This window comes from Procambarus clarkii, chromosome 57, assembly GCF_040958095.1.
Source record: "Procambarus clarkii isolate CNS0578487 chromosome 57, FALCON_Pclarkii_2.0, whole genome shotgun sequence".
Lineage (NCBI taxonomy): Eukaryota > Metazoa > Arthropoda > Malacostraca > Decapoda > Cambaridae > Procambarus > Procambarus clarkii.
This window is the reverse complement of record NC_091206.1, coordinates 27,458,715-27,530,803: the sequence shown is the minus strand read 5'-3', so window position 1 is coordinate 27,530,803 and position 72,089 is coordinate 27,458,715.

Below are 72,089 nucleotides of genomic sequence, written 5' to 3'. Positions count from 1 at the left end.
GTTGTTGACAAACATTGTGATTACTGTCAGGAGCGCCTCTGCAGCTGGGCCAAGAACAGGGTTCACCATATCCTTGACATGTTGAGGCCTTACCCCTGTGTACCCTCCTGAGGAGCCCGGAGAAAATGAAACGATAGCGTTATAAACCTCGGACTCGGACTCAGCACTCTGGAGCATAAGGCTCCTGAGTGCTGCTTCCCTCCTAGCTGGGTGGAACCTGGTAGTTCCGTATACCATGCGCCATGTCTAGGCAGATGCCTTGGGTGGGTGGGCACGTGAAGATGGTGGGTCGGGATGGGGATGCATGGGAGGCTGTGCGCTGGCATGGGCAGGGAGGGAAAGGCGTGATCGCCTGATCGTAGGTGGTAGGGGGAGGGGGAGTGGAAGACACCACACCCACTACAGGGGAGCGGAAAAACACTTCACATTAGGGGGTGGAGGGAGGGTTTGGGGGGGTGGCACTCGAGTCTTGGATAATTTCCTTTTATATCACTACACACTGGTGACTGTATTCTGGCTCACTGGGTGTGGTGCACTCAACACGATACTTGCAATGTTCACCACCGGGCTGGAATCAATTTATCTTTTTCAAACAATCATTGGCACACTGGTGACCCTCTCCCTCTCTTGACCACACCACATGTATCCGTCCACCCTTTCCTGGTGGTGGAGCCGCAGGGCATGTGACGTAGGTGGGCGTGGGGTGACGGTGGGCGTGGGGTGGCAGTAGGATGACGGTAGCCGTGGGGGTGACGGTGGACGTCGGATCAGCCGCCAGGAGTGGTTTGCTGGATAGACTGGCAAGACCTTCGAGAGGCTTGGAAAGGGAGGGGAAGGGGGATGCCCGCCACAGGCAGCGGTCACACACAATTAACACGAAGTTTCACTGATGCATTATGTTTAGCACTACAAACTCACCGTACATCTGAAAAGACACACATATTCACCTCCAAGCCTGCTGTAATACAAGCAGGTTTGTGAGCCTCCCCTTCTCTCCCTCCACTTGAGGCCTCCTTCCCGCCTGGAGGTTATTGTTTATGGTGGCACTGGGATAATCTTCGCCCTGGCCTGAGTACTTCTCCCTCCCTCGCACGCCTCCCGCCAATAGAACACACACCTTTTTCAGTTGATTCTATTGCACTGCTGGAAAGGTAGGCTTCTTCGACCCACTTAGAGTCTTCAGCATGTATTTACACAGACGTGAGTCGATTCTTGGCTTCCTCAGGCACTCTTATCCTTATTGAAGAGGTAAAATTTAAGCATCCAGCCCGTGTGACTAAGATCAATGAATTTGATGGCTTCCAGGCTTGTGGATCTAAACATTCCTATATGCGTAACAATGTTTGAATTCCTCGATAATCTTTGGCAGGTGGAGTCCTGTTGTCACGTGACATGCGGTATGACATGAGAAACTTTCCCCAGTTTTTATGAATCTTAATATCTATTTGATATTCACTAATTGTACGATCAAGTCCAATTTAATAAAAAAAAAAAAAAACTCCCCTGGTGCAGCAAGTTGTGTGAATTCGATTCCCTGCAATGATTGTGAGTCTGTGCACCTTGGAAAAACAGGAAATTCCTTACAATTGCGTTGGTCCCAACATGCTAAGAGTATTATAACTGCCCAAAAGTCTAGTGCATTTTATCTACACACAAGTTTGTGTGATCACACTATTAATTGGGAAGGAGCGAAAAGCATTACCAATTGCAGTGGTTTCGTGGAACGGAATTTGATTGAGTCTGCCCTAATCAGTGTCCAAATCTTCTCAGAGTTTTTACTGGTAAATATAAACCTGACCAGGATTTCTGGTTCAACCTTGATGGCGAGCAGACGTCTGGACACCTATTCTGCCAGGGAGCTGCCTGAGCACGTTCTGTTTTCACGTTTTGGCTTTGTTACTGCCGTTTTGCATCCCCTATTCTAAGGTCCGGTTGTACGACGCCTGGCGCACATATCGTCTTGACTCATGGGATTGTTGATAGATTTTTTTGACGTGTTCTGGCTGGTTCTTCTGGCAGGGTGATGGTGTTCGGTGGCCGGCTTGGCCGAGAGGTGCCGGGGGTTGGCGGCTCTTGGTGGGCTCCTGGTGTGCCCTCAGCCGTGCTGGGCGGCTGGCTTATGCTCTGCCGGGGGGCCACTGGGTGACGTTTTGCGTTTTAGTTGATGCTGAGGTTTTGGTTTTTGCTACCCAGTGTTCTCTGTGTGGGGCGGGGTCGGTGATTGTCACCCTGAGGGACTCCTGGGTGCTCCCCAATCATCTACCTGTCTGCGATTCTTTGCCGCTTGGCATAATAGTTTCAAGTGTTTGGCGTCACTCGTTTCGTGTTTAGTCTTGGCGTTTCACCTTTCCTGGCTTCGCGATTAACCCTTAACGGATACGCCGAGGCGCATCCTATCCCACGACCGTCGTCGCCCCTAAATCAACAACAACAAACCTGACCCATTTTTAAATTACAATATTGCACAACAGTTTAAGAAAAAACTCTGATTGGGGGTTCCAGTGACTCATTACAATATTGTAATCATATATTAGGTATTTGTTCAATTCAATTTCTTTCCTTATTATGCACCCCATAACCATCCCGTGGGCGGTGGTGTAAAGAATTAGAGTCAAATAATAGGTTCAGGAACTGAACTCTCTAGTTCGTTTAGCTAAGGAAATATTTTTTTTGACACAAGTTACACAATTATTATTGTTATATATATATGTACACATACTCATACATACATGTACATATATATATACATACATGTACATATATATATACATATATATATATATATATATATATATATATATATATATATATATATACATATACATATATATACATATACATTTATACATACACATATATATATAATTACCCACACAAATACACACATCAATAATACACCAGTCTCCATGGTATAGTGGTAAGACACTCGTTGGCGTTCAGCGAGCGCTTTGTCATGGGTGCGTATCCTGGCCGGGGAGGATTTACTGGGCGCAAATCCTTAACTGTAGCCTCTGTTTAACTAAACAGTAAAATTGGTACTTGGTTGTAAAACGATTCTTCGTGGCGGGGATCGTATTCCAGGGACCTGCCCGAAACGCTACGCGTACTAGTGGCTGTACAAGAATGTAACAACTCTTGTATATATCTCAAAAAAAAAAAAAAATCTTTTGTATCGCAAGTGATTCTACAAGAGGCTCACAACAGTCACTATACAAGGCACTTTACATGTATGGTGAGTCACATAGTTACTAGCGTTGCTGCACACCCAACCAACTGGGCGGCAGCTTTAGTCCTGTGCAAGCATTACCTATAGTAAGCAAATTTTGGATACTACGTTAAGATTTCGGGCAGCACATCATTATGAATGAAGTACTTACACATCTCTTGGACACCATTGATGGTGTTATCTTTAAATTCCGCGATTTTTTCACATTCCAGTATATAAAGATGCAAAATATGCGTGTTTGTTCAGTGAAGCATTTTGCTTAATCTTTCATACTTAAGCGGTCATCTATGACAACTTAATCCTTCTGACTATTCTAAACTAATCTATACCTGTTTCTGGGTAAATCTTTACCTCGGCAGAGATAGCCAGGTCTCAATTTTTGGCCTCCACCCCTCTGTTTGTATCCCTTAAGTTGCTTAAGGGATACAAAGTTGCCACCTCCCATATTAACAGGGACTTGATGAAAAACGTAAGTGACCCCTCACTTGCTCTAGATGCCCTTGGGAGGTGGTAATCTTTGGGGTGTTCAAATGCCCCGAAATTACCATCTCTTTTAAGGGTCTGAGCGTGGTGCAGTGGGTTAAAGGCGTACCTGCTATGCCAGTTGTTGCTGGAAGGCTTCTGTGCTGGCTAGGGTTCGAGTCTCCTGGTGGGAAAGTGTTCTAAAGATTATATATATATATATATATATATATATATATATATATATATATATATATATATATATATATGTATATATATATATATATATATATATATATATACATATATATATATATATATATATATATATATATATATATATATATATATATGTATATATATATATATATATATATATATATATATATATACATATATATATATATATATATATATATATATATATGAATATATATATATATATATATATATATGAATATATATATATATATATATATATATATATATATATATATATATATATATATATATATATATATACATATATATATATATATATTTATTCATAGCTGCTGCAGACATCTGGCATCAGGTACCTGTGTAAAAATGTCGTCAACATACCTGCAGTATATGATGGGTTTCAAGCCAATGTCAACTAAAACCTAAGGAGGCATTTGAGCAGAATTCTGTGTTAAGTTTCACGTACGAGATGGAGAACAATGGGAAGCTGCCCTTTCTGGATGTAACAGTCACGGAAAGGAGCGGAGGCTTCCATACTGCAGTCTACACCAAAGAACCAAACATAGGAATGTGCCTCAATGCCAATAGTGACTGCCCAGACAGGTACAAGAGGAATGTTGTCAATGCTTATGTCGACCGTGCTTTAAGCCACAGTTCAGGATGGAAAGAAGTCGATGAAGAACTCTGTAGGGTAAGGCAGGTCCTAGTCAACAACGGCTTCTCTAACGGTTTCGTTGAAGACATCATAAAAAGAAAGGTAAAAGGCAAGGCAACTTCTGAAGAGTCAACCAACACAACACTTGTACCCCCCAATTAAACTATTTTACAGGAACTTCTTTTCGACGGTTCATGAAACGGAGGAAAGGGTCCTGAAAGATATTGTTGATAGGAACGTCATCCCAACAGACAAAAATCAGAAAATACAACTGATAATTTATTATAAACCAAAAACGGCCAATCTACCCATGAAAAACTCTCCAGACATCAAGCAGAACGCTTTGAAGGAGACCAACGTCGTCTATGCCTTTAAATGCCCACTTGGGGACTGTAAGCCCCAAAGAACTCAGTATATGGGCAAGACAACAATGTCTCTTTCTAGGCGACTAACAATGCATAAACAACAGGGAGCCATCAAAGAACACATAATCTCTTCTCACAACCAGACCATCACCAGAGAAATCTTAACAAACAACAAAGAAATCATCGATAGGTACGGCGATAGCAGGCGGCTAGACATCAGCGAGGTACTACACATCAAAAAGTCAACACCAGCAATCAACAGCCAATTAATGCACAACTATATTCTACCTACTTCAAGAGCCCGAACCAATATGGAAGCATCAAGAGGAAGTATGGGCCAATAGACCTTCTGCAATTACTTCCATTCATATGTTCAATTACCCAATTTATACCCATTGTTTCGTGTTCTGTCTTATGTTTGTCACCTCACCCAAAACTTTTGTTCCATATCACTTCATCCAATAGAGTATAAGTATGAAGAATTTGTGTGTAAATTACCAGAGGACGGGAGACATCTCCCGCTAACACATCACAAGGCGCAGTGTGGTCATAATGCGACCCAAACGTCTTAAGGTCAGAGCTACCCCACTTGACGGTCATGCTATCGGAAGAAGCAATACTTTAAAGGTCCTGAAGGACGTAACTGGCCTCAAACCCGCTGACATTAGTCAGGAAGGTGAAGATATCGTGCTCTACTTTTCATGTGAAGAGGAGCTAGAAAAACTCCTCACTAACGATGCCTTTCTTCGCAAAGAGCACTACCTACATCCTCACTTCCCACGTCAGTTCCTGGCCGGAAGAACTGTTTTTACCAGCAGGACCAGTCGGTGGATCGCTGAGCGACCTCAACATCATATCATAAACAATATCGAGGACGAAAATCCAAACCTGTCGGTATTCAACCTAGAGTTCTGCAACACCGACAAAACATCAATGAAGATTACGTTCACCACCGTAGCTGCGGCCACCCAGGCTGACACACAAGGATTCTACTGCTTCGGCCTAAAAATACCACCCCACCAAATAAAAAAGGAACGCTACCATGAGATCCAGCAGTGCTTTAAGTGCTACGAGCTCACCCACCCGACCAACAAGTGTCAGCACCCTGTCCAGAGGTGCAGCCTGTGCGCACTGGACCATCACTCCATATGCAAGGCAACAGTCCATCACTGCTTGCTCTGTGATGGCAATCACCCCGCAATTTCCTACCGCTGCCCCCGCAGACAGGAAATCATCAAGGCCCAGGTTGAAGCCAAAAGAAACAACTCTTCTACCTCCTCGACCAAAGCCCCAAGCGTTCAACTCACCACCTTAGCTCTCACTAGTAAACCAGAAGACTTTCCGGTCCTACCAACATGTGGCTCCTCCCCGCAGGCGACACAGCCTTCTCATTGGGAACCCAAGGTCCCCACGGTCCCACAGGCTCCTTCACCGCCCCCTGCATCACGTGCAGGCATTATCCCTGGTCTTCTTAAACTAGCGGAAAGGCTTGCAGGACCAGACAACCAGCACTTTGTCAGTGAACATAGAAAATGGCCTGGCCCCCATCAAGGCTCCCACTAGCGTAAATCTCACTGCCTCCTCTACCACTCCGGAGACTACCACCAGGACGACCAAGTGGTCAACTTCAACACCGACTCCAGAACCACCCATGACTCGGGCGAAACAAACAGAGGTAATTCCTTCTCCAGCTCCCAACACTCCTACCATCACTATCTCAGCTGCCGCGCTAGCAGACGTGCTGTCTACAAACGATAACAGCACCACCAGCGCTCCTGAAATAGCTACATCCACCAGTCAACGACACCTAAGCCTACCTAAGGCTGCGAGGCGAAAGACAAAAACGCCCACTACGGAGGTTACGGACTCCTCAGACGAGGAAATCATAGTAGGAGCTCCACCGCCGCATCACAAATATGACACCTACACGGTTCAAGACTTCCTCATGGAGGCCACGTCACCAAACTCTAACGACAGCACTGCTCAGCCAAAGTCGCAGGCAAAGAAAAAACGGAAAACCTAGAGGTTTTAATGGAGGAAAACTAAATGGAGGAGGTTTCAAGAGGAGGACTTTAATCATGGAAGGATAGACTGAGAGAACAAGGAATCACATGGAGGTGAGGATACATGGAGAGCTAAACTATTGGAGGTGGGACAAGAAACTTCTTAAGCCAGCATGTCACAGGACCCACAAGGATGAGAGGAAACGATTAACCAGCGAGACTCGACCTAGTCTTCACTCGAACGACTCCGACATAAGGGATATCGGTTTCGAGGTCCCAGTAGGAATGAGCGACCACAGTGTAGGACGTTTGAGTATCTGATTGAAGAAGGGTTAAGGAACTCGAGGAGGGGTACTGAAAACAAAAGGCTGGCATTCCGAAAGGGAAACTATGAGGAGAGAAGGAAATTCCTAACAGATATAACATGGGAAACAGAGCTCAAAGAAAAGACGGCCCAAGACATGATGGACTACATCATGCAGAAGTGTAAAGAGGCAGCAGACAAGTTTGTCCCGGTCCAATAGGAAAACAACGAAATGCAAATGAGAAACCCATGGTTTAATCAGAGATGTAGGCTAGCTAAACAGTAAAGTAAAAGGGCGTGGAGAAACTATATAAATAATAGATCATTCGAGAGCAGAGAAACATACCAGAGTGCAAGGAATGAATATGCCAGGTAGAGAAGAGAGACAGAAAGGCATTACGAAAATGACGTTGCAAGCAAGGCAAAAACTCAACCTAAATTGCTGCACAGCCACATCAGGAGAAAAACAACAGTAAAGGAACAGGGGATGAAATTGTGGATAGGGGCAGACAGATTCACAACAAACGACAAGGAAGTGGGCGAGGAACTGAATAATAAATTCCAGGAGGTCTTCACATGCAAGGGAAAGTTCCAGAGATAAGAGAGGGAATAGTTAACCAGGAACCACTAGAAGAGTTTGAGACTTCCAGTGGGGATGTAAGGAATCTCTTGCTAGAGTTGGATGTGACATAGGCTATAGGCCTGAATGGAATCTCCCCATGCATACTATAATAAGGAGCAGAAGCACTATGCCTGGCACTCTCCATAGTGTATAACATATCACTGGTAACAGGGGAACTGCCAAAAATGTAGAAGACTGCTAATGTAGTCCCGATATACAAGAAAGGGGATAGACAGGAAGCACTGAACTACAGTCCAGTGTCCCTAACTTGCATACCATGCAAGCTGATAGAGAAGATTGTGCGAAAAAAACTTGTGGAACATCTGCACTTAAAGAACTTCGTAACACAGCATCAACATGGATTCAGGGATGGCATGTCCTGCCTCACAGGATTAACTGAATTCTATGACCAGGCAATAAAAATCAGGCAAGAAAGAGAGAGGTAGGCAGACTGCATCTTCTTGGATTGCCAGAAAGCCTTTGACACAGTACCACACAAGAGGCTAGTGAAAAAGCTGAAGATGCGGGCAGGGGTGAAAGGGAAGGTATTCCATTGGATAAGGGAGTACCTAAGCAATAGAAGACAGCGAGTCATTTTGAGGGGTGAGGCCTCAGATTGGCGAGACGTCACCAGTGGAGACCAGCAGGGTTCAATCCTTGGATCTATACTGTTCCTGATATATGTAAATGATCTCCCAGAGGGTATAGAATCGTTCCTCTCATTGTTTGCTGATGATGCAAAAATTATGAGGAGGATTAAAACAGAGGATGATAGTAGGAGGCTACAAGATGACCTAGGCAGACTGAATGAATGCTCCAACAAATGGCTACTAAAGATCAACTCTAGTAAATGCAAGGTCATAAAACTAGGCAGTGGAAACAGGAGGCCAGACATAGGATACCGAATGGGAAATGATGTACTTCATGAAACGGACAGAGAGAAAGATCTAGGAGTTGATATCACACAAAACCTGTCTCCTGAAGTTAACATCAAAAGAATTACATCTGTTGAATATGCGAGGCTGGCTAACATCAGAACAGCCTTCAGGAACCTGTGTAAGGAATCATTCAGAACCTTGTACACCGCATATGTAAGACCAATCCTGGAGTAAGCGGCCCCAGCATGGAACCCGTACCTTGTCAAGCATAAGACGAAGCTGGAAAAAGTCCAAAGGTATGCCACTAGGCTGGTCCAAGAACTAAGAAGCATGAGTTACGAGTAAAGGATGCGTGATTTGCACCTCACGACACTGGAAAACAGAAGAGAATGAGGAGACATGATCACTACCTACAAAATGCTCTGAGGAATTGAATGGGTAGATACGGATAAACTTTTTAACACAGGTGGTACGCAAACAAGGGGACACAGGTGGAGTCTGAGTACTCAGATTAGCCTTAGGGGGCTTATTGCGGGTAGAGTAAAAGTTGTTCAATTTTTTTTAAAATTTATTTATGAAATGGTTATGGAAAGGGCTGCAACTGGTCCGAGTTTCAGCATCACATCCTAAACAGAAAAGGAGAAAAAAATACAGAACGTATTATGCAACGAATTTTCAACATTTTCAAAAAGTTGCAGGGAACACATGTGTCAACTAAAATCATTTCTATAACACTCAGATATCACATTAGCATGTAATAAAGGATTTATAATTGGTGTTTTAGCCAAAAAGTGTTTAGTGCAATAATATAATTATTCAAAGTTACCCTTCCAAAAATATGCAATATATGATGTTTATAAATTTTTATAAAATCAACAAATGGACTTTGGACTAAAGTGTCTAAATAAGTTTGTAGAAGCACAAACTCTACATATAAGGTGTAATTTGCATGTAAATTGATTAATAAATGAAAGCTCAGAAACCCCTTGAATTTGTAAATTACTTACCTGAGTAAAATAAGATCAAAGTTTGGCCACCTGTAGCCGAGTTTGACATCGACCTATTTCGTTCATAATTGGCACCCTTGCAGATAGGCATCCATTGAGCAAGGTGTGAAAGTTCCATGCACATCCCCTGATAACAAACGAAAATAAAAAATTGAAAAAAATTGTAAAAAAAAAAAAAAAAAAAAAAAAATATATATATATATATCCTGCACATACATATTAGTTATTACCAACTATCAAATTATAACACTAAAACATACTAACCTATTGACATTGGTCCGAATTGTGGGTCCTCAAGGTGGCACTGCATTGGGCACTAGTAGGCACCTGCATGATTGCTCGATCACCTTCCTCAGGAGCCTGTCTCGGCTTGTTGGAGGGAGGGAGGTCTAGGAAGGTGTGTGAGGAGGGTCTAGGAGGGTTGAGGAAGGCGTGTGAGGAAGGTTAAGGTGGTGTGTGAGGAAGGTTGAGGAGGTGTGGTGCACCACCATCTCTCACTGGATATTACTCTTCGCGCTATAGCGGCTTTCTTTTACTGATAAAGACGGCGACCGAGTGCCAGATTTGCTGCTCTTATCTTCTGGCACTATCTCTTTATAAGAATTTGTGCAGTAGATGCAACAATGCGCTATTCCAGGAACGATAATGGAGCGCGCGTCAGAACAGTCCACACTCTATCAGACACAGGAGGTGACTGGGGGCTGGGACCTCCCCTATAGCACAGCAAGGGATGAGAAGGTTGCCAATGAGTGTATATTTACTCCTTATGCATACATCGATATTTACGACGTTATTACGAAAAATTTGACGTTTAGAACGTACGACGCAATACTCTTGGCGCGCCACAGCCGCGGGGCACCGGATTCTGCACAATTACGCATGGAAATGTACCATAAATGCTTTAATTTATATCATAACGTTATCGGGTTTGCGCCAAAGTGTTGCCAGAACATTGTAGTATTTTTATAAATTTTTCAAAAAGATTAGACTTTTTCCGAATTTTTGCGTTTGATAAGCCCCCTTAGGAACATTAGAGAGAACTTTTTCAGTGTCAGAGTAGTTAACAAGTGGAATGCATTAGACAGTGATGTGGTGGAGGCTGACTCCTTACACAGTTTCAAATGTAGATATGATAGAACCCAGTAGGTTCAGGAATATGTACATCAGTTGATTGACAGTTGAGAAACGGGACCAAAGAGCTGGAGCTCAATCCCCGCAAGCACAACTAGGTGAGTACACAAGTGACTACTTCAACCAAGTTAAGGTTTCACTTGTGACTACATAACAGGTACCATAGCAATTGGAGGACAAAAACTTATAGTTGTAGTCATATAACTCTCACCTAATGACAGACGACCCAGACAGGAATATGATAGAAACAACATGACAACCATTAATATAATATAGAGGGCAGCTTCTGTGGCTAGCAGGAATGGATCTGAACTACTAATCATGGGAGACTTTAACCACGGGAAGATAGATTGGGAGATCAGAGACCCTCAAGGGAGACTAGACACAGGGAGAGCTAAGCTGATGGAAGTGGCAACAAGAAACATTATAAGTCAACACATCAAGGGACCGACAAGAAGGAGAGGAGAGGATGAACCAGCTATGCTTGATCTGATATTTACCCCTAAATGAGTGGGATATATGGGAAGTTAAGTTGGAAGCACCCTTGGGAATGAGAGATCACAGTGTATTGATCTTTGACTACCTAGTAGAGCTAGGATTTATCTACCCCCCCCCCCCCTCAAAATAACTACGAAAGAAAGGACTGGCGTACCGAAAGTGGAATTATGAGGATATGAGAAGTTTCCTTATGGATATACCATGGGACACAGAACTCAGAGCTAAGTTCGTATAAGACATGGTGGACTATGTCACCCAAAAGTGTCAGGAGGCAGTAAACAGGTCTATCCCAGCCGAAAAGGAAAAATCCAAGAAGCAAAAGAAGAAATCGTGGTTTAATTGGGCATATATGGAAGCAATGGAGCTGAACAAAAAGACGTAGAATTAACGTCCGAAATAACAGAACACCAGAATCAGAGCGAGATACTAGAGAACCAGGAATGAGTTTGTTATTGCGAGAAGAGAAGCAGAGAAAAAGTATGATAATGATATAGCAAATAAAGTCAAGACCGAACCAAAGCTACTCCAGTCACATCAGGAGGAAAACAACAGTGAAAGAACAAGTGATGTAACTTAGAACAGGTGAGAACGGGTATACCAGACGGCCGTGGAAGGGTTCGAAATAACAAGAAATGAGGTCAAGACACACTTGTTGGATCTGGACGTGAGTAAGGCTATTGGTCCAGAAGGAATCTCACCATGGGTACTGAAAGAGTGTGCTGAAAGAGTATAGTGGGTCACTGGAGACGGAAGACCTACCTGAAATATGGAAGACGGCTAATGTAGTCCCAATATACAAAAAGGGCGACAGGCAAAAGGTACTGAACTACAGGCCAGTGTCCTTAACTTGTATACCATGCAAGGTGGTGGAGAATATCATGAGAAAAAACCTAGTAACTCATCTGGAGAGAAGGAACTTCATGACAAACCACCGACATGGGATCAGGAAGGGTAACTCTTGCCTCACTGGCTTAATAAAATTTTACAATCAGGTGACAAAGATTAAGCAAGAAAGAGAAGGATTGGTGGACTGCATTTTCTTGGACTGTCGGGAAGCCTTTGACACAGTACCCCATAAGAGGCCGATACATAAGCTGGAGAAACAGGCAGGAGAGTTACACTGAGGGGTGAGACCTCAGATTAGCATGGAGTCACCAGTGGAGTCCCACAGGGCTTTGTATTCGGACCTATCCTGTTTCTGATATATGTAAATGATCTCCTAGAGAGTATAGACTCATTCTCCTCAATGTTTGCTGACGATTCCAAAATTGTGAGAAAGATTAATACAAAGGAGGACAGCTTGAGGCTTCAAGAAGACCTGGACAAGCTGCAGGAATGGTCAAACAAATGGTTGTTAGAGTCTAACCCAAGCAAATGTAATGTAATGAAGATTGGTGTAGAGACCAGGAGGCCATATACAAGGTATCATTAGGGAGATGAAATTCTTCAAAAGTCAGAAGGAGAGAAAGATTTGGAGGTTGATATCACACTATACCTTTCCCCTGAAGTCTACATCAAGAGAATAACATCAGCGGCATATGCCAGGCTGGCCAACATAAGAAACTTTTGTAAGGAATTATACAGAACTTTGTATTCCACATATGTCAGACCAATCCTGGAGCATGCAGTTCCAGCATGGAGTCCATATTCAAGCATTAGACTAAACTGGAAAACGTTCAAAAGTTTCCCACCAGACTAGTATCCGAACCGAGGAGTATGAACTATGAGGAGAGACTACGGGAAATATATTTCACGTCGCTGGAAAACAGAAGAGTTAGGGGGAACATGATCAAGTCAACATGATTCTTATAGGAATTGATAGGATAGATAGACAGGCTATTTATCACAAAGGGCACACGCACTAAGGGACACAGGTGGAAATCGAGTGCCACAGATATATTAGAAAGAACTTTTTTAGTGTCAGAGTGATTGACAAATGGAATGCATTAGGAAGTGATGTGGTGGAGGCTAACTCCATACACAGGTTCAAGTGTAGATATGATAGACACCAACAGACTCACAAACCTGTACATCAGGTGATTGAGAGATGAGAGGCTGGATAATAATGGTTGTCGGTTGTGGTTGTAGCTTTCTTGGTAGTGGGGAGGAATGGAGTACCAAACAGCTGTGGGCATTTTCTTTTTTATTATCTACTAGCTGTACCCGGCCACACATTGCTGCAGCTCAGCAACGCATGTACGTTGCTGAGCAACAGCAACCCTTCCCCTGTCTTCCAGTCCTCCCCATTATTCCCCCCTCTCCCGTCCCCTCGTCCTCCCAACCATTCCTCACTCCCCCATCCTTATGTCCCCCTCTCCACCTTCCCCTCGTCCTCCTAACCATTCCTAACTCCACCGTCCCCTCGTCCTCTCCCCATCTCCCTCTCTCTCCCGTCCCCTCGTCCTCCCTACCATTCCCCCCCCTCCCCCGTCCCCTCATCCACCCCAACTTCCCCCACTTCCCTGTCCCTTTGTCCTCCCCCCCCCCACCAATCTCTATTCCCCTGTCCCATCATCCCCAATTCCCCCGTCCCCTCATCCTCCCCACCATTACCCAATCCTATGTCCCCTCGTCGTCCCTACCCTCCTCCACTCCCGTCCCCTCGTCCTCCCCACTCCCTAGTTCGAAGTATTCCCAAATGATCTGATGTTCCCATCAGAAAATTGGGAACATCAAATCATCTCATTTTCCCATCACTGAAATATAAGAAAACCATTAAAAACTAAATGAAAAACAATGAAATAATAAACAAATAAACTATACTCACGAAATGAACGGTATGGTAAATAACAGAGCTCAATTCCAATGCAATGTCATGCAAAAGAATTAAATCAAAATGAAAATAAATCGAAATCTATGATAATTCAATTTATCAATGAAATCGGAAACATTGAAATGGAATCGAAACATATTTAGTATAGCGTAATTTGTTCTTACGTGCAACAGATGGGGCTTATTTTTTTTTAAATCATGCTTTTACCTGTCACAGGTGTGGCATCTATACTTATACTCACGAAATGAATGGTATGATAAGCAACACAGCTCTGTTCCAATGCAAAGTCACAAAAAATAATTATATCACAATGAAAATAAATCGACATGGATGGAAATTAAATTTGTCAATGCAATCAAAAACACTGAAATGAAATCGTACCATACTTGTATAGAATGTGTGGCTCTTACGTGCAACAGATGGCACCATTTCTTAAAAAAAATGTTTTTACCTGTCACAGGTATGGCATCTATACCTATACTTACGAAATGAATGGTATAGTAAACAACACAGCTTAATTCCAAAACAATGTCACTCAAAATAATTCCATAAAAATTTAAATGAATCAAAATCTATGAACATTAATAACATATTTAGTATAGCGTGTGTGTTGCTATTGCGTGCAACAGATGGCGCTGTTTTTTGAAAAAAAAACATGTTTTTACCTGTCAGAGAGGTGGCATCTATATAGTAAGTATATAAAAACACGCGCATATTTGAATGGAACGTTGTGTCAGAATTTTAAAGCAATCGGTGAAGAACTCTAGGAGATTACAGCGTGTGTTGCTCTTACGTCCAACAGATGAGACTATTTTTTAAAAAAGCATGTTTTTTCCCTGTCACTGGTGAGACATGTGTATAGGTGATATATAAAGACACGCATCTATTCGAATGCAACGTCATGTCAAAATTTCAAAGCAATCGGAAAAGAGGTTTTGAAGATTTCTCTCACATGAAAAGCACAATTAAAAAAAAAAAAACATATTTTTTCTGTCAGAGACATGACATCAGTATAGTATGAATATAAAAACCCGCTCGGATGCGAATGGAACATTGTGTGAAATTTTCAAAGCAATCTGTGGAGAACTTTCAGAGATTAGCGATGTTGAACAAATGAACCTTTCCATTTTTATTTAAATAAATATAAATAAAAATTAAAATGTTCGTTTGTGCATAACCCTTAATCTCCAAAAGTTCTTCACCGATTGCTCTGAAATTTTCACACAACGTTTCATTCGCATCCGGCCAGGTTTTTATATACATACTATATAGATGTCACGTCTGTGACGACAAATTTTTTTTTTTTCTGTAAACTGAGTTTTCCATGTGAAGGAAATCGAAACCTCTTTATTGAGTGTTCGAAATTTTGACACAACATTGCATTCGAATAGGCCTGTCTTTTTATATATCTACTATATACATGCCTCACCTGCGACAGGAAAAAACAGACTTTTTTTTAAAAACAGCGCCATCTGTTGGACGTAAGAGCAACACATGCTGTAATCTCCAAAAGTTCTTCACCAATTGCTTTGAAATTTTGACACAACGTTGCATTCAAATAGGCATGTCTTTTTGTATACCTACTATATAGAAGTCACCCCTGTGACAGGGAAAAACATGCATTTTTGTCAAAACAGCGCCATCTGTTGCACATAATAGCAACATGCACGCTATACTAAATATGTCACGAATTCCATTTCATTTTCTGATTGCATTGATAAATTTTATTTTCATAGATTTTGATTTATTTTATTTTTTATTGAATTATTGTGTGACATTGTGTTGAATTGAACTGTGTTGTTTACCATACCGTTCATTTCGTAAGTATACATTACACACCTGTGACAGGTAAAACTATGCTTTTCTTGAAAAACAGCACCATCTGTTGCATGTATGAGCAACACACATGCTATACTAAATGTGTTACAATTTCATTTAAACGTTTCTGATTGCATTGATAAATTGCGTTTTCATAGATTTTTATTTATTTTCATTTTGATTTAATTATTTTGTGTGAATTCCATTGGAATTGAGCTGTCTTGTTTACCATACCATTCATTTCGTGAGTATAGTTTATTTTTTATTTTGTTTCATATTTTCATTTCATTTTTTAACTGTTTTTCTTATATATCAGTGATGGGAACATCAGCTCACTTTATATTCCCAATTTTCTGATGGGAACATCAGACCTTTAGGAAAGGCATCGGATGAGGGAATGGGGGGGATGACAAGGGGACGGAAGTGAGAGATAGTGTGGAGGACAAGGGTACAAGGAAGGGGGTAATGGTGAGGAAGGACGATGAGACGGGGGAGTTTGGGATAGTGGGGAGGAGAAAGGGACAGGGAAAGTTGCTGTGGCTCAGCGGCTGCTAGTAAAGTTATAAATTTTATGCTGGGCCACCTACTAGCTATCGTAAGTGTCTCTGCTGGGCGAGGGCTAACGCCAATCTGATTGCGGAGTGTGGCCCTCGGCTGTCCCTCGGGCGAGCACACAAGAAGCACCTAGTTCTGAGAGGTTCTGAGTAGACAAAACAAGATGGCGCCCACCATATCCTGGGCGTCCAACTCCGCTTAGCACGCTATCATCGTCGTCCTCAACAATCTGCTTGAAGAACTTTTTGGTTGTGAACCTAACTAACATTTATGTATAGGATTATTTACCTATGGTGGCTGTAAACAAGCTCTGAGACATCCACAACCCAGTCTCAGACATACATGAATATAGAGCACATTGCATAAATATAATTCTAAAATTAAGTTATCCATGGAGCATCATGACTAACTAGTTAAACGTCTGAGCATACTGGAGGCAGAAGGTCCATCTGCAGATAGAGGCAGTGGACCATAAGTTGTGTGCAAGGATCAAGATGCACACCCACAGTGTTACCTGTTAAGGAGATTATAATCGGTAGACGCTGACAAAGGCACGATATAGTACATAGTATAAATGACGTTCTACTAAAATATGGAGTGCAGGGACGCGGCAAAAACACCAGGACCTGAACAGTGAGTGTATGAGAAGTCATAAGATTGAAACTATGAACTACGGTGAGCTATGTAGATATCATATTATATACATTTGAGACAAAGGAAAAAGAACAGATGTATAAAATCCACTGAGAAAGGCGTTAATCAGTTTAACTCTCTCAGGAAATCTCAATGGATATGCTGCGGGAATGGTACATAAAAGTGTATAACATATACAATGGTTGGGTAGTCACTCAAGACGAGCTTTCTCGTAAAAAAATTAACTAGAACTAGTGGAAAAGTGGTAGAAGTTAATAGGCATGAACGGGTTACTTAGTATATAATATGGTAAGCATTACCCTTACAGCTAGACATAAAAACTATGAATGTTAGGGGCTAGTTCTTCACGAATATATTCATCTTCTGCTACATATTGGAAGTCAGGAAGTGAGGAGCTGATGTAACGCATCCATTGTCCTTTACAGACAGGAACACCACAGTCACACAAGCATGTATCATCCGACTGTTGTTGGTGCACTGTCAAAATAACTGGTCTGGACCGAAAGTTGTAAGTATGAGTACCAGGTGATGCGGTACCATTGTTTGTGTCTTCGACCAGAGTGGGTGTCACGGTGGTAGGGTCAGTCATTACATGGTCATTGACAGGTACTGGGCTGTCTTGGTCAACAGTCAGTCGTGCTAGTTTCATGTGACTGAGATGTTCATTTACATGTTCACCTGTAGCAAGGTTTTCCAGCTTGTACTTGGTACCTGTAATATGCTCAAGAACTCTGTAAGATCCAAGAAACTTCTCAGTCAGCGTATACATGGGACCATCTCTTCGCTGGTTGAGGATCATTACTAAAGATCCAGGTCCTATTTTTGTAGGTTTAGCATGAGCGTTTTGTAACCTAGTGAAATCGTCAGTAGCTTTAGATAGATATTCCTTGACTCTCAGGAATACCAATTGAGTGTCTCTTTGTTCGACTTCAACATAATCATCATAGTTGTAAAGTGACACAGGCGGTGAGGATATGAGAGCATTAGGGAATCTCATGTCTGTCCGATAAAGCCCAGAGTGAGGTGTATCTCCTATTGAGGAGTTGACAGAGGAATTTATCGAGCTTTGGACGATTGGCATAAGTTCATCCCATTTGTGACTGTCCCGATTGACTGTTACTCTGAGTGCGTTATTGACTGTTAATTTCTTGTTTGTTCTTTCAGCAAGACCATTGCTAGCCGGTTGATAAGGCATTATATTGCACTTTTTATTTTTGAACAGTTTAGCCAGTTGTTCCATAACAGAATTGTTGAATTCCGGGCCGTTGTCAGTACAGTATACTGACAACGGCCGAGAGTCCACCTAGAGTTATACCGAGAGTATAACCCTAGGTGGACCATACCTGCAAACTATGTTATTATGAAATGCATTATGCAGTTTTGTTTGGAATTGGAACCAGTTTACCGTATTTAGAGAAGTTATCCACCGCAACTAGAAGATGTTTATTACCTTTGAAAATTTCAGCAAAGTTCGTTAGCAAGTGCATAGAAACACGGTCCCAAGGTGCATTAGTCGTAGGGTAAGTCTGAATTGGGTTCAGCCCAGCAACATGGGTTCTGTTAGCTAGGCAGGTTAGACATTGATCCACGTGATGTTTAATCTGTTTTGCCATTTCGGGCCAGTAATACTCGAGGCAAGCCTGCTTTATGGTGCAGTCCTTGCCAGGATGTGCACTGTGCGTCATGGACAAGTTTCAACACGATAGGTACTATCGACGCAGGAATAACAGGTTGATGTATCATTCTGGCAGGAGAGCCAAACATAACCTTCATGTGGAGTACGTGGTTTACGAGTACTAGTTTCTTGAGTGGCATAGGAGACTTGACTGTAAGAGTCGTTTTCGGGTTCATTAGAAAGCTTATAATCGGTGCCCACATTGGGTCTTGTTGTTGTGCTATTTCTACATCTTGCAAGTCTGTCGAAGGGTATTCTACCTGAACAGGAGCGACGTAGTGGGAGAGGGCATCGGCAACTACAATATGTCTGCCAGGTAAGTTTCCAAACGTGGGTAAGAACTCTTGTATCGTGAGCGACCAACAGGCAAACTTACCTATTGGGTTCTATTTTTTCGTCAGTACATGGACAGGGTAGTTGTAGATGATGTCTCTGAAATGTTTGAGAGCCCACACTACAGCTATAGCTTCCCGTTCTGTTGTCGAGTAATTCTTTTCTGCTTTGGAGAGAACTCAGCTTGCATATGCAATGGCATGTTTTTTTCTGTCGCTAGTCTATGTTAGTACGGCTCCTAATCCAATATTACTGGCGTCGGTGACTATGACAAACGATTTGGAGAAGTCTGGGAACTTGAGAATGGGAGCAGATATCAAAGCCTCTTTAAGTGTTTTAAACGCTTTCTCCTGATCAGCTTTCCTGGCGAATAGGACGTCTTTCTTAAGGAGGTGAGTGAGAGAAGACTCAATCACTGAATAGCCAGCGATGAAATGGCGATAGAATCCTGTTAGGCCTATGAAGTTTTGTACAGCATCAACATAATGAGGGACAGGATACTTCTTCACAGTGTCTATCTTTGAGTTAAGAGTGGTAATGCCGTGTGAGATGACTTTATGGCCTAGAAACTTTATCTCTTTTTTTCATGAAGTCACATTTGATAAGTTTGATCTTCAAATTAGCTTCAGATAGTTTCTGAAGAGCAAGTTCTAAACTTTGAAGGTGGGTCAGTACATCCTTGGATATGATTATGAGGTCATCGAGGTAAACCTTGAGGGTATTACCTATCATTCGTCGGAACAAAGTTTGTCATAAGCCTAGAGAAAGTAATAGGGCTGCTGCATAAGCCAAAAGGTATGCAGGTGTACTAGTAATGGCCATTAGGGACTGAAAACTCTGTCAGTTCTCGGCTTTCTGGGTCAAGTGGTATTTGCCAAAAACCTTGCAATAGATCAAGAGAAGACGAAACCTCATTCTGGCCTATGTTCTGCAATAAGTCAGTGAGCACGGGAAGTGGAAACCTATCTGGTATCGTCACGTGGTAAAGTTTTCTGAAATCAACGAAGGGATGCCATCCATCCTTCTTGGGTACTATGATCAATGGAGCATTCCATGGAGAGGTGCTTTCTTCAATAACACCTTCGTGTAACATCTCGTCAATATGACGGTCTGCAACATCTCGTTGAGAATGAGGCAATCTATATGCGGGTATATAATTTGGTTGAGTACCTGGTTCAACAGGAATTTTGTGAGTGATGAAGTGTGTCATGCCAAGTTGTTCTCCTGTCAGTGCCACAACAGTGTTTGTTGAGGATGAGGGGCTCGGGCGTCTGGGAAGTCAGTGGGACTAAGGTGCTCAGGCGAGGTCACTAACTGATTTCGATTTGTCGTATGAGAGAGTGCAAGTACTATTAGTTCAGTAGTCTACGTCCACTACTCGCACCACTAACGAACAATGGGTGAAGTATACAATGCGTGTCTATGTGAGGTGAATGTTGGCATTGGTGACATTTGCAACATAAACAGCAGTAGAGATGTTCTGCATCTGATGAAAGGACGGTTCTATGTAGGTACCTTTTATTTTACATGTGTCACTGTCTGCTATTACGTGATCTAGGTCAGGTACACCAGGAATTTTGACAATAACCTTTGTTAGTGTATGAGAATGTAGTGCGGTGTCTTGGTGTAAGATGCCTCTGACTTGATTGATGTTAGACTCTAGGCAAGGTAATGAACAAATGCCGGGGCCCCTTGCAAAGATTCATTGACTTCATCGACCTGTGATATTGTGTGGCTGTGTGATGGATTGGTGTCAGTAAGTGATTGAGTGACGGCTTTGCCTGGACGTGTCTGGTAACTTGTATCTTGGTCACTCCTGGCTTTTATGTAACTGATATAGTCCCTATGGTTGGTGAACTCGTGTCCCCATGGGGAACACACCACAAAGAGGTACTACTGTGTCACCAATTGTTGTTTCCCAATGGTAAGCATCGATAGTAATTAAAAAGGATGTCTCCTGGGAACCGAATATTATCTACAAGTAAACAGGTCATGGCGACTGATCTGTCATCAACTATCAACTCTTTGTCAGCTTCACCCAACACTGCAGTCATTCCTCCAGAAACTTCACTAAGGTTGGAGACAGATGGCTGGCATACGAAAAGTCTGTTGTGTATGTCATTCAAGGCGGCTTCTTTGATGATGATGACTCTAGCTCCTGTGTCTAGGAAAATTTTAACTTGTCAACCTTTCAGAGTGGTTGTAATCAGAGGTCCTTCTGTGTCTTTGTTAGGCATGTTAGTACAAGACTGGTGTGGTCGATGTGGTGTCTGAAGCACATGATTGTGAGTACTGTCAGCATGTAGGAGGTGTACGGTATCCTCCTTTGCTCATATATTAAACCTGTTATGGGTAGGTACTGATTATGTAGTGTGGTTGTCTCGCTTCCCTATGTCATGCTGGTTTACAAAGGCTGCTATGTCTTCCCCCGATTGCGAGTCTGGTCTGGTCTGGTCTAAGTACCCATAGGTCTGGTCTGCGTTATTCGTGAAGGCTGTAACACCGTTTGTCAGCCGCGAGTCAGTGTCCATCTGTGTTGGGACTATCAGTCTTCGCGAACCTAACATGGGCAGTAGGTCGGGTTGCAGGAGCACGTGCAAGGCTCGGTCGGCGTTGGTTAGAGATTGCAGCATGTGGTTGGTTATTGGCAGGTTATTGGGGAAGCTTGAATAGAACCTCGGCAAGCTCGCAATAGAACCTCGGCGTTTGCGGGTGAGGAGAATAACGAGGAGAGTTAGTCCTGGAGTATGACCTGGGGCCATGTGAGGGTGGAGAAGACCTAGCATGAGTCTGAATGTTACTAGGGAAAGAACGTGTGACAACGTTTGCAGGATTATGGGGATTGATTGCACTGAAAACGGCAGTGTTTTGCAGAGTCCCGGTTCTTTAGCCTCTCAGTGGAATCTATCATCTCATCCATTAATTCCCAAATAGTGTTGTTTGGCCCAAAGTCCTTAGCTTGTATTTCTTTTAGTATGACCTCGGGGGGCATGATGCTGTATGGCACCAAATCTCAGTAGTCTACACACATTACCTATGGTGAGGCTTTCCTTTGCTTCCCATCTAGAACCTGTTGAAGCTGATTTCAGTGAGCTATGGAGCTTATCTAATCGTCTGCCAAATGCTTTGCGTGTCTCATCAGGACGCATTACCCAGCAAACACAAATCGTATAGAAAACGTTCGTCTATCTTGTCCCATAGGTGTAGGAATGATTTGCATTGAGAATGGTACAGGAGAGCCTTTGAGAAACTTTTAATCCAAAAATCCAAACACATAGGTTTTATAATAAATTGTTTATCTACAACTATTTTGTTCCTAATGTATTACAAATAGTTTTTATATGTTTAAATATAAAATTTATGGTGTTTTTTTTGTAAAATTCATTAATAAGTTGTGAATTATATTTAATGGCTGAATGAAACCTTCAAAATACATTTAGTTATTCAATGATCAGAAAAAAGTAGTTTTCCAAATTTTCTAAAAATCGCTCTTTTTAAAACAATTTGACTCCTTATGCATTCCACTAAACACTAATATCATATTTAAATATATAATTTATGTATTATTCCCTAAAATAATTTATATAAATTATAAATGTTGCTGGAAAGTGGTGTGAAAGAATCAGAAAACGTTTTGTTGTCTTATATATTGGCGTGTTCTTATTAACTATGTCTCCAGTGCACAGTTTATCAAACAAGAAGATTAACGTTCGTCAACCCTTAAAATCTTATGTTATCTTGCTGTTGCAAAATGGGTGAATCTTTAAGAACAGTATCTATATGACAAATGGTGTTTAACCTAACTCAAACATTGTAGGGTTTATTATTCTACACATATTTCTAATGACTCTTAGATGTTTACATTCTCTGAAGTATAATTGTGAAGGCTGTGTCCTTCACTCTCACCACAGATTCTTAAACTCCTCTGCATGTTCAACTATAATTGTTTCCATTCTGAATCTCCATGGAGATTTGTATCCAAAATTAAACCAATGTGGTTTCCTTCAGCAGCCAGTACATTTGCTCATTCATTTCCACAGATTCCAACATGGTAGGGGATTCACAGAAATTTGGCTACTCGTATTATTATCTATTATATGAATGCATTTCCATATTATAAGAAAAATACAAGAGTTTATGATAATTTCGTTTTCTGTGATATAACATTTGTATGCTGTTTTTTCTTTAAACCCCATACTGAACTAAATCACAAGAGTATATATTGTTTATTAAGAAGCGCCATCACTGACCGCCAATTAAGTGCTCACATCAATTATAACTATAAGAAATAACACACAAGCCATGCCCAACTGTCGATCAACATTGACGCTGCACACACACTCAGGCGCCTCGTCTCAAAATTGCCACTCATCAGCCAAATGGAGGAGAAAACTTTGACAATTTTCACCTATCATAAATAACAAGCACCACCATTGACTGCCAAGTGCTCATATCAAGTCTAACTCTAAGAAACAACACGCAATCGTTGTAAATAACCATGTCAACACGGACTCTGGACACTATACGTCTCCCAACATCATCACTGTTAGGACTAATAGTGCCTATAGTGTCGTGGTGTATAGTGTCATGGAGTATAGTGTCGTGGAGTATAGTGTCATGGAGTACAGTGTCGCTGAGTATAGTGTCGTGGAGTATAGTGTCTTGGAGTATAGTGTCGTGGAGTATAGTGTTGTGAAGTATAGTGTCGTGGAGTATAGTGTCGAGGAGTATAGTGTCGTGGAGTATAGTGTCGTGGAGTATAGTGTCGTAGAGTATAGTGTTGTCGAGTATAATGTCGAGGAGTATAGTGTCGTTGAGTAGAGTGTGGAGTATAGTGTCGCGGAGTATAGTGTCATGGAGTATAGTGTCGTGGAGTATAACGTCGTGGAGTATAGTGTCGTGGAGTATAGTTTCGTGGAGTATAGTGTTGTGGAGTATAGTGTCGTAGAGTATAGTATCGTTGTGTATAGTGTCGTGGTGTATAATGTCATGGAGTATAGTGTCTTGGAATATAGTGTCGTTGTGTAGTGTCGTGGACTATAATGTCGTGGAGTATAGTGTCGTGGTGTATAGTGTCGAGGAGTATAGTGTCGTGGTGTATAGTGTTGAGTATAGTGTTGTGGAGTATAGTGTCGTGGAGTATAGTGTCGTGGAGTATAATGTCGAGGAGTATAGTGTCGTTGAGTATAGTGTGGAGTATAGTGTCGCGGAGTATAGTGTCGTGGAGTATAGTGTCGTGGAGTATAATGTCGTGGAGTATAGTGTCGTGGAGTATAGTGTCGTGGAGTATAGTGTTGTGGAGTATAGTGTCGTGGAGTATAGTGTCTTGGAGTATAGTGTCGTGGAGTATAGTGTTGTGAAGTATAGTGTCGTGGAGTATAGTGTCGAGGAGTATAGTGTCGTTGAGTATAGTGTCGTTGAGTATAGTGTCGTAGAGTATAGTGTTGTGGAGTATAATGTCGAGGAGTATAGTGTCGTTGAGTAGAGTGTGGAGTATAGTGTCGCGGAGTATAGTGTCGTGGAGTATAGTGTCGTGGAGTATAATGTCGTGGAGTATAGTGTCGTGGAGTATAGTGTCGTGGAGTAGAGTGTTGTGGAGTATAGTGTCGTGGAGAATAGTATCGTTGTGTATAGTGTCGTGGTGTATAATGTCATGGAGTATAGTGTCTTGGAATATAGTGTCGTTGTGTATAGTGTCGTGGACTATAATGTCGTGGAGTATAGTGTCGTGGTGTATAGTGTCGAGGAGTATAGTGTCGTGGTGTATAGTGTTGTGGAGTATAGTGTTGTGGAGTATAGTGTTGTGGAGTATAGTGTCGTGGAGTATAGTGTCGTGGAGTATAGTGTCGTGGAGTATAATGTCGTGGAGTATAATGTCGTGGAGTATAGTGTCGTGGAGTATAGTGTCGTGGAGTATAGTGTTGTGGAGTATAGTGTCGTGGAGTATAGTGTCGTGGAGTATAGTGTCTTGGAGTATAGTATCGTGGAGTATAGTGTTGTGAAGTATAGTGTCGTGGAGTATAGTGTCGAGTATAGTGTCGTGGAGAATAGTGAAGTGGTGTATAGTGTCGTGGAGTATAGTGAAGTGGTGTATAGTGTCGTGGAATATAGTGTCGTGGTGTATAGAGTCGTGGAGTATAGTGTCGTGGAGTATAGTGTCATAGAGTATAGTGTCGTGGTGCATAGTGTCGTGGTGTATAGTGTCGTGGAGTATAGTGTCGTGGACTAGTGTCGTGGTGTATAGTGTCGTGGTGTATAGTGTCGTGGAGTATAGTGTCGTTGGACTATAGTGTCGTGGTGTATAGTGTCATGGAGTATAGTGTCGTGGTGCATAGTGTCGTGGTGTATAGTGTTGTGGAGTATAGTGTCGTGGACTATAGTGTCGTGGTGTATAGTGTCGTGGAGTATAGTGTCGTGGACTATAGTGTCGTGGAGTATAGTGTCGTGGTGTATAGTGTCGTGGTGTATAGTGTCGTGGAGTATAGTGTCGTGGAGTAGTGTCGTGGTGTATAGTGTCGTGGTGTATAGTGTCGTGGTGTATAGTGTCGTGGAGTATAGTATCGTTGTGTATAGTGTCGTGGTGTATAATGTCATGGAGTATAGTGTCTTGGAAAATAGTGTCGTTGTGTATAGTGTCGTGGACTATAATGTCGTGGAGTATAGTGTCGTGGTGTATAGTGTCGAGGAGTATAGTGTCGTGGTGTATAGTGTTGTGGAGTATAGTGTTGTGGAGTATAGTGTTGTGGAGTATAGTGTCGTGGAGTATAGTGTCGTGGAGTATAGTGTCGTGGAGTATAATGTCGTGGAGTATAGTGTCGTGGAGTATAGTGTCGTGGAGTATAGTGTTGTGGAGTATAGTGTCGTGGAGTATAGTGTCGTGGAGTATAGTGTCTTGGAGTATAGTGTCGTGGAGTATAGTGTTGTGAAGTATAGTGTCGTGGAGTATAGTGTCGAGGAGTATAGTGTCGTGGAGAATAGTGAAGTGGTGTATAGTGTCGTGGAATATAGTGTCGTGGTGTATAGAGTCGTGGAGTATAGTGTCGTGGAGTATAGTGTCATAGAGTATAGTGTCGTGGTGCATAGTGTCGTGGTGTATAGTGTCGTGGAGTATAGTGTCGTGGACTATAGTGTCGTGGTGTATAGTGTCGTGGTGTATAGTGTCGTGGAGTATAGTGTCGTGGACTATAGTGTCGTGGTGTATAGTGTCATGGAGTATAGTGTCGTGGTGCATAGTGTCGTGGTGTATAGTGTTGTGGAGTATAGTGTCGTGGACTATAGTGTCGTGGTGTATAGTGTCGTGGAGTATAGTGTCGTGGACTATAGTGTCGTGGAGTATAGTGTCGTGGTGTATAGTGTCGTGGTGTATAGTGTCGTGGAGTATAGTGTCGTGGTGTATAGTGTCGTGGAGTATAGTGTCGTGGAGTAGTGTCGTGGTGTATAGTGTCGTGGTGTATAGTGTCGTGGTGTATAGTGTCGTGGAGTATAGTGTCGTGGAGTATAGTGTCGTGGAGTATAGTGTCGTGGAGTATAGTGTCGTGGAGTATAGTGTCGTGGAGTAAAGTGTCGTGGTGTATAGTGTCGTGGTGTATAGTGTCGTGGAGTATAGTGTCGTGGATTATAGTGTCGTGGACTATAGTGTCGTGGTGTATAGTGTCGTGGAGTATAGTGTCGTGGTGTATAGTGTCGTGGAGTATAGTGTCGTGGAGTAGTGTCGTGGTGTATAGTGTCGTGGTGTATAGTGTCGTGGTGTATAGTGTCGTGGAGTATAGTGTTAAGTAGTGTCGGGGAGTATAGTGTCGTGGAGTATAGTGTCGTGGTGTATAGTGTCATGGTGTATAGTGTCGTGGTGTATAGTGTCGTGGAGTATAGTGTCGTGGAGTATAGTGTCGTGGTGTATAGTGTCGTGGTGTATAGTGTCGTGGAGTATAGTGTCGGGGAGTATAGTGTCGTTGAGTATAGTGTGGAGTATAGTGTCGTGGAGTATAGTTTCGTGGAGTATAGTGTCATGGATTAGTGTCGGGGAGTATAGTGTCGTGGTGTATAGTGTCGTGGAGTATAGTTTCGTGGAGTATAGTGTCACGGAGTAGTGTCGGGGAATATAGTGTCGTGGTGTATAGTGTCGTGAAGTAAAGTGGAGGGTGGCAGTAGTGTAGGGTGGCAGTAGTGGAGGGTGGCGGTAGTGGAGGGTGGCAGTAGTAGAGTGTGGCGGTAGTGAAGGGTGGCAGTAGTGGAGGGTGGCGGTAGTGAAGGGTGGCAGTAGTGGAGGGTGGCTGTAGTGGAGGGTGTCAGTAGTGGAGGGTGGCAGTAGTGGAGGGTGGCAGTAGTGGAGGGTGGCAGTAGTGGAGGGTGGCAGTAGTAGAGGGTGGCGGTAGAGTAGGGTGGCAGTAGTGGAGGGTGGCAGTAGTGGAGGGTGGCAGTAGTGGAGGGTGGCAGTAGTGGAGGGTGGCAGTAGTAGAGGGTGGCGGTAGAGTAGGGTGGCAGTAGTGGAGGGTGGCAGTAGTGGAGGGTGGCAGTAGTGGAGGGTGGCAGTAGTGGAGGGTGGCAGTAGTGGAGGGTGGCAGTAGTGTAGGGTGGCAGTAGTGGAGGGTGGCAGTAGTGGAGGGTGGCAGTAGTGGAGGGAGGCAGTAGTGGAGGGTGGCACTAGTGGAGGATGGCGGAAGTGTAGGGTGGTGGTAGTGAAGGGTCGCAGTAATGTAGGGTGGCAGTAGTGTAGGGTGGCAGTAGTGTAGGGTGGCAGTAGTGGAGGGTGGCACTAGTGGAGGATGGCAGTAGTGTAGGGTGGCAGTAGTGGAGGGTGGCAGTAGTGTAGATTGGCAGTAGTGGAGGGTGGCAGTAGTGGAGGGTGGCAGTAGTGGAGGGTGGCAGTAGTGGAGGGTGGCGGTAGTGTAGGGTGGCAGTAGGGTAGGGTGGCGGTAGTGTAGGGTGGCAGTAGTGGAGGGTGGCAGTAGTGTAGGGTAGCAGTAGTGAAGGGTGGCAGTAGTGCAGGGTGGCAGTAGTGGAGGGTGGCAGTAGTGGAGGGTGGCAGTAGTGGAGGATGGCAGTAGTGTAGGGTGGCAGGAGTGGAGAATGGCAGTAGTGGAGGGTGGCGGTAGTGGAGGGTGGCAGTAGTGGAGGGTGGCGGTAGTGGAGGGTGGCAGTAGTGGAGGGTGGCAGTAGGGTAGGGTGGCAGTAGTGTAGGGAGGCAGTAGTGGAGGGTGGCAGTAGGGTAGGGTGGCAGTAGTGTAGGGTGGCAGGAGTGGAGAATGGCAGTAGTGTAGGGTGGCGGTAGTGTAGGGTGGCAGTAGTGGAGGGTGGCGGTAGTGGAGGGTGGAAGGAGTGGAGGGTGGCAGTAGTGGAGGGTGGCGGTAGTGTAGGGTGGCAGTAGTGGAGGGTGGCAGTAGTGGAGGGTGGCAGTAGTAGAGGGTGGCGGTAGTGTAGGGTGGCAGTAGTGGAGGGTGGCAGTAGTGGAGGGTGGCAGTAGTGGAGGGTGGCAGTAGTGGAGGGTGGCAGTAGTGTAGGGAGGCAGTAGTGTAGGGTGGCAGTAGTGGAGGATGGCAGTAGTGGAGGGTTGCAGTAGTGGAGGATGGCAGTAGTGGAGGGTGGCAGTAGTGGAGGGTGGCACTAGTGGAGGATGGCAGTAGTGTAGGGTGGCGGTAGTGGACGGTGGCAGTAGTGGAGGGTGGCAGTAGTGGAGGGTGGCAGTAGTGGAGGGTGGCAGTAGTGTAGGGTGGCAGTAGTGGAGGGTGGCAGTAGTGGAGGGTGGCAGTAGTGGAGGGTGGCGGTAGTGGAGGGTGGCAGTAGTGGAGGGTGGCAGTAGTGGAGGGTGGCAGTAGTGGAGGGTGGCAGTAGTGTAGGGTGGCAGTAGTGGAGGGTGGCAGTAGTGGAGGGTGGCAGTAGTGGAGGGTGGCAGTAGGGTAGGGTGGCGGTAGTGTAGGGTGGCGGTAGTGTAGGGTGGCAGTAGTGGAGGGTGTCAGTAGTGTAGGGTGGCAGTAGTGGAGGGTGGCGGTAGTGGAGGGTGGCAGGAGTGGAGGGTGGCAGTAGTGGAGGGTGGCGGTAGTGTAGGGTGGCAGTAGTGGAGGGTGGCAGTAGTGGAGGGTGGCAGTAGTGGAGGGTGGCAGTAGTGGAGGGTGGCAGTAGTGTAGGGAGGCAGTAGTGTAGGGTGGCAGTAGTGGAGGATGGCAGTAGTGGAGGGTGGCAGTAGTGGAGGATGGCAGTAGTGGAGTGTGGCGGTAGTGGAGGGTGGCAGTAGTGGAGGGTGGCAGTAGTGTAGGGTGGCAGTAGTGTAGGGTGGCAGTAGTGGAGGGTGGCAGTAGTGGAGGGTGGCAGTAGTGGAGGGTGGCAGTAGTGGAGGGTGGCAGTAGTGGAGGGTGGCAGTAGTGGAGGGTGGCAGTAGTGGAGGGTGGCGGTAGTGGAGGGAGGCAGTAGTGGAGGGTGGCACTAGTGGAGGATGGCGGAAGTGTAGGGTGGTGGTAGTGAAGGGTCGCAGTAATGTAGGGTGGCAGTAGTGTAGGGTGGCAGTAGTGTAGGGTGGCAGTAGTGGAGGGTGGCACTAGTGGAGGATGGCAGTAGTGTAGGGTGGCAGTAGTGGAGGGTGGCAGTAGTGTAGATTGGCAGTAGTGGAGGGTGGCAGTAGTGGAGGGTGGCAGTAGTGGAGGGTGGCAGTAGTGGAGGGTGGCGGTAGTGTAGGGTGGCAGTAGGGTAGGGTGGCGGTAGTGTAGGGTGGCAGTAGTGGAGGGTGGCAGTAGTGTAGGGTAGCAGTAGTGAAGGGTGGCAGTAGTGCAGGGTGGCAGTAGTGGAGGGTGGCAGTAGTGGAGGGTGGCAGTAGTGGAGGATGGCAGTAGTGTAGGGTGGCAGGAGTGGAGAATGGCAGTAGTGGAGGGTGGCGGTAGTGGAGGGTGGCAGTAGTGGAGGGTGGCGGTAGTGGAGGGTGGCAGTAGTGGAGGGTGGCAGTAGGGTAGGGTGGCAGTAGTGTAGGGAGGCAGTAGTGGAGGGTGGCAGTAGGGTAGGGTGGCAGTAGTGTAGGGTGGCAGGAGTGGAGAATGGCAGTAGTGTAGGGTGGCGGTAGTGTAGGGTGGCAGTAGTGGAGGGTGGCGGTAGTGGAGGGTGGAAGGAGTGGAGGGTGGCAGTAGTGGAGGGTGGCGGTAGTGTAGGGTGGCAGTAGTGGAGGGTGGCAGTAGTGGAGGGTGGCAGTAGTAGAGGGTGGCGGTAGTGTAGGGTGGCAGTAGTGGAGGGTGGCAGTAGTGGAGGGTGGCAGTAGTGGAGGGTGGCAGTAGTGGAGGGTGGCAGTAGTGTAGGGAGGCAGTAGTGTAGGGTGGCAGTAGTGGAGGATGGCAGTAGTGGAGGGTTGCAGTAGTGGAGGATGGCAGTAGTGGAGGGTGGCAGTAGTGGAGGGTGGCACTAGTGGAGGATGGCAGTAGTGTAGGGTGGCGGTAGTGGACGGTGGCAGTAGTGGAGGGTGGCAGTAGTGGAGGGTGGCAGTAGTGGAGGGTGGCAGTAGTGTAGGGTGGCAGTAGTGGAGGGTGGCAGTAGTGGAGGGTGGCAGTAGTGGAGGGTGGCGGTAGTGGAGGGTGGCAGTAGTGGAGGGTGGCAGTAGTGGAGGGTGGCAGTAGTGGAGGGTGGCAGTAGTGTAGGGTGGCAGTAGTGGAGGGTGGCAGTAGTGGAGGGTGGCAGTAGTGGAGGGTGGCAGTAGGGTAGGGTGGCGGTAGTGTAGGGTGGCGGTAGTGTAGGGTGGCAGTAGTGGAGGGTGTCAGTAGTGTAGGGTGGCAGTAGTGGAGGGTGGCGGTAGTGGAGGGTGGCAGGAGTGGAGGGTGGCAGTAGTGGAGGGTGGCGGTAGTGTAGGGTGGCAGTAGTGGAGGGTGGCAGTAGTGGAGGGTGGCAGTAGTGGAGGGTGGCAGTAGTGGAGGGTGGCAGTAGTGGAGGGTGGCAGTAGTGTAGGGAGGCAGTAGTGTAGGGTGGCAGTAGTGGAGGATGGCAGTAGTGGAGGGTGGCAGTAGTGGAGGATGGCAGTAGTGGAGTGTGGCGGTAGTGGAGGGTGGCAGTAGTGGAGGGTGGCAGTAGTGTAGGGTGGCAGTAGTGTAGGGTGGCAGTAGTGGAGGGTGGCAGTAGTGGAGGGTGGCAGTAGTGGAGGGTGGCAGTAGTGGAGGGTGGCAGTAGTGGAGGGTGGCAGTAGTGGAGGGTGGCAGTAGTGGAGGGTGGCGGTAGTGGAGGATGGCAGTAGTGGAGGGTGGCAGTAGTGGAGGGTGGCAGTAGTGGAGGGTGGCGGTAGTGGAGGGTGGCAGTAGTGGAGGGTGGCAGTAGAGGAGGGTGGCAGTAGTGGAGGGTGGTGGTAGTAGAGGGTGGCAGTAGTGGAGGGTGGCGGTAGTGGAGAGGGGCAGTAGTGGAGGGTGGCGGTAGTGGAGGGTGGCAGTAGTGGAGGGTGGCAGTAGTGGAGGGTGGCAGTAGTGGAGGGTGGCAGTAGTGGAGGGTGGCAGTAGTGTAGGGTGGCGGTAGTGGAGGGTGGCGGTAGTGGAGGGTGGCAGTAGTGGAGGGTGGCAGTAGTGGAGGTTGCCGGTAGTGGAGGGTGGCAGTAGTGGAGGGTGGCAGTAGTGGAGGGTGGCAGTAGTGGAGGGTGGCGGTAGTGTAGGGTGGCAGTAGTGGAGGGTGGCAGTAGTGGAGGGTGGCAGTAGTGGAGGGTGGCAGTAGTGGAGGGTGGCAGTAGTGGAGGGTGGCAGTAGTGTAGGGTGGCGGTAGTGGAGGGTGGCGGTAGTGGAGGGTGGCAGTAGTGGAGGTTGGCAGTAGTGGAGGTTGCCGGTAGTGGAGGGTGGCAGTAGTGGAGGGTGGCAGTAGTGGAGGGTGGCAGTAGTGGAGGGTGGCAGTAGTGGAGGGTGGCGGTAGTGTAGGGTGGCAGTAGTGGAGGGTGGCAGTAGTGGAGGGTGGCAGTATTGAAGGGTGGCAGTAGTGGAGGGTGGCAGTAGTGGAGGATGGCAGTAGTGGAGGAGTGAGAAGTAGCAATGGTGGAAGTTGAGGGATTAAGGCCGCCACCAGGTGTGGTGGCTGGTAGAGGGGGTTGGGGTAGAGAAGGCTAGTAGGAGGGGGGAAGGGGGGAAGGTGTGGGGTGCATGGATGGAGTGGGGTGGGTAGCAGGAGGAGTTGGGTGAATGGGTTGTGAGGAGGGGATGGGGAAAGGCCGGCGAAGGGTTGGGAGATGTGGAGGGAGAGAGGTAGTGGAGGAGGGCTGTAAGCTGTAGGGGGGGGGGGGGGGGTTGAGAGGGAACTGTGGGAACCGACCTGTGAGATTTATATTTATTTAATTTATATGAATTTATATTTACGTTAATTTATATACTTCGATAGCAATTTGTATAATGATAAGTGGACTGTATTTCTGCAATAATCTCAATCTCACAAATCGATCCTCTACACATTAGGGGGGGTTTATATTTATATATATGCAGCCAATCAAACTACAGTATTAACTACATACATTGAAAAGGTTCCTTATCTTATAGTACAGCAGGTTAGTCCACCAGGTATAACTAGGGTGTAGACACCAAATTATCCTCTTTGAGGTAGCTTCCATCACCCAGTAACTGGTGCACAAAATCTTGCTTCCTCGTCTTGACCTGTCAAAAGGACGCTAACTGTGAAGCCAGATACCTATATATGACAAGCTATATCAGAGAAAATACTGTACATGGAACAATAAAGACCTGGCTTAATTACCTTTAGTTTGAGGCTATGTCGTGCTCTAACCGGCTCACCCTATATAATGACATTAATGGCCATAAATGAAAGATACATGGGTTTCGGAAAGAACACTTAACTTGAATTTGTTGACAGCGTGTGATAATGGTACACCTTTGGTTTCCATAACACTTCGTCCAAGTAAAATTAACAGGAGCCGTATTTGCTCCTGTGAGCCTCTGTTCTAGTATCAACAACAATGGCTGCCCTCCTTCCCCACTGATGCCTGGCCTACATTGTCCAAATGTCAGAAAGTGATTGAAGGGTCACATTTACTCTACTTTAATATTGATAATTAAGTTAATTTATATAAGATGTTTTTATGATGGTAAAGTCCAAAGACTAATGTATTTAAGAATAATTCCCACCATAATACGTGGAGAATATAATAGTATGTGGTGATGATATCCCGTTTTCTTTAGATGGTAATTCCACTACAAGTTACGTTTTCTATGGGTAACTTGTTTATACAACACAGCTCTTATCTGTCTGTATGATATTATTATTAAATGGTGTCGGATTTTCCGACATAATTCCCCAGGGGGCTGCTCACGGGTCGAAGTCCTATTTAGAACAGACGAACACCGATACTCCTCCTTCGGATTATTAGATTAATTTGATGTTAGTAGTTAGTAATCACACATTTGTGCGTCTGTTCGTACAGGACGGATGTCCCGTACTAGAGTTGCAGGGGTTAGAAGTCTAATGCGATTTCATTTCCCTGTCAACTCTTGAAAGGCTAATATTCAAGCCTTATACATATTATTTAACCCAGAAGACTGGATGTGATCAAGTACTACAGTCAAGTATGATTCAGGGACTGCAGTGAGATCAGTGACATTAGATATAACTTGAAGTTTCTTCAGGTAACTGGTCACTGATATATAAACACTGAGGCCCATGGAATACATCTTGATTAAATAATAAATGTATCAAATCAGTCATCAGATTTACTGGGGTTTAATTTAGTTAATTGATTCAGAAGATTGAATAGCTCATCATTAAAGTAAAGTATGGTTCTGAGACTGCAGTGGGTTCAGTGACATTGGTCGCAGTGACTTGTAGCTGTTTTAGGCTACTGTTCACTGATTTGCCACTGAAGCCTCATGAACTCATCTTCAGCTTCAAATGATGATACTAACATCAACCTCTGTTGGTATAGTCAGCTGTAATCTCCTTAGTATAATGCTACTGGAGAAATATAATCAGCTGACAAATTCAGATTTCTACTAGTATTGTTTATCTGCAGGCATAGGTCTCCTCAGGCTTGATACTGGGCCTGAGAGTAATTTACCTCCTGCAGAGTTTAACATGGTTATGCCCTGATATTTAGTAGGGCTACCGATGAATTGATGGTAGTAGTCTGTCCCCACAAGGAGAGCTATTTGGCATTTGATTTGCTCAAATTTACCTGCAGCTGCTTGATAATAGCTTTCCAGGTCAGCATAATCAACTGTTGATTGTTGTGGCAAATCTTCACATTTCTTGATCTGTCTTGTTAAGTGGCCTTTAAGACCTGCAAGGGTTCTTTTCATTCTCCCTGCATTATCCATACTGGCTAGTTGGTGAAGCCTTGTGGGGCTTGTACTTGGGCTGCTCATAATACTGAACAAACACTAATGGTAGCCTAGGGTTAAATTCTGAACTCACTAGGCAATAATCCTACCTCTACTAGAGGTTAGCACATAAAATTAATACACATTATATATATACAATCATACACACTAATGATTTGAGTGATAAACCAGTGTCACTGGAAGTACCTTTAGGTTAGCTCCTCTATATCACCCTAGGATGGAATAGACACTAATTAATCACTCAAAGGTGTAATGATCATAAGTAAATTATTATATATACAACTCAACTCGAGTTGATAAAAATTACACCCAAAATAGGGTCTGGACCATTCATTAATGGTGTTAGGTTGTTGAATATAGTACAACTGACTATGGTAATAATGGGACTAGGATGAACGATAATAGTTCAACTAGTCAATGGTTTTATCCTACCCTGTTGTGGGTTGGCAATTAGTAAATATTATACTGTGATCACTAGTGCAATATATATTAAATAATTCTCTATTTTGGAGAAATAATATACACAATTATTGATAATAGCCTCTTAATTAGCCTCTATGAAACTTCTAATATTATCAAGAAGTATTAAATATTATTAGTGACCTCACGAAATAAAGTCCACAAAATTCATAGATAATCTCTCGCGAAATTTAACACCACGAAATCCGTGAACAATATCGAGTCACAGTCACTAATTTGGCTGGCTTCTATATTAGCGCTGTCATTTCACAGAATAACATGCCACCAAATCTCTGTGGGTGTGCATGAAACTGCTGACGAAGCTGATCTGAACTGAGCGGGGCTCGTGAACTCGCACGAGTCAACGCCGCCGTCATTGACTGCTGGCTTTGTTTAAATCACACTGCACTAGATATTTAATGAATCCACTGGTTAACTGGTTCATCCGGTACTAAGATGACCAAATGTGGGTTCAAAGGATCGAATAATCCGTCATCCGGTTCGAAGATGACCAAATAATGTGGGAACCGACCTGTGAGATTTATATTTATTTAATTTATATGAATATATATTTACGTTAATTTATATACTTCGATAGCAATTTGTATAATGATAAGTGGACTGTATTTCTGCAATAATGTCATAATCTCACAAATCGCTCCTCTACACATTAGGGGGGGTTTATATTTATATATATGCAGCCAATCAAACTACAGTATTAACTACATACATTGAAAAGGTTCCTTATCTTATAGTACAGCAGGTTAGTCCACCAGGTATAACTAGGGTGTAGACACCAAATTATCCTCTTTGAGGTAGCTTCCATCACCCAGTAACTGGTGCACAAAATCTTGCTTCCTCGTCTTGACCTGTCAAAAGGGCGCTAACTGTGAAGCCAGATACCTATATATGACAAGCTATATCAGAGAAAATACTGTACATGGAACAATAAAGACATGGCTTAATTACCTTTAACAGGAGCCGTATTTGCTCCTGTGAGCCTCTGTTCTAGTATCAACAACAATGGCTGCCCTCCTTCCCCACTGACGCCTGGCCTACATTGTCCAAATGTCAGAAAGTGATAGAAGGGTCACATTTACTCTACTTTAATATTGATAATTAAGTTAATTTATATAAGATGTTTTTATGATGGTAAAGTCCAAAGACTAATGTATTTAAGAATAATTCCCACCATAATAGGTGGAGAATATAATAGTATGTGGTGATGATATCCCGTTTTCTTTAGACGGTAATTCCACTACAAGTTACGTTTTCTATGGGTAACTTGTTTATACAACACAGTTCTTATCTGTCTGTATGATATTATTATTAAATGGTGTCGGATTTTCCGACAGGAACTGTAGTGTTCAACAGACCTAATAATGCGTCGATAAGGGCTTGGGTGGTGACTGACTGGGGTTGGCATTTTGGAAGAGGTTGGGTGGGGTATAGGGCGGCCTGGGGGTAGGATGGACATGGGGCGGCCTGCGGGTAAGGTGGACATGGTGCGACATAGGAGTGTTGATTACCACCAATAGTACGTTAGGCCCTTGCATTTAATCGGCCTAGGAGCGTGCAATTGCTTTTGTAGCAATTCCAGATTGCTACTGGAGCAATTGCACGCTGGACAACCAGCAGGTTAAGTGCTTTAATATTTGTTATATCAAGAGATCTCTAGTTATATCAATTTACTGTGCACTGTCCATCGTTATGCTACGCGACCTCCCCAAACAATAAGTACGTCCATAAGGAATTAAATTTATTCCTTCTATGGTATAGTGTGGATATTATATAGTAGGTGTAACCAATTAGTATATTTAGTTGAAATTTCAACTTGTGTTGTAAGCGGTCGTGGCCATGATGTTCCCACGCCATGCTTGAACTCACGTGTTGCTGCAAGTAGCAGATGACGCCATTGCACCTCTTCCTCTCCGTTCACTATTACAGCTAAACAGCTGAAATCCTTTCTCTTGTTTTGTTTCTTTAATTGATCAAATTCTAGATCAGTCAAAGAGATTTAGTTTATTTGATTTGAGATACTTAATGGAATATGTTAGCCTCATTAAAGTCAAATGAGAACAATTGCTTGATTTATCAACATATAATCTATTTACCCTTAATCAATTTATCTAATGTTTCTTAATAGTATTTAGTAGAATAACAAATTTTTATTCGAGGAAGAACCAGCCTCGATGAAGCATACTGGGAGTAGATTACTTCTGGTATTAACCTCCAATTTTGTGAAGGATGGTGTTGGGATTAAGAACTACAGATGTTGGAGGTAGCATGTTTGGAGCAGATGCTCTTTTGTTTATGATCTTTGTTAATAATATTTCATGTACCTGATAATTGTTTTGTTGTTGTTACTGGCGGAGAATAAAACCATGTGAACGAAGATTGTTTGTCTGACCAAAACCTTAACAGTGGCGACGAGAATTAAACATCGCTGGCAGAGAGCCTGGGTACGAGACGTGGTGTGAGGATCAAGACAGTGCAGGGTACGTCGTGTGGACGAGTGGACGCTTCTCATATAACAGTGGAGTGTGCTACACCGTGGCCATGGCTACCATGTCAATCGAGCCGTTAAACACTGCCAAGATCTCGTTGGACCTGTGGCTCAGCCTGCTGGAAGCAAACTTTCAGTACTGGGAGATTAAGGAGGACGCCACCAAGAAAGCAGTACTCTTAGTTTCACTGGGTTCTGAAGCATATAGTGTTCTCGGAAATTTGTGTGCACCTGAGCTACCGCACACGAAGACCTATGTAGACTTGATTGCTTTGCTTAAACGTCAGTATGTGGTGAAACCATCATATCACAGGAGTTTGATGGAATTTCCAGAAGAGGACGAAAAAGCAGCAGGAATCCGTACAGGATTTATTTGCGGAATTGAAGACTTTGGCCAACCACTGCAACTTCGGAGCACAGTTGGACGGCAGGGTTAGGGACCAGTTGTTCATGGCGGTGGAAAAGGAGAAATATTTCCCTAACCTGGTGGCAGAAAATTTGGCTCTACAATCGATGACTTCATGGGCAGTGCTCGAGAAGATATTGAACCTGGAAAGGGCTTTGGAAGTAAGACTTCTACTCAGGAAATTATGGTCGTACAGAGCCAGACCAGATATACACACTGTGGATACAAGCACATAAGTAGCAAGTGCAAGTTTCGTGCATATATATGCAACTTTTGTAACAAAGAGGGGCACTTGCAGAGAGTGTGTAGGGAATATCTGAACAGGAACAACAAGGCCTGGGAGAGGAGACGACCAGGGAATGCAAGAAGAAGAGGTAGTGGTACTGTGGTCAAGGCAGTAGAGGAAGGTAACCAGTCTGAAGAAGCTGCAGGTGAAGAAAACCGACTATATTCGGTGGATAAAAGGTATGTTCAGTGAAGTCACAAGTGGTGAATTTTGTAATTAATGGGAAGTTAGTTCCCTTGGAACTGGACACTGGTGCTGCAGTGTCAACATTGTCTAGAGATTGGGCAGATACCTTGCAATTGAATGTAAAACCAGGTAAAATATCTTTAAGTGCTTATGATAATGTACCGATTAAGGTCTATGGCAAGGTGTCGGCAAAAGTAGGTTATAATGGAAAATAAATTATCCAGGATTTTTATGCAGTGGATTCACATATCCTAGCCTATGTGGTAAGTATCTCATGGAAAAAGTGGGAATTTTCTTGGCGGGCCTAGATGAATTGTCGATAGTTAAAACAATTAAAAGTGCCAAACAAATGTTAGACAAATATTCAGTGGAGGCAGATAAGCCAATTAATAGCATGGTGGCAAAAATTCACCTGAAAAGTGGGGCTTCACCTAAATTTTTCAAGGCAAGAACAGTGCCGTTTCATTACAAGCAATTGGTAGAATTAGCCCTGGAAAAGCATGTGGCAGAAGGCATCTTAGAGCCAATTACACATAGTGAGTGGGCAGCCCCAATTGTACCAGTGTTGAAGGCAGATCGGAAATCCTTGAGAATCTGTGCAGACTTCAAAGAACTGAACAACCGCATACACTGTGAGAAGTACCCTTTACCTAAGATAGATGAGTTGTTGTCAGTGGTCTGCAAGGGAGCAATTTTTTCTAAGATTGACCTGAAAGATGCTTACTTGCAAATTCCTGTAGAGGAGGAGAGCCAGAAATTGTTAGTGATTAATACCCACAAGGGGTTATTTAAGTATAAAAGACTTTCTTTTGGACTCTCCTCGTCTCCAGCAATTTTTCAGAGATTCATGTCCCAGTTGTTAGTTAACATTGAGGGTGTGGCTAGTTTTTTAGATGACATTATTTAATGTGGGGAGAATGAGGAAGTGCATGATGCTAGATTAGAACAAGTTTTGAATCTTTTGCAAAAGCACAATGTGAAAATTAATAAGGGAAAAACCACGTTGAAGACCAAGGCCATTGAATATCTGGGGTACCATATTTCAGGTAAGGGCTTTACTCCTTCTCACAAAAATGTAGCTGCCATAATAGATGCCCCAGCCCCAACATCAGTTGGGGAAGTATAGTCTTTTGTTGGGATGGTTACATATTTTCGTAAGTTCGTGAAGAACTTTTCAACATAATTAGCACCCTTGTATGAATTGTTGAAAAAAGGGGCTAGATTTAAGTGGGCAGCAAGAGAGGAAAATGCATTCAGGAATATTAAGCAGGAATTGATCAATTCTCCAGTGCTCACTAATTTTACAGGTAGACTCCCGTTAAAATTGGAGGTAGATGCTTCCCCAGTAGGAGTGGGTTGTGTATTATTACAGGAAGTAGATGGTCAGGATAAAGTAATATATTTTGCTAGCAAGAAATTATCTCCTGCAGAACAGAATTATTCTCAGTTAGATAAAGAAGCCTTAGCTTTGGTATATGTTGTAAAAAAACTGAGGTATTTTCTGCTGGGGACGAAATTTCTTGCTAGAACAGACCATAAACCCCTGCTAGGATTGTTTGGCAGAGGTAAGCAGATTCCAGTTAATGCCAATGCTAGAATTCAAAGATGGGCATTACTACTCTCTCAGTTTGAGTATGATTTAGATTTTAAGCCAGGCAAGGATAATGTAGTAGCTGATGCATTAAGTAGATTGCCTGTGACAGAAGAATTAAATTCCAGTATTCCAGTGGAGAATGTTAACCTGGTGGAATCTATGTCTTTTGAGGATATTTCATTCCAGACTATTAGGAAGGTGTTATGGTTTTGGTCAGACAAACAATCTTCGTCCACATGGTTTTATTCTCCGCCAGTAACAACAACAAAACAATTATCAGGTACATGAAATATTATTAACAAGATCATAAACAAAAGAGCATCTGCTCCAAACATGCTACCTCCAACATCTGTAGTACTCAATCCCAACATTCCTCCCCTTTTAAATAAACTATATCCCTACAGGTTAAGTCTATCAGGCGGTCGTATGACTTCCTGATTTTCTCAACTGGGAGTCCTGACCTGTTACTTCTGGGAAACATTCTTCTGAATTACTCCTTGTAGAGTCCATAGGGTTAACTGTATACCCATTACCCTCTACTGCCCCTTGCTCTGCCTCCCGGTCTCCTGCAGGTGCTGCTATCCCTTCATTATTAGGATGGATATCACTAGTTGCCCCACCCCCACCTGAAGGGTCTTCAAAATTCCCTGTGAACCTTGGCATGAGCTGATCGGCATGCCTTTTCCAATTAATGTTCCCAAAACTCTGCGCTTTCACAGGGAAGTTCGTTCGGCCCAGGACCTCCCTAATTTTCCCTTCCACCCAGGGCTTTCCACTTCCAAAATTCCTTGCATATACTGCATCCCCCTCATTAAACAACAATTCCTCCCCCTGAGCCAACTGACTGGCCAAGCTAGTTACCGATTTCTCTTTATTGGGATCTGTCTTTACTGCTTCCATGTGCACTTTAAAGTGTCTATTAAACAGTAATTCAGAAGGAGATTTACCAGTAGTAGAATGAACAGTTTTCCTTTGATTATATAAAAATCTACAAAGCCTTGTATTAATAGTACCTTCCGTAAACCGCTTTAACCCTTTTTTCAAGGATCTCACTGCTCTCTCTGCTAGACCATTTGAAGAAGGATTATAGGGGGCAGGTGTTACATGTTTAATACCATTTTTCCAAAAAAAATCCTCCATTTCCACAGAAACAAAATAAGGAGCATTGTCTGAGACAATTATGTATGGCAATCCAAAATTACAAAATGTTTTCCTTAGTAATTCACAAGTTACAGATGATGTGGTGGAATTACACACATGCACATCCAGAAATTTGGTGTATGAATCCACCACCACTAGGTATTATTTATTATCCATAGGTCCCGCATAATCTACATGAGTTGTAGACCAGGGTTTTCCAGTGCATGGCCAAGAAAGTACTGGGGCCTGGGGTTTCTGATAATTCTTAAAGCAAATATGACAATTTTTTGTTACCTCAGCAATATCCTGGTCTATTTTTGGCCACCAAACCCAACTTTCTAGCTTCTGCATTCATAGCATTAATGCCATTATGGCCTACATGCAGCTGTTTCTAAAATCTTACATCTCAGTTCCCCAGGCACCACCACTCTATTCCTATACAAGAGTACATCCTGGTAAATACTAAGGTCAGCCTTCACTGCAGCATACTCTGACAATGACAAATTATCATTCCAACCATATTTGACATATTTCAACAACAGACTTAATTTAGGATCTCTACCAGTTGCCTTCCTAATAGTCTGGAATGAAATATCCTCAAAACACAGATTCCACCAGGTTAACATACTCCACTGGAATTTAATTCTTCTGTCACAGGCAATCTACTTAATGCATCAGCTACTACATTATCCTTGCCTGGCTTAAACTCTAAATCATATTCAAACTGCGAGAGTAGTAATGCCCATCTTTGAATTCTAGCATTGGCATTAACTGGAATCTGCTTACCTCTGCCAAACAATCCTAGCAGGGGTTTATGATCTGTTCTAGCAAGAAATTTCCTCCCCAGCAGAAAATACCTCAGTTTTTTCACAGCATATACCAAAGCTAAGGCTTCTTTATCTAACTGAGAATAATTCTGTTCTGCAGGAGATAATTTCTTGCTAGCAAAATATACTACTTTATCCTGACCATCTACTTCCTGTAATAATACACAATCCACTCCTACTGGGGAAGCATCTACCTGCAGTTTTAACGGGAGTCTACCTGTAAAATTAGTGAACACTGGAGAATTGATCAATTCCTGCTTAATATTCCTGAATGCATTTTCCTCTCTTGCTGCCCACTTAAATCTAGCCCCTTTTTCTGAGGTTGGAAGAAAACGTGCTCAGATTGGGGACTTGTTTATTATATAATGGTAAATAATAAATTAATATATAATAAATTAATAAATAATAAATTAATTATTATTATATAATAAATAATAATAATAACAAATAGTATAATGATAAGCAATTATTTTTAATGAATCAAATAGCTAATTAGGATGAATGATAAATAATTATTGACTAGTGCATAAGAATAAAGTATTAAGGAATAATTATAATGAATAATCCTTAATGATAAATGTCACGGGGGGAGGGCCGGGGCTCTGCTAGCATTCGGCTGCTAGGGGCTCAAAAGGCCGAATAATCAGCCCCTCCGACTTCCGGGATTCACCGGAGACTCCTTGGTCACACAGGAGAGGACCAACAATGCCCACCTCCGCAGGTCTTTGCTTCCACCACAAAAGGGGTGCCACTGATTCACCCTGGAAGCCCTACAGTCAAAAATGGGGAACTACTGTTAACAGTTCCCGCCTAGACCCGTAGAGGATTGAAGGAAGACTCAGGCTCACCTTATAACCATAACCTCCCCGAGTCCTGCCTGCCAGACAAAAAGGTTGCAGGAACTCCTTTCCCGCCTGTCTTCTCTATCTTCTTCTTAAAAAGGTCGCCAGCTGGGTATTATATCTGCACCCCAGCAATGCAGTTCAGTGGGTGTATTATATATTGTTTGTAGCCAGGAGAATGCTACTCCCATAGATCTGCTACTAGACTGTCGGCCCAGGGTACTCTCCCAGGAAGGTCTCTGTGGCTTTACCTCTCTCTAGCCACCACGTTATTAGTTGCCACCATTCAGGCACTGATACTGATCGGAAGGCTAAGGGTACACTTTTATATAAGTCTGTGCTGCTTTTACCACTCTCCAGGCAATGAGAACCTCTATAGAGAACGTAGTGTTCCCTAGGTAGTACTATAATAACCTTCGTGTATGCTCATAGAGAAATATTATAAATGGAGGCACACTTAAACACAATGATAAAATGTGTGAATTTACTGACGCAAATTACATGATCACACATACAATCACAAGTAATACATGAATAAGAAAATAAGAATAATAAGTCTGGAGATCGTCAGCCTCTTCTTCCACGACCTCCAACACTCCTTCAACTGGGCAGAAAGACAGGAGTCCCACACTCTCTCACAGGAGGGCCTCTTCACCACGTCGGCGCCTCTTCTTCACTGTCCTGCCATCCATACACACTGTCCCCTCTGACAGTCCTGGACACAAGCTGCCTTGCAGCCTATTCTACTACTAAAGTATTAATGTCCTATTGCCACATACATAAGTAAATATGTGGCCTAACTAGCCTACTCACACAAGGGGTAATGGGAGGGAAAATGATCTACCTTACATTCCTGGCTCACGACGCCTGTCCCTCGATGGTGTGAGGTTCCCACGCTTCCTGAGCCGATCCTTGACGATCCAGGAACGTTCCACAGGTCCTCAGGTGTCGTGGAGCCTTCGCGTCGTCGCCCTGAGATTCAGCTACCCCAATCCTGGTTCATCGATGGGCGCTGAGCTAATCACTATTTTCCCACACTCGCCCCTTCCACAAGGCGTTGCTCCTTGTCCTAGGCACGGTGTCGTCCTTCCAAAACCCTCAGTGGATGAGACCCCGTCACAGCTAGGCTTGCCCGCCACACCTTTCCAGGCCCTCAACGTCCAGCGTCGTCGCCGAATATTTTCCAAGTTTGGCACTCTTTTGCTCAATAAACTTGGTTCCCTTTTGCTTCCCAGAAGCGCTGGGTCTCCAATACATCAGATGGGCTGCGATAGCCAGCACTAATCCACTAAGAAAGGCTTGTAGAGCCTCTAATCCTTGAGAGCTGACCGAGGGACGTCCTCTCGCTTCCAAGGTCAGGTCAATTCTGACGTTGGCGCCGCCCGGGGCATTCGGTGACGTCATGACGTGACGGGCCCTGATTGGTCGCCCGCGACCTAAGTCGGCCAATCCGCGATCGGCTCGTGTCCCTTCCAAAACGTCATATCTGCAGTAGGGGATACTCTTTCATTTTATATCAAGACGCCAATTTCCCCTTACTTACAACTTATAATGTAACTTTCTCCCTTAACTGGCAACCGGTCTGGTTGCCACATATATCAATAGACTCCCTGAACCTCAGAGAATCAGTAGGGAGAGCTGATATGACTCTTAAAGCAGGCAAACGAAATAAATAGGAGAGGGCACTGTAACATAACCCTCCCCTTAAAGTAACCTGGTTGATACCTGGTTGATGGGGTTCTGGGAGTTCTTCTACTCCCCAAGCCCGGCCCGAGGCCAGGCTTGACTTGTGAGAGTTTGGTCCACCAGGCTGTTGCTTGCAGCGGCCCGCAGGCCCACATACCCACCACAGCCCGGTTGGTCCGGCACTCCTTGGAGGAATAAATCTAGTTTCCTCTTGAAAATGTCCACGGTTGTTCCGGCAATATTTCTTATGCTTGCTGGGAGGACGTTGAACAACCGCGGACCTCTGATGTTTATACAGTGTTCTATGATTGTGCCTATGGTACCTCTGCTCTTCACTGGTTCTATTCTACATTTTCTTCCATATCGTTTACTCCAGTACGTTGTTATTTTACTGTGTAGATTTGGTACTTGGCCCTCCAGTATCTTCCAGGTGTATATTATTTGATATCTCTCTCGTCTTCTTTCTAGTGAGTACATTTGGAGGGCTTTGAAACGATCCCAATAATTTAGGTGCTTTATTGCGTCTATGCACGCCGTATATGTTCTCTGTATTCCCTCTATTTCAGCAATCTCTCCTGCTCTGAAGGGGTAAGTGAGTACTGAGCAGTACTCAAGACGGGACAACACAAGTGACTTGAAGAGTACAACCATTGTGATGGGGTCCCTGGATTTGAAAATTCTCGTAATCCATCCTATCATTTTTCTGGCTGTCACAATACTTGCTTGGTTATGCTCCTTAAACGTTAGGTCTCAGACATTATTATTCCCAAATCCTTTACATGCTGTTTTCCTACTATGGGTACATTTGATTGTGTTTTGTACTCTGTATTATGTTTAAGGTCCTCATTTTTACAGTACCTGAGTACCTGGAATTTATCACTGTTAAACATCATGTTATTTTCTGATGCCCAGTCGAAAACTTTAATAATATCAGCTTGAAGTTTTTCAATGTCCTCAGCCGAGGTAATTTTTATACTGATTTTTGTGTCATCTGCAAAGGATGATACGAAGCTGTGACTTGTATTTTTGTCTATATCTGATATGAGAATAAGGAAAAGCAGCGGTGCAAGGACTGTACCCTGCGGTACAGAGCTTTTCATTGCAATTGGACTAGATTTTATATGGTTGACAGTTACTAGCTGAGTCCTGTTTGACAGAAAACTGGGTATCCAGCGTCCTACTTTACCGGTTATTCCCATTGACTTCATTTTGTGTGCTATCATGCCATGGTCACATTTATCGAAAGCCTTTGCGAAGTCCGTGTATATCACATCAGCATTCTGTTTCTCTTCTAATGCCTCAGTGACTTTGTCGTAGTGCTCAAGTAGCTGTGAGAGGCACGATCTTCCCGCTCGAAATCCATGTTGGCCTGGGTTGTGAAGGACATTGGTCTCCATGAAATTGGTGACCTGACTCCTAATCACTCTCTCAAATACTTTTATGATGTGCGATGTTAGTGCAACTGATCTATAATTTTTTGCCAATGCTTTGCTCCCTCCCTTGTGTAGAGGGGCTATGTCTGCTACTTTAAGTGCATCTGGTATCTCCCCCGTGTCCAAGCTCTTCCTCTACACTATACTGAGTGCCTGTGCTACCGGCACTTTGCATTTCTTTATAAATATTGAATTCCATGAGTCTGGACCCGGGGCCGAGTGCATGGGCATGTTTTCAATTTCTTTTTCAAAATTTAGTGCGCTCGTGTTTATATCGGTTATATTTACAGGGGTTTGAATATCCCGCAAAAAGAAATTGTCTGGATCTTCCACATTCATGTTGTTTATTGGAGTGCTAAACATGTCCTCATACTGCTTTTTTAGGATTTCACTAATTTCTTTGTCCTCCTCCGTGTATGAACCTTCACTTGTACGAATAGGTCCAATACTGGCAGTGGTTTTTGCTTTTGATTTCGCATATGAGAAAAAATATTTTGGATTTTTCTTTATTTCCTGAATTGCTTTCTGTTCTAACTGCCTTTCTTCAGTTTCATATGACTGTTTCAATTTCCGCTCGATTTCTTCAATCTCCCTATTTAAATTATTCCTTCTTTGACGGGAAATTCATGTCTGCATAAGCAGTTCCGTTATTTTTTTCCTGCGTTTATAGTGTCGTCTGCGTTCTCTTTCCACGTTAGATCTCTTTCTGGCTTTCCTCAAAGGAACATGTTTCAGACAGACTTGATACGCTTCTGAAGTCAGTTTTTCTATTCCTTCTGTAGGACTTGTATTATTTAGAACAGTTCCCCATGGAATGTTTGTAAGTTCCCTGTTTATTATCTCCCAGTCAATCCTTTTATTATTAAAATTGAATTTACTGAATAGCCCCTCTCGCTTTATCAACGTTTTAGGTCTATTCTGAGTATTGATGGTCGTTTGCACTTCAATGAGTTTGTGATCTGAGTATGTGGTATCTGATATCGTAATGTCTCTGATAAGAGTCATATCGGAAGAGCAGCACTCAAGAGGGCAACCTATCCTCTTGCTCCCTCCGTTCCTGAAATGTCACTCCTCCAGTTGGTGACGTGGCTCGTACCACCTTGCCAGTCACTTGCCTCATTATATCTCCACCTCGCATAGGTCCGGATGTGATGAGTGTTCCCTGAACACCTTCAAGAAATCCTCTCTCCGTGGTTACGAGTGTATTGCAACGGCTCGTTACCACTGTAAGATTCAGTGCACGCAGCGCTTCCACCGCGTCGTGCACTCCGAGATAGTCTTGCACTTCCACTGCGTCCTACAGGTACTCCATGTTTCCTCTCATGAGCTCATCTTCGCCAATCTTCTCTCTTCTCGGTTTCTCTTCTCCCATAGGTGCGTTGTATCCTCACAGTGGCACTTGTCACCTGTACTCCATCCAGCAGCTTCCCCTCTTCCACACCAGGCTTTTGCGATGGCCCAATGCCCCTCTGGTTAGGCTGGCGCCTACCCTGGGTGTACCTATTCCCTGCTTTCTTCGTATTGCCTTTCCTATACCATTCGCTCCTTCGTTCGTGACGAACATTTTCACTCATCCATGAGATTCTCTTCCCTGCAGACGTCTTCTTCGGTTCGTGGTTGGGCTCATCCACCTCCCTGTGGCTCACCTCACCACGGTGGTTCATCTTGCACCTACCACTATTCATCTGGCTGGCATAGGGTGCACTGCATCGTGGCTCCTCCACTCTCCCCCTCACTGCCGTTCGCCCATCCACTGAGCTTACTTTATTCACGTTTCTGTGTGGAGGGTGTGCGGTCTGCAGCCTCTTCACCGCCCCAGGCGTTTGTACAGCTGCTCCTCGCCACTCCTCTACACGCATCATCAGGCTTAGTCGGAGGTCCTCGTCGGGGTTTTCCACGACCTCCGACGACCTCTCAGCACTCTCGCCCTCGTTGTCGTCGTCTCTGGCGACGTTTTCTCTGGCGAAGTCGGCTTCCTCACTACCATCTGGAACGACCGATACCTCACCTGGCAGGGTTGTACCGCTGCTTGCAACATAGGCAGTCCTGGCCCAATCGGGTTGTATCCTGCCTCCTCCGAGGTCATTACCCAGCACCATCTATACATGCTCTAGGGGTAATTTAGGGTCTACAGCTAATGTAGCTTTCTCGACTCCGCAGTCGGCAATCAGCTGTACTTCGTGAAGTGGCAACCTGTATTCCTCCCCCACACTGCGTATCCTCACCACTCCCACAGGTGAATCATTAAATTCCTTGGAGAGAATACTCCTGGTTACCATACTTATGTCAGCACCCGTATCTCGAAGAACGGCAACCTCCACTGGGTCTGACTTTCCAAACTTCACGTTGGCCCCGAAAACGAAGAGATGTTCACCCAACTTCATTTCCCAACCATTCACGTTGGGTCCACTATAATATGGGGTGTGAACAAACACTCTCTCCTCTTCCAACATTAGTCCTATATTCCTTTGGTGCTCCTCATACTCGCGGGCATAATGTCCTCTCACACCACAGTTGAAGCATCGGCTGCCTCCCCTGGGCGGCCACTCGCCAGTCCCCCTGGCGGTACCACTTGCAGACGTTCCCTGGGTCCTCCTTGGACAACCTGTCGTCGTGTCCGGGACTGCAGCACTTGCTCCCGAGCTAGGTCCACTGCTCACAGCTTGGGGCTTCCTCCCCGCGTCCCTTGAGCTCTTGAACTGGGTTACCTCATTGGGTACACTTCTCTTGGGAGAGTCCCCACCCGTCCTCGCCCCTCTTGAACTCCTAACGTTCCCTCCCGACCTGGGGTAAGGCGAGTGTCTGGGTGGCCCCTCCCTCCTGAGATGTAGTGCCTCCTCCAGCATGTCGGCTCGGTCCGCTGCAGCCTTCAGGTCCTTAATACCTGCTTCTCTCACCCTTACTCGCAACTCAGGATGAAGCACCGACATAAACTTCTCCATCACTATCAGTCGTTTGATATCATCCGCAGACTCCGCTTCCTCCGCCTTCAACCATCGTAGGAATTTCCGTTCCATATCCCTGGCGGTCTCGGCGTAAGACTTCCCCGACGCTCTTGTACACTCTCTGAACCGCTTCCGGTACATCTCCAGAGTCAGCCGGAATGAGTGGAGCACCGCATTCTTAATCGCGTCGTAACTAGTACACTCCTCTAGGTCCAGCATGTTGTAGGCTTCCCGGGCCTCACCAGTCAACCTGCCCTGGACCAGAGCAGCCCAATCATCTTCCGGCCACTCCTTCAGAGTTGCTATCCGTTTAAAGTGTTCGAAGAACGCCTCAGCTTCTTGTGGTTCGAACGTAGGTAAGTCACGTTCCCTTACCTTCAGGTCATCCCACCATGCAGGTAGTGAGGGCAGACCACGTTCAACGCGACGCAATTCGACTTCTTTCTTTGCCTTTATGTCCTCCAGTCGCAGTTGTCTCTCTCCTTCTTCTCGCTGCAGCCGAGCTTTTCGCTCCTCTGGCTGCAGCTCAGCTGCACGTTCCTCTTGCTGCAGCTCAGCTGCACGTTCCTCTCGCTGCAGCTGCAGCCGTGCTTCTCGCTCACCTCGTTGCAGCTCAGCTGCACGTTCCTCTCGCTGCATTTGCGCTTCTCTTTCCTCTCGTCGCAGCTGGGCTTCCAGTTGCATCTTCATTATTTCCAGTTGCAGGCTCCTCTTACTACAGCTGGACCTTCCACTGCTCCCATGTTCAGTGTGAATTCTCTCCACACTGGTTGGCGTTTGGGGTGGCTCTAGTCGGGACGGTTCACCATGCGACGGCTCTCCTCGGGACGGCTCCTCTTGAGATGGCTCCTCTCCCGTCGCCTCCTCTCGAGCTGTGAGCTGTGCCATGATCTCTATCCTTCGCTCCGCTACCTTAGTCGTCCTCAACCTGATCCCAAAGTGGTTTGCCACTTGTTGGAGCTGGGCCTTGGTACACTGCTCCAAAATTCTCTCGCCCCTTGTGTCAATAAATTTCTTTACTTTGTCCTCCTCCATCTCTATATCATCGAGCATACACGACAGCACAGACAGGTTAGTAGGCACTAATTTCACCATTTCAGTCCCTTAGCTGGTTGAGTAACAGTACCACTGAATTCACTGTATTAGTACCCTGGCAACCTTGTCTTGAAATTTGGGCCACATTGTAGCTTGATCCACGCTTCCTGGCGAAGTTCCCAGTTCTTGGCTACCGGGGTTCGAATCCTGGCAAGGTTGCCAGTTCTCTGTCACGTAGGGGTGGGCCGGGGCTCTGCTAGCACTCAGCTGCTAGGGGCTCAAAAGGCCGAATACTCAGCCCCTCCGACTTCCGGGATTCACCGGAGACTCCTTGGTCACACAGGAGAGGACCAACAATGCCCACCTCCGCAGGTCTTTGCTTCCATAACAAAAGGGGTGCCACTGATTCACCCTGGAAGCCCTTCAGTCAAACACGGGGAACTACTGTTAACAGTTCCGGCCTAGACCCGTGGAGGATTGAAGGAAGACTCAGGCTTACCTTATAACCATAACCTCCCTGAGTCCTGCCTGCCAGACAAAAAGGTTGCAGGAACTCCTTTCCCGCCTGTCTTCTCTATCTTCTTCTTAACAAGGTCGCCAGCTGGGTATTATATCTGCACCCCAGCAATGCAGTTCAGTGGGTGTATTATATATTGTTTGTAGCCAGAAGATTGCTACTCCCGTAGATCTGCTACTAGACTGTCGGCCCAGAGTACTCTCCCAGGAAGATTTGTGTGGCTTTACCTCTCTCTAGCCACCACGTTACTTTTTGCCACCATTCAGGCACTGATACTGATCGGATGCCTAAGGGTACACTTTTATATAAGTCTGTGCTGCTTTTACCACTCTCCAAGCAATGAGAACCTCTATAGAGAACGTAGTGTTCCCTAGGTGGTACTATAATAACCTTCGTGTATGCTCATAGAGAAATATTATAAATGGAGGCACACTTAAACACAATGATAAAATGTGTGAATTTACTGACGCAAATTACATGATCACACATACAATCACAAGTAATACATGAATAAGAAAATAAGAATAATAAGTCTGGAGATCGTCAGCCTCTTCTTCCACGACCTCCAACACTCCTTCAATTGGGCAGAAAGACAGGAGTCCCACACTCTCTCACAGGAGGACCTCTTCACCACGTCGGCGCCTCTTCTTCACTGTCCTGCCATCCATACACAATGTCCCCTCTGACAGTATTGGACACAAGCTGCCTTGCAGCCTATTCTACTACTAAAGTATTAATGTCCTATTGCCACATACATAAGTAAATATGTGGCCTAACTAGCCTACTCACACAAGGGGTAATGGGAGGGAAAATGATCTACCTTACATTCCTGGCTCACGACGCCTGTCCCTCGATGGTGTGAGGTTCCCACGCTTCCTGAGCCGATCCTTGACAATCCAGGAACGTTCCACAGGTCCTCAGGTGTCGTGGAGCCTTCGCGTCGTCGCCGTTCCAATCCCTGAGATTCAGCTACCCCAATCCTGGTTCATCGATGGGCGCTGAGCTAATCACTATTTTCCCACACTCGCCCCTTCCACAAGGCGTTGTTCCTTGTCCTAGGCACGGTGTCGTCCTTCCAAAACCCTCAGTGGATGTGACCCGGTCACAGCTAGGCTTCCCCGCCACACCTTTCCAGGCCCTCAACGTCCAGCGTCGCCGAATATTTTCCAAGTTTGGCACACTTTTGCTCAATAAACTTGGTTCCCTTTTGCTTCCCAGAAGCGCGGGGCCTCCAATACATCAGATGGGCTGTGATAGCCAGCACTAATCCACTAAGAAAGGCTTGTAGAGCCTCTAATCCTTGAGAGCTGACCGAGGGACGTCCTCTCGCTTCCAAGGTCAGGTCAATTCTGACGTTGGCGCCGCCCAGGGCACTCAGTGACGTCATGGCGGGCCCTGATTGGTCGCCCGCGACCTAAGTCGGCCAATCCGCGATCGGCTAGTGTCCCTTCCAAAACTTCATATCTGCAGTAGGGGATACTCTTTCATTTTATATCAAGATGCCAATTTCCCCTTACTTACAACTTATAATCTAACTTTCTCCCTTAACTGGCAGCCGGTCTGGTCGCCACATATATCAATAGACTCCCTGAACCTCAGAGAATCAGTAGGGAGAGCTGATATGACTCTTAAAGCAGGCAAACGAAAGAAATAGGAGAGGGCACCGTAACATAAAGTAGAAATCAATTACAATTAATAACTACATCCATAGGTATTAAATGAAAGTTGCATTAATTTAATTACACTAATTACAATTCATGGGAATATTTCTTAGGTATCTGCAGGCTTATCACTTTGGGGGTTCCGGCGGAGCACCCCCAATCCCGCGAGGGCCAGCGGCGCGGAAGCCCCAACCCCGAAGGGCAAACGCGGCGGCTGGCCGCTGTAACTAGGAATGTGTGTCGACCTCATGGGTGCAGTACCCTCGGGCTCCAACCCTTTTCCTTGTTCATCAATGGTGTACCTTTTGCGCCTTCCGTAGTCGATTCTGGAAGTATTAAGGCAGTAAGGGTGGGTAGAAACGGGCATGCAGTATGAACGTGAAAGGCAAGGAACCTACCCCTTAAGGGTACTGCTGGAATTAGTTTCTAAGAGTAGGGGGACATTTCCGAAAGCCAACTGGGCAAGTGTCATTAATGGATAAAGTCAGGGTGATACCCTGCAGAAACTCTGAAAAGGAACACTGGCACAGGGAATATGAGTGACTAGAGGGGAAAGGAAGAGAAAAAGATCTTCCAGGAAACTAGTCTGTGGCGAAGTAAGGTAACTACCAAACCGAGCAGAACTTTAGCGGGGAAAAACCCAGACAAGTAAAAAAGGTTGGGGAAACCAGTTACCGTATCTGGGTCAAGGGCAGAAGTTAATCCAGGGGGAGGGATCTAGCAAGTAATAATTCATTTCAAAATAATCCAATAGAATAATATAAAACAATAGAACAGCCCAACATAATCAATATTTATATGACCACTATGTATATAATATCAAATCAATATATAAATAAAACCATAAATCAAATATAAGAAACAGGTCTTAAGGCGTAACTGCAACATACTTGCGTCCAGAGTGACACGAATTATAAGGATGGTAACCGAGTCCGTTACAGTGATCTCCATTGTATGTTGGCCTCCGAAAGCATGTTAAGAGCTGAATAGTTAGCCTAAGAAACTGCCTTAAGAGGCGTAAGTGAGTTTAGTCTGAGTGTCAATGAGCATTCTGCGAGCAGCAGTACCCCAAGAACTTCAAGATCTGGGGATCTGAAGCAAAGAGAAATGGACACCAGGAAGGCTAGGGATCCGTAAATGTAAAATAATTAATGTAATTAATATAGTAAAATAACAGAAATAGGGACCAAAATAGTAAACCAACTCCCAGACTCATAATAAATTACTACGGACGAGATGGAAATAAAAATTGAATGACAGTACCATAAATTAGTATAGCAACTAATGAATATATACATACACATATATATATACACATGCGAACAAGCCTGAATGGTCCCCAGGACAATATGCAACTGAAAACTCACACCCCAGAAGTGACTCGAACCCATACTCCCAGAAGCAACGCAACTGGTATGTACAAGACGCCTTAATCCACTTGACCATCACGACCGGACATAATGAGGTGATAGCCGAGGCTATTTGAACCACCCCACCGCCGGCACTCGGATAGTAATCTTGGGCATAGCATTTTACCAAATCACCTCATTCTTTGGGGCACACGTGAGGAACACAAATGCGAACAAGCCTGAATGGTCTCCAGGACAATATGCAACTGAAAACTCACACCCCAGAAGTGACTCGAACCCATACTCCCAGAAGCAACGCAACTGGTATGTACAAGACGCCTTAATCCACTTGACCATCACGACCGGACATAATGAGGTGATAGCCGAGGCTATTTGAACCACCCCACCGCCGGCACTCGGATAGTAATCTTGGGCATAGCATTTTACCAAATCACCTCATTCTTTGGGGCACACGTGAGGAACACAAATGCGAACAAGCCTGAATGGTCCCCAGGACAATATGCAACTGAAAACTCACACCCCAGAAGTGACTCGAACCCATACTCCCAGAAGCAACGCAACTGGTATGTACAAGACGCCTTAATCCACTTGACCATCACGACCGGACATAATGAGGTGATAGCCGAGGCTATTTGAACCACCCCACCGCCGGCACTCGGATAGTAATCTTGGGCATAGCATTTTACCAAATCACCTCATTCTTTGGGGCACACGTGAGGAACACAAATGCGAACAAGCCTGAATGGTCCCCAGGACAATATGCAACTGAAAACTCACACCCCAGAAGTGACTCGAACCCATACTCCCAGAAGCAACGCAACTGGTATGTACAAGACGCCTTAATCCACTTGACCATCACGACCGGACATAATGAGGTGATAGCCGAGGCTATTTGAACCACCCCACCGCCGGCACTCGGATAGTAATCTTGGGCATAGCATTTTACCAAATCACCTCATTCTTTGGGGCACACGTGAGGAACACAAATGCGAACAAGCCTGAATGGTCCCCAGGACAATATGCAACTGAAAACTCACACCCCAGAAGTGACTCGAACCCATACTCCCAGAAGCAACGCAACTGGTATGTACAAGACGCCTTAATCCACTTGACCATCACGACCGGACATAATGAGGTGATAGCCGAGGCTATTTGAACCACCCCACCGCCGGCACTCGGATAGTAATCTTGGGCATAGCATTTTACCAAATCACCTCATTCTTTGGGGCACACGTGAGGAACACAAATGCGAACAAGCCTGAATGGTCCCCAGGACAATATGCAACTGAAAACTCACACCCCAGAAGTGACTCGAACCCATACTCCCAGAAGCAACGCAACTGGTATGTACAAGACGCCTTAATCCACTTGACCATCACGACCGGACATAATGAGGTGATAGCCGAGGCTATTTGAACCACCCCACCGCCGGCACTCGGATAGTAATCTTGAGCATAGCATTTTACCAAATCACCTCATTCTTTGGGGCACACGTGAGGAACACAAATGCGAACAAGCCTGAATGGTCCCCAGGACAATATGCAACTGAAAACTCACACCCCAGAAGTGACTCGAACCCATACTCCCAGAAGCAACGCAACTGGTATGTACAAGACGCCTTAATCCACTTGACCATCACGACCGGACATAATGAGGTGATAGCCGAGGCTATTTGAGCCACCCCACCGCCGGCACTCGCATAGTAATCTTGGGCATAGCATTTTACCAAATCACCTCATTCTTTGGGGCACACGTGAGGAACACAAATGCGAACAAGCCTGAATGGTCCCCAGGACAATATGCAACTGAAAACTCACACCCCAGAAGTGACTCGAACCCATACTCCCAGAAGCAACGCAACTGGTATGTACAAGACGCCTTAATCCACTTGACCATCACGACCGGACATAATGAGGTGATAGCCGAGGCTATTTGAACCACCCCACCGCCGGCACTCGGATAGTAATCTTGGGCATAGCATTTTACCAAATCACCTCATTCTTTGGGGCACACGTGAGGAACACAAATGCGAACAAGCCTGAATGGTCCCCAGGACAATATGCAACTGAAAACTCACACCCCAGAAGTGACTCGAACCCATACTCCCAGAAGCAACGCAACTGGTATGTACAAGACGCCTTAATCCACTTGACCATCACGACCGGACATAATGAGGTGATAGCCGAGGCTATTTGAACCACCCCACCGCCGGCACTCGGATAGTAATCTTGGGCATAGCATTTTACCAAATCACCTCATTCTTTGGGGCACACGTGAGGAACACAAATGCGAACAAGCCTGAATGGTCCCCAGGACAATATGCAACTGAAAACTCACACCCCAGAAGTGACTCGAACCCATACTCCCAGAAGCAACGCAACTGGTATGTACAAGACGCCTTAATCCACTTGACCATCACGACCGGACATAATGAGGTGATAGCCGAGGCTATTTGAACCACCCCACCGCCGGCACTCGGATAGTAATCTTGGGCATAGCATTTTACCAAATCACCTCATTCTTTGGGGCACACGTGAGGAACACAAATGCGAACAAGCCTGAATGGTCCCCAGGACAATATGCAACTGAAAACTCACACCCCAGAAGTGACTCGAACCCATACTCCCAGAAGCAACGCAACTGGTATGTACAAGACGCCTTAATCCACTTGACCATCACGACCGGACATAATGAGGTGATAGCCGAGGCTATTTGAGCCACCCCACCGCCGGCACTCGCATAGTAATCTTGGGCATAGCATTTTACCAAATCACCTCATTCTTTGGGGCACACGTGAGGAACACAAATGCGAACAAGCCTGAATGGTCCCCAGGACAATATGCAACTGAAAACTCACACCCCAGAAGTGACTCGAACCCAAACTCCCAGAAGCAACGCAACTGGTATGTACAAGACGCCTTAATCCACTTGACCATCACGACCGGACATAATGAGGTGATAGCCGAGGCTATTTGAACCACCCCACCGCCGGCACTCGGATAGTAATCTTGGGCATAGCATTTTACCAAATCACCTCATTCTTTGGGGCACACGTGAGGAACACAAATGCGAACAAGCCTGAATGGTCCCCAGGACAATATGCAACTGAAAACTCACACCCCAGAAGTGACTCGAACCCATACTCCCAGAAGCAACGCAACTGGTATGTACAAGACGCCTTAATCCACTTGACCATCACGACCGGACATAATGAGGTGATAGCCGAGGCTATTTGAACCACCCCACCGCCGGCACTCGGATAGTAATCTTGGGCATAGCATTTTACCAAATCACCTCATTCTTTGGGGCACACGTGAGGAACACAAATGCGAACAAGCCTGAATGGTCCCCAGGACAATATGCAACTGAAAACTCACACCCCAGAAGTGACTCGAACCCATACTCCCAGAAGCAACGCAACTGGTATGTACAAGACGCCTTAATCCACTTGACCATCACGACCAGACATAATGAGGTGATAGCCGAGGCTATTTGAACCACCCCACTGCCGGCACTCGGATAGTAATCTTGGGCATAGCATTTTACCAAATCACCTCATTCTTTGGGGCACACGTGAGGAACACAAATGCGAACAAGCCTGAATGGTCCCCAGGACAATATGCAACTGAAAACTCACACCCCAGAAGTGACTCGAACCCATACTCCCAGAAGCAACGCAACTGGTATGTACAAGACGCCTTAATCCACTTGACCATCACGACCGGACATAATGAGGTGATAGCCGAGGCTATTTGAACCACCCCACCGCCGGCACTCGGATAGTAATCTTGGGCATAGCATTTTACCAAATCACCTCATTCTTTGGGGCACACGTGAGGAACACAAATGCGAACAAGCCTGAATGGTCCCCAGGACAATATGCAACTGAAAACTCACACCCCAGAAGTGACTCGAACCCATACTCCCAGAAGCAACGCAACTGGTATGTACAAGACGCCTTAATCCACTTGACCATCACGACCGGACATAATGAGGTGATAGCCGAGGCTATTTGAACCACCCCACCGCCGGCACTCGGATAGTAATCTTGGGCATAGCATTTTACCAAATCACCTCATTCTTTGGGGCACACGTGAGGAACACAAATGCGAACAAGCCTGAATGGTCCCCAGGACAATATGCAACTGAAAACTCACACCCCAGAAGTGACTCGAACCCATACTCCCAGAAGCAACGCAACTGGTATGTACAAGACGCCTTAATCCACTTGACCATCACGACCGGACATAATGAGGTGATAGCCGAGGCTATTTGAACCACCCCACCGCCGGCACTCGGATAGTAATCTTGGGCATAGCATTTTACCAAATCACCTCATTCTTTGGGGCACACGTGAGGAACACAAATGCGAACAAGCCTGAATGGTCCCCAGGACAATATGCAACTGAAAACTCACACCCCAGAAGTGACTCGAACCCATACTCCCAGAAGCAACGCAACTGGTATGTACAAGACGCCTTAATCCACTTGACCATCACGACCGGACATAATGAGGTGATAGCCGAGGCTATTTGAACCACCCCACCGCCGGCACTCGGATAGTAATCTTGGGCATAGCATTTTACCAAATCACCTCATTCTTTGGGGCACACGTGAGGAACACAAATGCGAACAAGCCTGAATGGTCCCCAGAACAATATGCAACTGAAAACTCACACCCCAGAAGTGACTCGAACCCATACTCCCAGAAGCAACGCAACTGGTATGTACAAGACGCCTTAATCCACTTGACCATCACGACCGGACATAATGAGGTGATAGCCGAGGCTATTTGAACCACCCCACCGCCGGCACTCGGATAGTAATCTTGGGCATAGCATTTTACCAAATCACCTCATTCTTTGGGGCACACGTGAGGAACACAAATGCGAACAAGCCTGAATGGTCCCCAGGACAATATGCAACTGAAAACTCACACCCCAGAAGTGACTCGAACCCATACTCCCAGAAGCAACGCAACTGGTATGTACAAGACGCCTTAATCCACTTGACCATCACGACCGGACATAATGAGGTGATAGCCGAGGCTATTTGAACCACCCCACCGCCGGCACTCGGATAGTAATCTTGGGCAGAGCATTTTACCAAATCACCTCATTCTTTGGGGCACACGTGAGGAACACAAATGCGAACAAGCCTGAATGGTCCCCAGGACAATATGCAACTGAAAACTCACACCCCAGAAGTGACTCGAACCCATACTCCCAGAAGCAACGCAACTGGTATGTACAAGACGCCTTAATCCACTTGACCATCACGACCGGACATAATGAGGTGATAGCCGAGGCTATTTGAACCACCCCACCGCCGGCACTCGGATAGTAATCTTGGGCAGAGCATTTTACCAAATCACCTCATTCTTTGGGGCACACGTGAGGAACACAAATGCGAACAAGCCTGAATGGTCCCCAGGACAATATGCAACTGAAAACTCACACCCCAGAAGTGACTCGAACCCATACTCCCAGAAGCAACGCAACTGGTATGTACAAGACGCCTTAATCCACTTGACCATCACGACCGGACATAATGAGGTGATAGCCGAGGCTATTTGAACCACCCCACCGCCGGCACTCGGATAGTAATCTTGGGCATAGCATTTTACCAAATCACCTCATTCTTTGGGGCACACGTGAGGAACACAAATGCGAACAAGCCTGAATGGTCCCCAGGACAATATGCAACTGAAAACTCACACCCCAGAAGTGACTCGAACCCATACTCCCAGAAGCAACGCAACTGGTATGTACAAGACGCCTTAATCCACTTGACCATCACGACCGGACATAATGAGGTGATAGCCGAGGCTATTTGAACCACCCCACCGCCGGCACTCGGATAGTAATCTTGGGCATAGCATTTTACCAAATCACCTCATTCTTTGGGGCACACGTGAGGAACACAAATGCGAACAAGCCTGAATGGTCCCCAGGACAATATGCAACTGAAAACTCACACCCCAGAAGTGACTCGAACCCATACTCCCAGAAGCAACGCAACTGGTATGTACAAGACGCCTTAATCCACTTGACCATCACGACCGGACATAATGAGGTGATAGCCGAGGCTATTTGAACCACCCCACCGCCGGCACTCGGATAGTAATCTTGGGCATAGCATTTTACCAAATCACCTCATTCTTTGGGGCACACGTGAGGAAAACAAATGCGAACAAGCCTGAATGGTCCCCAGGACAATATGCAACTGAAAACTCACACCCCAGAAGAGACTCGAACCCATACTCCCAGAAGCAACGCAACTGGTATGTACAAGATGCCTTAATCCACTTGACCATCACGACCGGACATAATGAGGTGATAGCCGAGGCTATTTGAACCACCCCACCGCCGGCACTCGGATAGTAATCTTGGGCATAGCATTTTACCAAATCACCTCATTCTTTGGGGCACACGTGAGGAACACAAATGCGAACAAGCCTGAATGGTCCCCAGGACAATATGCAACTGAAAACTCACACCCCAGAAGTGACTCGAACCCATACTCCCAGAAGCAACGCAACTGGTATGTACAAGACGCCTTAATCCACTTGACCATCACGACCGGACATAATGAGGTGATAGCCGAGGCTATTTGAACCACCCCACCGCCGGCACTCGGATAGTAATCTTGGGCATAGCATTTTACCAAATCACCTCATTCTTTGGGGCACACGTGAGGAACACAAATGCGAACAAGCCTGAATGGTCCCCAGGACAATATGCAACTGAAAACTCACACCCCAGAAGTGACTCGAACCCATACTCCCAGAAGCAACGCAACTGGTATGTACAAGACGCCTTAATCCACTTGACCATCACGACCGGACATAATGAGGTGATAGCCGAGGCTATTTGAACCACCCCACCGCCGGCACTCGGATAGTAATCTTGGGCATAGCATTTTACCAAATCACCTCATTCTTTGGGGCACACGTGAGGAACACAAATGCGAACAAGCCTGAATGGTCCCCAGGACAATATGCAACTGAAAACTCACACCCCAGAAGTGACTCGAACCCATACTCCCAGAAGCAACGCAACTGGTATGTACAAGACGCCTTAATCCACTTGACCATCACGACCGGACATAATGAGGTGATAGCCGAGGCTATTTGAACCACCCCACCGCCGGCACTCGGATAGTAATCTTGGGCATAGCATTTTACCAAATCACCTCATTCTTTGGGGCACACGTGAGGAAAACAAATGCGAACAAGCCTGAATGGTCCCCAGGACAATATGCAACTGAAAACTCACACCCCAGAAGAGACTCGAACCCATACTCCCAGAAGCAACGCAACTGGTATGTACAAGACGCCTTAATCCACTTGACCATCACGACCGGACATAATGAGGTGATAGCCGAGGCTATTTGAACCACCCCACCGCCGGCACTCGGATAGTAATCTTGGGCATAGCATTTTACCAAATCACCTCATTCTTTGGGGCACACGTGAGGAACACAAATGCGAACAAGCCTGAATGGTCCCCAGGACAATATGCAACTGAAAACTCACACCCCAGAAGTGACTCGAACCCATACTCCCAGAAGCAACGCAACTGGTATGTACAAGACGCCTTAATCCACTTGACCATCACGACCGGACATAATGAGGTGATAGCCGAGGCTATTTGAACCACCCCACCGCCGGCACTCGGATAGTAATCTTGGGCATAGCATTTTACCAAATCACCTCATTCTTTGGGGCACACGTGAGGAACACAAATGCGAACAAGCCTGAATGGTCCCCAGGACAATATGCAACTGAAAACTCACACCCCAGAAGTGACTCGAACCCATACTCCCAGAAGCAACGCAACTGGTATGTACAAGACGCCTTAATCCACTTGACCATCACGACCGGACATAATGAGGTGATAGCCGAGGCTATTTGAACCACCCCACCGCCGGCACTCGGATAGTAATCTTGGGCATAGCATTTTACCAAATCACCTCATTCTTTGGGGCACACGTGAGGAACACAAATGCGAACAAGCCTGAATGGTCCCCAGGACAATATGCAACTGAAAACTCACACCCCAGAAGTGACTCGAACCCATACTCCCAGAAGCAACGCAACTGGTATGTACAAGACGCCTTAATCCACTTGACCATCACGACCGGACATAATGAGGTGATAGCCGAGGCTATTTGAACCACCCCACCGCCGGCACTCGGATAGTAATCTTGGGCATAGCATTTTACCAAATCACCTCATTCTTTGGGGCACACGTGAGGAACACAAATGCGAACAAGCCTGAATGGTCCCCAGGACAATATGCAACTGAAAACTCACACCCCAGAAGTGACTCGAACCCATACTCCCAGAAGCAACGCAACTGGTATGTACAAGACGCCTTAATCCACTTGACCATCACGACCGGACATAATGAGGTGATAGCCGAGGCTATTTGAACCACCCCACCGCCGGCACTCGGATAGTAATCTTGGGCATAGCATTTTACCAAATCACCTCATTCTTTGGGGCACACGTGAGGAACACAAATGCGAACAAGCCTGAATGGTCCCCAGGACAATATGCAACTGAAAACTCACACCCCAGAAGTGACTCGAACCCATACTCCCAGAAGCAACGCAACTGGTATGTACAAGACGCCTTAATCCACTTGACCATCACGACCGGACATAATGAGGTGATAGCCGAGGCTATTTGAACCACCCCACCGCCGGCACTCGGATAGTAATCTTGGGCATAGCATTTTACCAAATCACCTCATTCTTTGGGGCACACGTGAGGAACACAAATGCGAACAAGCCTGAATGGTCCCCAGGACAATATGCAACTGAAAACTCACACCCCAGAAGTGACTCGAACCCATACTCCCAGAAGCAACGCAACTGGTATGTACAAGACGCCTTAATCCACTTGACCATCACGACCGGACATAATGAGGTGATAGCCGAGGCTATTTGAACCACCCTACCGCCGGCACTCGGATAGTAATCTTGGGCATAGCATTTTACCAAATCACCTCATTCTTTGGGGCACACGTGAGGAACACAAATGCGAACAAGCCTGAATGGTCCCCAGGACAATATGCAACTGAAAACTCACACCCCAGAAGTGACTCGAACCCATACTCCCAGAAGCAACGCAACTGGTATGTACAAGACGCCTTAATCCACTTGACCATCACGACCGGACATAATGAGGTGATAGCCGAGGCTATTTGAACCACCCCACCGCCGGCACTCGGATAGTAATCTTGGGCATAGCATTTTACCAAATCACCTCATTCTTTGGGGCACACGTGAGGAACACAAATGCGAACAAGCCTGAATGGTCCCCAGGACAATATGCAACTGAAAACTCACACCCCAGAAGTGACTCGAACCCATACTCCCAGAAGCAACGCAACTGGTATGTACAAGACGCCTTAATCCACTTGACCATCACGACCGGACATAATGAGGTGATAGCCGAGGCTATTTGAACCACCCCACCGCCGGCACTCGGATAGTAATCTTGGGCATAGCATTTTACCAAATCACCTCATTCTTTGGGGCACACGTGAGGAACACAAATGCGAACAAGCCTGAATGGTCCCCAGGACAATATGCAACTGAAAACTCACACCCCAGAAGTGACTCGAACCCATACTCCCAGAAGCAACGCAACTGGTATGTACAAGACGCCTTAATCCACTTGACCATCACGACCGGACATAATGAGGTGATAGCCGAGGCTATTTGAACCACCCCACCGCCGGCACTCGGATAGTAATCTTGGGCATAGCATTTTACCAAATCACCTCATTCTTTGGGGCACACGTGAGGAACACAAATGCGAACAAGCCTGAATGGTCCCCAGGACAATATGCAACTGAAAACTCACACCCCAGAAGTGACTCGAACCCATACTCCCAGAAGCAACGCAACTGGTATGTACAAGACGCCTTAATCCACTTGACCATCACGACCGGACATAATGAGGTGATAGCCGAGGCTATTTGAACCACCCCACCGCCGGCACTCGGATAGTAATCTTGGGCATAGCATTTTACCAAATCACCTCATTCTTTGGGGCACACGTGAGGAACACAAATGCGAACAAGCCTGAATGGTCCCCAGGACAATATGCAACTGAAAACTCACACCCCAGAAGTGACTCGAACCCATACTCCCAGAAGCAACGCAACTGGTATGTACAAGACGCCTTAATCCACTTGACCATCACGACCGGACATAATGAGGTGATAGCCGAGGCTATTTGAACCACCCCACCGCCGGCACTCGGATAGTAATCTTGGGCATAGCATTTTACCAAATCACCTCATTCTTTGGGGCACACGTGAGGAACACAAATGCGAACAAGCCTGAATGGTCCCCAGGACAATATGCAACTGAAAACTCACACCCCAGAAGTGACTCGAACCCATACTCCCAGAAGCAACGCAACTGGTATGTACAAGACGCCTTAATCCACTTGACCATCACGACCGGACATAATGAGGTGATAGCCGAGGCTATTTGAACCACCCCACCGCCGGCACTCGGATAGTAATCTTGGGCATAGCATTTTACCAAATCACCTCATTCTTTGGGGCACACGTGAGGAACACAAATGCGAACAAGCCTGAATGGTCCCCAGGACAATATGCAACTGAAAACTCACACCCCAGAAGTGACTCGAACCCATACTCCCAGAAGCAACGCAACTGGTATGTACAAGACGCCTTAATCCACTTGACCATCACGACCGGACATAATGAGGTGATAGCCGAGGCTATTTGAACCACCCCACCGCCGGCACTCGGATAGTAATCTTGGGCATAGCATTTTACCAAATCACCTCATTCTTTGGGGCACAAGTGAGGAACACAAATGCGAACAAGCCAGAATGGTCCCCAGGACAATATGCAACTGAAAACTCACACCCCAGAAGTGACTCGAACCCATACTCCCAGAAGCAACGCAACTGGTATGTACAAGACGCCTTAATCCACTTGACCATCACGACCGGACATAATGAGGTGATAGCCGAGGCTATTTGAACCACCCCACCGCCGGCACTCGGATAGTAATCTTGGGCATAGCATTTTACCAAATCACCTCATTCTTTGGGGCACACGTGAGGAACACAAATGCGAACAAGCCTGAATGGTCCCCAGGACAATATGCAACTGAAAACTCACACCCCAGAAGTGACTCGAACCCATACTCCCAGAAGCAACGCAACTGGTATGTACAAGACGCCTTAATCCACTTGACCATCACGACCGGACATAATGAGGTGATAGCCGAGGCTATTTGAACCACCCCACCGCCGGCACTCGGATAGTAATCTTGGGCATAGCATTTTACCAAATCACCTCATTCTTTGGGGCACACGTGAGGAACACAAATGCGAACAAGCCTGAATGGTCCCCAGGACAATATGCAACTGAAAACTCACACCCCAGAAGTGACTCGAACCCATACTCCCAGAAGCAACGCAACTGGTATGTACAAGACGCCTTAATCCACTTGACCATCACGACCGGACATAATGAGGTGATAGCCGAGGCTATTTGAACCACCCCACCGCCGGCACTCGGATAGTAATCTTGGGCATAGCATTTTACCAAATCACCTCATTCTTCGGGGCACACGTGAGGAACACAAATGCGAACAAGCCTGAATGGTCCCCAGGGCAATATGCAACTGAAAACTCACACCCCAGAAGTGACTCGAACCCATACTCCCAGAAGCAACGCAACTGGTATGTACAAGACGCCTTAATCCACTTGACCATCACGACCGGACATAATGAGGTGATAGCTGAGGCTATTTGAACCACCCCACCGCCGGCACTCGGATAGTAATCTTGGGCATAGCATTTTACCAAATCACCTCATTCTTTGGGGCACACGTGAGGAACACAAATGCGAACAAGCCTGAATGGTCCCCAGGACAATATGCAACTGAAAACTCACACCCCAGAAGTGACTCGAACCCATACTCCCAGAAGCAACGCAACTGGTATGTACAAGACGCCTTAATCCACTTGACCATCACGACCGGACATAATGAGGTGATAGCCGAGGCTATTTGAACCACCCCACCGCCGGCACTCGGATAGTAATCTTGGGCATAGCATTTTACCAAATCACCTCATTCTTTGGGGCACACGTGAGGAACACAAATGCGAACAAGCCTGAATGGTCCCCAGGACAATATGCAACTGAAAACTCACACCCCAGAAGTGACTCGAACCCATACTCCCAGAAGCAACGCAACTGGTATGTACAAGACGTCTTAATCCACTTGACCATCACGACCGGACATAATGAGGTGATACCCGAGGCTATTTGAACCACCCCACCGCCGGCACTCGGATAGTAATCTTGGGCATAGCATTTTACCAAATCACCTCATTCTTTGGGGCACACGTGAGGAACACAAATGCGAACAAGCCTGAATGGTCCCCAGGACAATATGCAACTGAAAACTCACACCCCAGAAGTGACTCGAACCCATACTCCCAGAAGCAACGCAACTGGTATGTACAAGACGCCTTAATCCACTTGACCATCACGACCGGACATAATGAGGTGATAGCCGAGGCTATTTGAACCACCCCACCGCCGGCACTCGGATAGTAATCTTGGGCATAGCATTTTACCAAATCACCTCATTCTTTGGGGCACACGTGAGGAACACAAATGCGAACAAGCCTGAATGGTCCCCAGGACAATATGCAACTGAAAACTCACACCCCAGAAGTGACTCGAACCCATACTCCCAGAAGCAACGCAACTGGTATGTACAAGACGCCTTAATCCACTTGACCATCACGACCGGACATAATGAGGTGATAGCCGAGGCTATTTGAACCACCCCACCGCCGGCACTCGGATAGTAATCTTGGGCATAGCATTTTACCAAATCACCTCATTCTTTGGGGCACAAGTGAGGAACACAAATGCGAACAAGCCTGAATGGTCCCCAGGACAATATGCAACTGAAAACTCACACCCCAGAAGTGACTCGAACCCATACTCCCAGAAGCAACGCAACTGGTATGTACAAGACGCCTTAATCCACTTGACCATCACGACCAGACATAATGAGGTGATAGCCGAGGCTATTTGAACCACCCCACCGCCGGCACTCGGATAGTAATCTTGGGCATAGCATTTTACCAAATCACCTCATTCTTTGGGGCACACGTGAGGAACACAAATGCGAACAAGCCTGAATGGTCCCCAGGACAATATGCAACTGAAAACTCACACCCCAGAAGTGACTCGAACCCATACTCCCAGAAGCAACGCAACTGGTATGTACAAGACGCCTTAATCCACTTGACCATCACGACCGGACATAATGAGGTGATAGCCGAGGCTATTTGAACCACCCCACCGCCGGCACTCGGATAGTAATCTTGGGCATAGCATTTTACCAAATCACCTCATTCTTTGGGGCACACGTGAGGAACACAAATGCGAACAAGCCTGAATGGTCCCCAGGACAATATGCAACTGAAAACTCACACCCCAGAAGTGACTCGAACCCATACTCCCAGAAGCAACGCAACTGGTATGTACAAGACGCCTTAATCCACTTGACCATCACGACCGGACATAATGAGGTGATAGCCGAGGCTATTTGAACCACCCCACCGCCGGCACTCGGATAGTAATCTTGGGCATAGCATTTTACCAAATCACCTCATTCTTTGGGGCACACGTGAGGAACACAAATGCGAACAAGCCTGAATGGTCCCCAGGACAATATGCAACTGAAAACTCACACCCCAGAAGTGACTCGAACCCATACTCCCAGAAGCAACGCAACTGGTATGTACAAGACGCCTTAATCCACTTGACCATCACGACCGGACATAATGAGGTGATAGCCGAGGCTATTTGAACCACCCCACCGCCGGCACTCGGATAGTAATCTTGGGCATAGCATTTTACCAAATCACCTCATTCTTTGGGGCACACGTGAGGAACACAAATGCGAACAAGCCTGAATGGTCCCCAGGGCAATATGCAACTGAAAACTCACACCCCAGAAGTGACTCGAACCCATACTCCCAGAAGCAACGCAACTGGTATGTACAAGACGCCTTAATCCACTTGACCATCACGACCGGACATAATGAGGTGATAGCTGAGGCTATTTGAACCACCCCACCGCCGGCACTCGGATAGTAATCTTGGGCATAGCATTTTACCAAATCACCTCATTCTTTGGGGCACACGTGAGGAACACAAATGCGAACAAGCCTGAATGGTCCCCAGGACAATATGCAACTGAAAACTCACACCCCAGAAGTGACTCGAACCCATACTCCCAGAAGCAACGCAACTGGTATGTACAAGACGCCTTAATCCACTTGACCATCACGACCGGACATAATGAGGTGATAGCCGAGGCTATTTGAACCACCCCACCGCCGGCACTCGGATAGTAATCTTGGGCATAGCATTTTACCAAATCACCTCATTCTTTGGGGCACACGTGAGGAACACAAATGCGAACAAGCCTGAATGGTCCCCAGGACAATATGCAACTGAAAACTCACACCCCAGAAGTGACTCGAACCCATACTCCCAGAAGCAACGCAACTGGTATGTACAAGACGTCTTAATCCACTTGACCATCACGACCGGACATAATGAGGTGATACCCGAGGCTATTTGAACCACCCCACCGCCGGCACTCGGATAGTAATCTTGGGCATAGCATTTTACCAAATCACCTCATTCTTTGGGGCACACGTGAGGAACACAAATGCGAACAAGCCTGAATGGTCCCCAGGACAATATGCAACTGAAAACTCACACCCCAGAAGTGACTCGAACCCATACTCCCAGAAGCAACGCAACTGGTATGTACAAGACGCCTTAATCCACTTGACCATCACGACCGGACATAATGAGGTGATAGCCGAGGCTATTTGAACCACCCCACCGCCGGCACTCGGATAGTAATCTTGGGCATAGCATTTTACCAAATCACCTCATTCTTTGGGGCACACGTGAGGAACACAAATGCGAACAAGCCTGAATGGTCCCCAGGGCAATATGCAACTGAAAACTCACACCCCAGAAGTGACTCGAACCCATACTCCCAGAAGCAACGCAACTGGTATATACAAGACGCCTTAATCCACTTGACCATCACGACCGGACATAATGAGGTGATAGCTGAGGCTATTTGAACCACCCCACCGCCGGCACTCGGATAGTAATCTTGGGCATAGCATTTTACCAAATCACCTCATTCTTTGGGGCACACGTGAGGAACACAAATGCGAACAAGCCTGAATGGTCCCCAGGACAATATGCAACTGAAAACTCACACCCCAGAAGTGACTCGAACCCATACTCCCAGAAGCAACGCAACTGGTATGTACAAGACGCCTTAATCCACTTGACCATCACGACCGGACATAATGAGGTGATAGCCGAGGCTATTTGAACCACCCCACCGCCGGCACTCGGATAGTAATCTTGGGCATAGCATTTTACCAAATCACCTCATTCTTTGGGGCACACGTGAGGAACACAAATGCGAACAAGCCTGAATGGTCCCCAGGACAATATGCAACTGAAAACTCACACCCCAGAAGTGACTCGAACCCATACTCCCAGAAGCAACGCAACTGGTATGTACAAGACGCCTTAATCCACTTGACCATCACGACCGGACATAATGAGGTGATAGCCGAGGCTATTTGAACCACCCCACCGCCGGCACTCGGATAGTAATCTTGGGCATAGCATTTTATCAAATCACCTCATTCTTTGGGGCACACGTGAGGAACACAAATGCGAACAAGCCTGAATGGTCCCCAGGACAATATGCAACTGAAAACTCACACCCCAGAAGTGACTCGAACCCATACTCCCAGAAGCAACGCAACTGGTATGTACAAGACGCCTTAATCCACTTGACCATCACGACCGGACATAATGAGATGATAGCCGAGGCTATTTGAACCACCCCACCGCCGGCACTCGGATAGTAATCTTGGGCATAGCATTTTACCAAATCACCTCATTCTTTGGGGCACACGTGAGGAACACAAATGCGAACAAGCCTGAATGGTCCCCAGGACAATATGCAACTGAAAACTCACACCCCAGAAGTGACTCGAACCCATACTCCCAGAAGCAACGCAACTGGTATGTACAAGACGCCTTAATCCACTTGACCATCACGACCGGACATAATGAGGTGATAGCCGAGGCTATTTGAACCACCCCACCGCCGGCACTCGGATAGTAATCTTGGGCATAGCATTTTACCAAATCACCTCATTCTTTGGGGCACACGTGAGGAACACAAATGCGAACAAGCCTGAATGGTCCCCAGGACAATATGCAACTGAAAACTCACACCCCAGAAGTGACTCGAACCCATACTCCCAGAAGCAACGCAACTGGTATGTACAAGACGCCTTAATCCACTTGACCATCACGACCGGACATAATGAGGTGATAGCCGAGGCTATTTGAACCACCCCACCGCCGGCACTCGGATAGTAATCTTGGGCATAGCATTTTACCAAATCACCTCATTCTTTGGGGCACACGTGAGGAACACAAATGCGAACAAGCCTGAATGGTCCCCAGGACAATATGCAACTGAAAACTCACACCCCAGAAGTGACTCGAACCCATACTCCCAGAAGCAACGCAACTGGTATGTACAAGACGCCTTAATCCACTTGACCATCACGATCGGACATAATGAGGTGATAGCCGAGGCTATTTGAACCACCCCACCGCCGGCACTCGGATAGTAATCTTGGGCATAGCATTTTACCAAATCACCTCATTCTTTGGGGCACACGCGAGGAACACAAATGCGAACAAGCCTGAATGGTCCCCAGGACAATATGCAACTGAAAACTCACACCCCAGAAGTGACTCGAACCCATACTCCCAGAAGCAACGCAACTGGTATGTACAAGACGCCTTAATCCACTTGACCATCACGACCGGACATAATGAGGTGATAGCCGAGGCTATTTGAACCACCCCACCGCCGGCACTCGGATAGTAATCTTGGGCATAGCATTTTACCAAATCACCTCATTCTTTGGGGCACACGTGAGGAACACAAATGCGAACAAGCCTGAATGGTCCGGTCGTGATGTCCGGTCGTGATGGTCAAGTGGATTAAGGCGTCTTGTACATACCAGTTGCGTTGCTTCTGGGAGTATGGGTTCGAGTCACTTCTGGGGTGTGAGTTTTCAGTTGCATATTGTCCTGGGGACCATTCAGGCTTGTTCACATTTGTGTTCCTCACGTGTGCCCCAAAGAATGAGGTGATTTGGTAAAATGCTATGCCCAAGATTACTATCCGAGTGCCGGCGGTGGGGTGGTTCAAATAGCCTCGGCTATCACCTCATTATGTCCGGTCGTGATGGTCAAGTGGATTAAGGCGTCTTGTACATACCAGTTGCGTTGCTTCTGGGAGTATGGGTTCGAATCACTTCTGGGGTGTGAGTTTTCAGTTGCATATTGTCCTGGGGACCATTCAGGCTTGTTCGCATTTGTGTTCCTCACGTGTGCCCCAAAGAATGAGGTGATTTGGTAAAATGCTATGCCCAAGATTACTATCCGAGTGCCGGCGGTGGGGTGGTTCAAATAGCCTCGGCTATCACCTCATTATGTCCGGTCGTGATGGTCAAGTGGATTAAGGCGTCTTGTACATACCAGTTGCGTTGCTTCTGGGAGTATGGGTTCGAGTCACTTCTGGGGTGTGAGTTTTCAGTTGCATATTGTCCTGGGGACCATTCAGGCTTGTTCGCATTTGTGTTCCTCACGTGTGCCCCAAAGAATGAGGTGATTTGGTAAAATGCTATGCCCAAGATTACTATCCGAGTGCCGGCGGTGGGGTGGTTCAAATAGCCTCGGCTATCACCTCATTATGTCCGGTCGTGATGGTCAAGTGGATTAAGGCGTCTTGTACATACCAGTTGCGTTGCTTCTGGGAGTATGGGTTCGAGTCACTTCTGGGGTGTGAGTTTTCAGTTGCATATTGTCCTGGGGACCATTCAGGCTTGTTCGCATTTGTGTTCCTCACGTGTGCCCCAAAGAATGAGGTGATTTGGTAAAATGCTATGCCCAAGATTACTATCCGAGTGCCGGCGGTGGGGTGGTTCAAATAGCCTCGGCTATCACCTCATTATGTCCGGTCGTGATGGTCAAGTGGATTAAGGCGTCTTGTACATACCAGTTGCGTTGCTTCTGGGAGTATGGGTTCGAGTCACTTCTGGGGTGTGAGTTTTCAGTTGCATATTGTCCTGGGGACCATTCAGGCTTGTTCGCATTTGTGTTCCTCACGTGTGCCCCAAAGAATGAGGTGATTTGGTAAAATGCTATGCCCAAGATTACTATCCGAGTGCCGGCGGTGGGGTGGTTCAAATAGCCTCGGCTATCACCTCATTATGTCCGGTCGTGATGGTCAAGTGGATTAAGGCGTCTTGTACATACCAGTTGCGTTGCTTCTGGGAGTATGGGTTCGAGTCACTTCTGGGGTGTGAGTTTTCAGTTGCATATTGTCCTGGGGACCATTCAGGCTTGTTCGCATTTGTGTTCCTCACGTGTGCCCCAAAGAATGAGGTGATTTGGTAAAATGCTATGCCCAAGATTACTATCCGAGTGCCGGCGGTGGGGTGGTTCAAATAGCCTCGGCTATCACCTCATTATGTCCGGTCGCGATGGTCAAGTGGATTAAGGCGTCTTGTA